Raw genomic sequence first — 69838 nt, 5'->3', positions numbered from 1 at the left:
CCAGGTGTCTGATCAGCCCGCTGAGCCCCCGCTGGAGGCCCGGGAGCCCCCCTGGAGGGCAGGCGAGGCAGGGAAACGGGCAGCCGTTCCAGAGCCGTCACAAGCCGGGCTGAAACCGAACATGACAGATTTACCATTGGGCTGGCTGTTCCATTCATTATTTAACACTCGCAATAAATATTTGCATGACCCAGCGCTGCAGAGAGCGCTCTGTGATAACTCACCGCGTTCCCTGCCAAACGCCTCGGCGGCCCGACTGCCAAGTGCGCCAGGGAATATTTTATGTGATTCTAAGGGCCCAGGTGACGGCCCCTCTCTCCAAAATGCTCCTCGGAGGGGAAAATGAGACTGTCACTCCCAGAAGCAACGGCAGGGGAAGAGGAGGAGGAAGGGGGTGAAGGGGGTGTTGACTTAGTACCTACTGTGTACCAAGGGCCTCCCACGCGGAGTTCTTGACCATAAGGGCTGCCAGGCTTGGGCAAAAGAACACAGGACACTCAGATTTTAAATTCAGATTCACAGTCAAGTATGCCCCACTCGGCACCAGAAAATGACGCAATGTTTATCCACCAATCGAGCTTCTCTGGGCACCCCCTATTCATCAGGTACCCCTGAGGCTTGGCTACACCACACACCGGGTAACACAGGGCGTAGAGTGGGCAGCCTCGGAAGGTGATACCTGAATCGTGGTGGCACATGCCTGCGATCCCAGCAGCTCGGGAGGCTGAGGTAGGAGGATGGCAAGTTCAAGGCCAGCCTCAGCAACTCAGTGAGGCTGTAAGCAACCTGGTGAGATCCTGTCTCAAAATAAAAAATATAAAGGGCTGGGGATGTGGCTCAGGGGGTTCAATCCCTGGTACCCCGAAAAAAAATAAAGAAATAAAAGAATCCAGTTAGAACCAGTCGGCATGGGCCAAGGTGACCTAGAGTTGCCATGACAGTGGGGACAAGATGAGAAGGAGCCACCCAGGACAATCATGGGGAAACAGAGTCCCAGGCCTGACCCCCACTGCACAGGGACTTCTGGATCCAGGCAGGACGCAGCCCGCCTGACGGTGGCCGGAGGGAACCGAGGAGGAAAGAAAGCACAAAACTGCCCCCAGGGAGCCGGCCGGCCTCGTGGGAAGGCCTCACGCACCCACAGACCGTCACCCTCAACGGAGACCCACGCTTCCCGGAGCTGTCCCCAGCCCCAGCCAGGCAGCCGGGAGGGCGATGCTGCTGGTGGCAAAGCCATCCATCTCCACTTTGCTTTCTCCAGCCTGGCTCATCCCCCCGCCCACCAAGGGGCAGGCCCCCCCCCCCCGCCCCCAGCCTCCCCTCCAGAGAGGCCAAGGGAGGCTCTGCCCCTGAGGCCTGACCCTCTGCCCTTCTCTGCAGGACTCCTGCTTCAGACAAGTCACAGGGGACCAAGGAGCCTCCTCTGGAGGGGCGCACGGAGGCCGGCGGGAAGGAGCCAGCTTTGGCGTCAGAAAACCCAAGCCTGGCTCCCAGCCCCGGCACCGCTTGGGCCGCCCTGGCTCCTCCTCGTCCGAGGAACGGCAACCGCACAGCGGTCCCCTGGGCAGCTCCCGCAGGGTGGCCAGGCTGGACTCGGGGGTCCCTGGAACCCCGTGGGGCATGTCCTGGGCTGTGTCGTGTGGACGGCATCATGAATCAGAGGGGAAGACAAACAGGAAGGACAGTGTGTCCCCTGTCCCCTGGAGCCAGCACACATCTCTTCCCTGCCCGTGGCCTCTAGACCCTGCCACCTTGGGACCCCAGGACTTCCACCAGCCGCTGCCCTGGTTCTCTGGCCTCTGAGCCTGGACTCAGCACCCCGCCGGCCTCCCAGGGCCTCTGAATGCCCCCAGCCTCCTGGGATTTCTGGGCCTCAAGAACCGTGTGAGTCGGTTCCCTATCAGACGCCCCCTGCATAGCGGGTCTGGTGCCATCTCTCTCTGAAGGACCCTGGCTAATAAAGGCATCGACACCAGGCCTGGCACACAGTCCCCATCTAATAAATAGTATCTAATAAATGAGTGTCACACCAGCGACGACACCCCCCCCAGGGTGGACCGTCCACTCGTTCAGTGAGTTTTTATTGAGCACCTGCTATGCGCTGGGCACCTGGCGACTCACAGGAGCCCCAGGTGGGATTTACAAGGGGACAGAAGAAATGGGCTCATGGTCTAATGAAAACACATTCATTTTAAAAATCAAGGGTAAAAGACAGGACAAGCGTCCACGTTGGAAAGAAGCAAGGTCTGTCTGAAAGGATCGGCTCCCGAGGCCGGGGCACCCGGAAGGACTCCAGGACTCTGCAGCTGGGACCTGGGGGTGTGCAGGAGCCAAGACCAGGAGGGGCCAGGCCTCCTGGGGGACAAAGGATGCAGGAAGGGGAGCCACGGTCAGGGGCGCCAGCTGGGGTCGGGTCAGGTGACCACTTGTAAGTCGTCCTGAAATCAAGGGAAGCAGCTCCGGCTCTGGGGCTGGAGAACAGCAGCTACAGCCTGCGAGCCCGGTCCCCAGCCTGAGCAGCCGCACCTCACGGAGGTGGCCGGGCTCCCTGCTTTGTGCATCCAGGGGACTCCGGGGCGGGGGGCGCACATTCAAAGTCGCTTCAGTCCGACAAGCTCAGCAGGAGCAGCCCCGTCCACAAAACGTACAGAGCAGAGTCCCGGGGCTGGACTCCGTCTGCCCACCCCACCCCGCACCAGGCCGGACCCTCACGGGCACCTCTGGCTGCCAGCCAGCAGCCCGGAAGCCTTCGATGCCAGAAAAGCAAATCCTACGGCTGCGCAAAGCTGAGAAGCCTCCCAGTAACTGGCAAGGACAGAGCCACCGTCTAGACGGTGACAAGACACCCAGCAGAGAGCGCAGCGTGACCGGGGCCTGTCTGGAATTCCTGAACCCCACTGTGGTTTATTTGTCCATTCGCCACTCACTTGGAACTTGCCGGAGACGCCAAGAAAGACGAGTGACAGATTTCGAAAGTGAAAATTGGGACTAGAGAAAAATGATTTTAAAATAGGAGGGAAAGTCAGAGGGAAAGAGCAGAATCGAGATACAGGAGCCGGAAAGTCAGTTACCTGAATCGGAGGATGTGGCTCTCTGAGCTCCCTGGTGGCCAACTCAAAAAGGGCAGTGGAACATGAGCTCTTGGTCCCAGTGAGAAAAAGGCTTGACCTCAGAACCAGACTACCCCACCACGTGCCCCCAGGACTGGTGATCTGATCTAATCGGACTCAGTTTTCTTGTGTCCACAAAGGGATGAGAGGCCACTGGATCACCGTGACTTCCACATTCAGTGAAAAGCCATAATAAAATCCGAAGAATGGCTGATCTTTCTGCATAAGCTCCGGAATAAGAATCCCAGAGGGGCGTGAGAACCAGGCAATAACGGAAGTGAGAGGAGTGGTCTGTGGCTCACAATAGGGTGTGGTGGGGACGGGGGCAGGCGGGTGCATCCTCGCTGGTCTAGGGTGGACACTCGCTTCGCCTGGCGCTGCCCACCTTCTGCTTCTTAAGAGATCAAAATCAGGAATCTTTGTGTAAACTCTTCCAACTTTGAGACTTTGCTTTTGATTCCAATTTGCTCAAAGCCACGTAGAGGTCAAACATGGTCCCCTCTGAAGGCTGATTCCAGGAAAAAACACCAAATCCCTCCGGAGTCTCCCTCGGCTGCTCCTCTGTATCGGCCGGTTCCACCCACCACCGGCTGAGATCCTTTTTAGCTGTGTCCACACTGAACACCTCCCCACGTCATGGTTCCCGAGAGAACATGGTCCAACTGTCTGCGCGGTACCTGGATCATCGAAGGCGGCGTGAGGAGGAGGTGCGAAGGTTCTGTGCAAACGTCACACCTGTACGCAGGGGCCTTGGGCACCTGTGCACCCACGTGTCCTGGGAGGGTCCCCGGAACAATCCCCTGGGGACACGCGGATTCTTCTGTCCCCGGGGGAAGTGGCCATTCCTGGACCCCCAGCTAAGGACCTCAGGAAAGCCTCTCTCTCGGCAAAGGTCTGCCAGGCTCCCGCTGGACAGGCCAGCCCTGACTGTGTCAGGTGGCCGGGCAGCTGGGGACCTTCCCAGGCGGGGCGAGGTGTGCAGAAATCCTCCCTTTCCACCCACTTCTAGGCATGTGCCCAGATTTATCCCAACCAGGAACTAGAAGGTCCGCATTCCTGTCCAAGTCCTTCTCCTGTGTCCAGCCGCCTGGACGAGGTCCTCATGGCTCCTGACCTCACTGGTTTCCAGTTCAGCCAAATGCTCATCGGATACTGGCTCTGTGCTAAGAACTGGGAGCATTAAGATCAATGTCACAGGGCCACAACCCTCACAGGCAGCTGAGTAGTAAAATGGAGAATGAATTAATCTGATTCATCTGGGTGTAAGTTGGAGTTCTTCCATCCACACTGTGTGATCTTGGGAGAGTCATCTACCCTCTCTGTGTCTATTCCCTCATCTATTGAAAAAAAAAATGGAAATATAACGCCACTTAACTTGCAGTTTGTTGGGCACAGGACTGACCCATAGTGCTGCAAAGGTCATATGCAGTGCGCAGTTCTCAGGAGCGCTGTGCAACTACATTATGCTGCAGATGGGTTGCCCTGGGATTGCTCAGTACTAAACACAGACAGCTGTATGTGGCGTCCCTGGTTGGAAGGAGCGAATACCACGTATGAAGAAACAAGCAGGTTAGCTGCTGCTGGCACAGGAGCCAACTGGAAAACAGAACCCGTTGTTTTCCTTAGCGTCTCTTTTTCTCCATCTTTTCAGCAACTAAAGCAAAGCACTCCTGACAATCAGGGTCCCTCGGATTCAAGCCGTTCTCATCTATCAAACCTGAGCCGCCTGCGTTTCTCCCTCCAAGGAAACGCAGGCCACTCAGTCCTGAGCCTTGATTAATGTCTCTGCTGCTGCAGCTGCCACTCGCTCTGCGGCTCCTCCCCGCCCGGGCCCAGCCTCGCCCCTGGATTGAGGATTCCTGCCCCTCCAGGTCCAGGGTCCTTCTCCAGGGCCACGTGCGCTCACTCCACCATCAGCCCCGCGATTTCCTTTTCCTTTTAAGCGTCTAACTAATTGTCTTAGACGTTGAAACACAGCCGGCGCCCACTCTGGCTTGATTATTTGGCAGATGGCATTGGCTGGGTCTCTTTCTGTTGCATAGTGACAGAAAACTGACGGGAATCAGTTACGCAAAAAACAGTGCATCCATTGGTTCACACATCTCAAGAGTTCAGGAGTAGAGCTGGCTTCAAGCACGGCTGGACTCAGGCGCTCAGACAATCCTCGGGGGTCTAGTTCCCCATGTCTGCATGCAGCTGATCTCCCTGGTAGAGCCAGATGGTGGCTTTGGGGAAGCCATGCTCACTAGAGAGCTGAGGAGAAGCCTCCAGGCAGAATAAAAAGCTAAAGAGAGCACAGCTGTACGCCCCGTGCCCACTACCAGGACGTCTGTATTTGTCTGACTCGGCCTGCGGGGAAGCTCTGGGTGGTGCTGTTTGGGGTGCTCAGGATCAGACCAGGACCCTCACCTGCTCAGGGAACACCCTACCACTAGCCCCGCTCCCAGCGCTGAGGGGTTCCCTATCTCTGATCCCTGGTCTGAAGAGAGCCCCAGCCCCAGGTCTGCTCCCTCCTGCAGAAGTGGAAGCTCTTCCCCTTCCTGCCGAGCCTCCCCTTCCTACTGAGCCTCCCCTTCCTGCCGAGCCTCCCCTTCCTGTCCAGAGGGAAGCTGTCATGGGGCCGGGGTGCACACTGGAAATCCAGCCATAGGGGAGGCTGGGGCAGGAGCACCAGGCCAGCCTGGGCAGCCTAGCGGGATCCAGTCTCAAAATAAAAAAAACATACAAAGAGCTGGGGAGGTCTGTCAGGGGCAGAGCACAGAAAGAAAACAAAAGAAGAAAGGAGGCTGGGCTTGTAGCTCAGGGAGAGCGCTTGCCTACCATGTGTTCAGACCTCAGTGGGCCCAAACCTCCGCACCACATAAGAATAAAGAAATAAAATAAAGGTATGTGTCCAGCTACAACTAAAAAATTAAAATAAAAAAAGGAAGTTGTAGCTCTCGGTCATTGGTGGAGTGGATTTGACAGACAGTCCCTCCACCCAATGAATGATGGAGTGGGGTCCCTTTCAGCCCCTCCCACTGTTGGAGGGCTCTCAGAGTCTCGCTTGCTTTCCATTGCGAGGGGTGCATGCCCCTGTTATTCAAGGAATACTAAAGAATCTGTGTTTGCCAGCACGGTGGTGCACGCCTGCCATCTCAGAGCCTGGGAGGCTGAGGCAGCAGGATCTCAAGTCCAAGGCCAGCCTAGCAGCTTAGCAAGACCCTAAGCAACTTAGTGAGATCCTATCTCAAAATAAAGAATAGAAAGGTCTGCAGATGTGGGTCTGGGGTCAAGCACCCCCTGGGCTCAATCCCTGGTGCACCCCAAGAGAGAGTCTGTATTTTTTTATTATTATTATGAGACAGGATAACCTATTGTTGGAAAGTTTTATAAAGGACTTTACAGTTCTCAAGTGCTATTCCAAGGACCTTGCATGTACTGCACTTAAACTGCCCCATGAGGTGGACTTTTTGTGTGTGTGATGCTTGGGATTGAGCCCAGGGGTGTTTGTTTGTTTGTTTTGTCTTGTTTTGTTTTGTTTTTGAGCAGGGTCTCTGCTAGGTCCTCCTCGGGTCTGTGGAGGCAGAGGCTGGGTCCTCCTCGGGTCTGTGGAGATAGAGGCTGGGTCCTCCTTTGGCAGAAAGGCTCTGCAGAGGCGCACAGAGGGTTCATCCTCCAGTTATTGAGCACCTACTGTGTGCCAGGCATTGGCCCTGGAACTGGGAAGAACAGAATGTACCAGTCAAGAGCCCATGGGCTGCCCGTGGGGAGGGGCTCAGGTTCATTCTGTCAACTCACAGCTGCCCCCCAGGGCTGAGGGCTGGGCCTGCAGAGGTCAGCAAAAGACCAGGCCACTGGGACCTCCGAGGCAGATTCTCCCGCCACCCCAAACCTGGGAAACAAAGCTGAATTGAGAGTTGGCAATAAAAACAACACCTGATTGGTCAGATCTAAGATATTCAAGTCAGAGAAGGTTTAATAAAAATCTAAGACAGCAGGTGTGCGGTCAGCCAGGGGCTGGACCCCCGGGGGACCGCATCAGTAAGAAGGTGTGGTTTGGAGCCACCCTGCCCCAGGGGCCGGTGCTGGTGCACAAAACGTCCCCACCCAGGGGACAGGACCTTCTGTGAGGCTCAGAGACAACGTGCTGTGCCCAGGGCTACACTCCCAGCAGGTGGTGGGCTCAGAGGTCTGACCCCAGAGACTTGTCACTGCTAATGCACAAGTTTTAACATGCGGGACCGCCTAGAGAGAGAGGGGAGACGTGGCAGTTGAGGAGTCTCCCTCCTAAGAGGTTCCGGCAAGGCTCCGCCCTAGCAAGGATTCTCAAGGGACGTGGGAGCGTCCAGTGGCACTGGGCAGCTGGGAGCCCTCCCTGGGTGAGCCAGGGGGAGGCAGCAGCGTGGTGGCAGCAGGACACCTGAGCCGGATTTACGGAGGTCCCGTCCTGACCTCGCCACTCCTCCGCAGCTGGACCTGGACTCAGTACTTGGTCCCCACAGAGACCGAGCAGAGCCCACGCACCTGACGCACAGGATCCCCACAGAGCAGCCCCCAGAAGGAAGCCTTCAGAGCCCCCCGGGGACTCCCTGTGGAGAGGGGTGTTCCCGGCCCAGCTGCCCTCTTGATCCACCCCCAGGGGCCAGCCGCACCTCCTCTCCGCCACTCCAGCCTAGCCGCCACCAGATCCCCTCTGGGTTGCTCAGGACCCCGCAGCCGTCTCCCTGTCTGGGCTCCCACTGTCCCACAGTAGAGGCCCACGTGGCCCTCAGGCCGGTCAGCCAGCACCTGGAGTTATAATAAACTCTTATTGGCACGCAGCACGTCCACTGTGTCCACAAGGGCAGAGCTGAGGCCCTGCAGTGGCCCGAGGTGTCCACCCTCCAGCCTGTGCAGGAAATGCTCCCCCCATGGCCCCATCTGGGGGCCTCCCGGGGCTATGGGAGGTGGCTGGCAAAGTCCCAAGGGCCTAGCTCCTGATTTTGTGACTGGTCTGGTCTCTGCTCCCACCAGTCTGCTGTTTGCAGCTGCTGGGCTCCCCGCTCCCCGCAATGAGCCCCATCCCACCATCCCCCCACCGTCCCCCATCCCCCACCATGATCCCCCCATCCCCCCTCATCATCCCCCCTACCATCCCCCCCACTGTCCCCCATCCCCCCCATGATCCCCCCCATGATCCCCCCTCACCATCCCCCCTCATCATCCCCCTCCCACCATCCCCCCACCATCCCCCTCCCACCATCCCCCTCCCACCATCCCCCCACCATCCCCCCTCATCATCCCCCTCCCACCATCCCCCCTACCATCCCCCCACCATCCCCTCCCATGATCCCCCCCATGATCCCCCCTCACCATCCCCCCTCATCATCCCCCTCCCACCATCCCCCCTACCATCCCCCCACCATCCCCTCCCATGATCCTTCCTCAGGCCTCTGCAGTGCTGCTCCTGGGTCTGGGAGCTCCGTGGAGGCTGGCTCCCTGTCACAGAGGGTCCCAGGCTAGAAGGGCGTTCCCAGCTCCTTCCTGACCTAGAATAGCCTGGTCACTAGGCCGTCCCCAGCTCTATTTGCCTGTCTGTCTTCCCACTAGAAAATAAGGTCCCATGAGAGCGAGGACTTGGTCTTCATCCAATGCCCAGAATCCAAACCACTGCCCGGCACGGAACAGACAGCCACTCCCCAAACTTTTGTTGGGTGAGTCCATTTTTTTTCCCTTCCTCCCCACAGAGCAAAAAAGCAGAAGCTGGACTTCAGCAGCTGTGACCCGGGCTAGATACACAATTCAGGGACCTGAGAAAGTTTTCTTTTTTGTTGGGGGGGGGGGGGGACTGAGGATTAAACCAGGGCTCTTTACCACTGAGTCACATTCCTAGTCCTTTTTTAAAATTTTTAATCTGAGACAGGATCTCACTAAGTTGCCGAGGCTGGCCTCAACCTTGTAAATCTCCTGCCTCAGCCTCCTGAGTCTCTGGGATCACAAGCACGCACCACTCCTCCCAACTAGGAACCATTTTTTTTCCAACTCAATTATTTTTAAAAATTACCTCGCCCAGTGCTGGTAACATCAAGAGTGTGGATGTCAATGGCTGAAAACCCTTTGGAAAACAATAAAGTAAAAAGCATCTAAAAACCGTCAAAATGTGCTGTCATTAGACTTGGCGTCCCAGCTCCTGAGAATTTAAAGAAACAAGTCGGTGGTAGCAAAGGTTGTTTGGCATAAAGGTGTTTACTGTCTTATTACCTGAAACAGGAAAAAAAAAAAAAAAAGAACCTGGAGCAAGTTAAAAGTCCACCGGCATCCACAGCCTGTAACCACGGTCATTACGAAAACTCAGTCGAGACACAGAAAAAGGATTATGATAAATGAAAGGTGTCAAATAAAACTAGAATATATACTAGGGCTCCAAGTAGGAAGCGTCTTACTAATGAGGGCGGGAGTCAGAAACAATGAACATCCCGTGCGCAGGGGAGTCGGCCTGCAGCCCATCCAATTCAGTGCCCAAAACAGCAGGACCAGATTTCCCAGCAGCCTTTGCACCGGGGCAGCACCAAGGATGGGTTCAAGTCTCCAGGACGAGAGTGGAAGCATCAGGAGGTGCCACTGGGCTGTTCTGGCCCATGAAATCCCACCCCACGTGCTGCACCAAGGTCTGAGGGGACTTTAGAAGCCACATGGAAGACCAGAGACCCTGTGAGCTTGAGCACCAAAATGACTGCAGAGCACAGGCCTGCCCCTCCCCTGGGGCTCCCCTGGGACCACCCTGAACTGTAGCATGAGAAATAAATAAGCCCCTAATCTATGCATGTGTGTGGGTGTGCCACTAAATCTGGGACTACTTGTTACAGCAGCATAGCCATCCCTGACTAATACACATATATGATGAGGGTAGTTGGGAGAACAGTGACACAGGGGTTGAGACCATAGCTTTGAGAGTCGGGAAGACTTGAGTTCAAGTTCCAGCAATGGCATTTACTATTCCCAGGAAGGTGTTTAACTACTCTGACCCTCTGTATCCTCATCCATTTGTTTTGAGAATCGAATGAGAAGATTCTACAAAGTCCTTAGCACGGTAGCTCGGATGACAAGGGGCTCAGCCCATGATTCAAGTCCTCCTGAAGCCCAGCTGCTTCTGCGTTCGGCCCTGCGTCCTGAGACATTTCCCTAAGCTCGTCTGAGCTCTGTTTCTAGTCCTTGCAAGCAAGAGTGCCACTGGATACACTGCCCCCAGGGGAGATGTCCTTCCCCGATCCTCACCCAGGCAGAAGCTGTCCAGCCTGGGCAGGCCTAGATGGGGCTGGGGGCAGTGACTCAGCGTCCTCCTCGTCGTAATGACAGAACAGGGTCCAGGAGCCAGGTTGTCCCCAGCCAGTCTTTTCCAAGGCGCAACCCCGTCCTTGGCACCCAAGTGGGTCAAGCCACGCTGGATACAGAAGACACAGGCCAGGCAGGCAGTGGCCAGTGGGCTGTCCTATGTCCCAGACTGAGAGCACTTCCCAGATGGCACCCCTGGCAAGCCCTCAAGGCCAGCAGAGGCCAGTGGTGCCCAAGAGGCAAGAGGCCCAATATGGTGGGGAAGGGCTGCAGTTCTGATGAAGAGGGCATCTGGGTGGTCTCATCAGCACCTGTCCACTGTCCGAGGGGCCCAGAGCAGCAGGACAACAGGCCCAGTTCATACAGGACGCTGGGCCAGAAATGCGGCCACAGCCTTACCCTGCACACGCATGTGACACACAGACAGCTGCCTTCACATCTGTCCCACATGCATGTTCCTCCCAAACTCAACTCCTGCTGGTCACACAGCCGACGAGGGGCCCAGGTGGCACACAGCACACCGGAGGGCACCTTGTCCATCACTGCTCGCACGCATCAGGGAGATACAGACACCTTTGATCAACTCCTTGAGTCACGTCCCCAGCAGGGTCCCTGCCCGTCTGCAGACCCCACAGACCAGCTCCATGCAGACGGCCCCCCAGCTCCCTCCACAGCGCTCCTAAGGCAGGTGGAGGTGACCACTTGGGTGGGTGTGGACGTTCGAGGAAGGGAAGTCGGGGCCGGAGGACGCAGACGGGATCAGCACTGAGAGGGGAGCCCCTGAAGTCGGCCTGGGCCTGACCCCAGGAGGGTGTGAGCTGCACCACCAAACTATCCCCTCCACATTGCAGGCCAGCTGTGCAGGGCCACCTCGGCGGTCACTGGACCACTGCTGAGGCAAGCTGGCCCTCTGAGGCAGGTGCTCCCTTCCAGGTGACGTTCCAGAGAAGGGGACAGCTGTGAGCCTAGCAGCCAGCACGCCAGCAGCCGGGAACAGAGAGTCGGCCAAGCAGACAGGACCAGGCAGGGCGCCATGAGCTCTGCCAGGGAGACCTGCTGCCTCTCCCCAGGGGAATTTTTCAAAATATGGAACACTTGGCACTGACCAGTCAAACCAGGCGCTGTGAGCAACTCGAAAGACTGGCTCTAACCAGCGGGCACAGCTCACCAGTGGGCAGCATGTGTCAGCCTTGTCTCTGCAAGGGCTGGGCCACCAACACCGTCCTCACGATCACCCCATAACGCTGGCATTATCCCATCTTACTGCTGGACAGCTAAAGGCTCAGGGACACCAGACAGCCCTCCCCAGGTGGCACGGCCCCGTCCGTCACAGGGCCAGCACTTGCATGCAGACTAGTCTGGTGCCAAAGCTGGTACACATTTTCAGTCGGCCCCATTGGGTCATAGAGATCCAAGAGACTCAAGGTCCCTCAGTGTTGCTAGGTCATGATCTCGTGGTCGGGGGGAATGGAAAGACAGAGACCAGTTGTGGTCCCCTGTGGTGTCAGAAGCCCCTCTTGACATTGCACAGCACCAATGTGTGCCAAGGCCTCGGGAACCAGATGAAGGCAGAGGCCTGACCCCCCCCCCCCCCCCCCCCGCAGGAGCCTGTGACGAGAGACACATAGGAATGAAGTGGAGCCTTCTGGAGCAAGGACGGTGCAGGCATTTGATGTTAATGATCCATTTCTGCTGTTAACGGACCAGCTCGGCCCAAGGGCTGTTCCTCTCCCCTGCTGCTAAGGGAAGCACGACTCTGCCCCTCCCAAGGGTCAACCAACTTCTTCAGGAAAGAGCCAGACAGCAAATATCCCGTGGGCCTCACAATCTCTGTTGCAAGACTCAACTCTGCCAATGTTGGCCATCCAAAGTGGCCATGGATGCACAGAAATGAATGGGTGCAGCTGTGTTTCAATAAAACTTTATTGACAAAAGCAGGCCACCAGCTGGATCTGACCCGAGGCTAGGGTTTGCTGACCCCTGCTTATCCCACCCCTGGGCATTTTCAGGTGGGCCCATGAGCAGAGCCAGTGCTGAGCTGTTCCACGGCCACAGGGCATGACTCTGACTTGGACTCTTCGCCTGCTAACTTTGGCCACTGGCCAGGAGAAGGTCGAGTGGCCAAGGTCAGATGCAGTACAGGTGCAGGCCCAAGACTGGACCAGGTGAGACTCGCCAAGTTGAGCAGGTAGTGCAGCTGGTATTTGACCATCTACTTAAAATAAACATCTAAGCCTCTTATTTAGAACAGTTTTTTAAAAATGGCAGATAACAGAGTTCCCGCCGGTCCCACATATTCATGTTATCATTAGCATAAGTCCACACTTGATGCAAGTTTTCTTTGTTTTTACTGAATACCCTCTTTCTGCTCCAGACCAGCCAGAATGCCACACTGAGAATTTGAGTGCTGGTCAGGGTGTGGACTGTCCTCACCGGGATGTCTCGAGTGCTCTTTCTATAATTAGAGTGGGGCGTGTGTCCACAGGAGGGTGCTGCAGAGGCGAGGCTCTGTTGTTACCCCTTCCTGCCTGCCCACTTCTCTGGAGATGCCAGTCACTGCCAACACTCCCCTCGGCCATCTGCGTGAGCGGGCGGTGGTCAGCTTCCCCCTGCAGTCGCTCCTCCCGCTTCCTTCACCCGCGCTCTCTGGACACAGCCCACACCTCAGATGGGGGATGAGCTCCCCGGCTCGGGGATGGCGTGGCACAGGTCGCTGGAACTCCTCTACACAGAGGAGGCTCCTCCCCACTACCCGATCCTTAGGTCCACATGGAACCATCGTTCCAGGCCCGACCACTGACCGCTCTGGGAGAGTCCCCACCAGGGCCGTGTTTTGCTCTGGGTGACCCTCCACAGTTCCGAGGTTCAGAAAAGGAATGTCGTGTGTGGAGACGTGGGCACAGCGTCGTGAAGGCACTCGGGGCACGGGCAGTGTGTGCCGCAGGCCGCGTCCTGCAGTGTCGCCTCTGGACCACGAAGCACAAGGCTGGTCTGTCCCTTCAGCGCAGTCCCTGATGACAGGACTCCTCGCCTGAGGCCTGCAGTGACCCTCAGGAAGGGCTGGGGGGACTCGGGGACAGTTGGCTTGGTGGTGCTCTGGGCTGAGTAGGGTGAGGGTCGCGCTTCCTGTCCCTGGTGTGGGGTGGGTGCTCGTGACAGCTAGCCAGCCTCAGGATGCCCCCTGTGACCCACACTGCCCTGGTGCACCGTCCCCTCCCTCGCCAAGCCAGGCTGTCTCCATGTGACCCGTGGAATGTGGCCGGGGTGAGTGGTGACGTGTGACTTCTCAGGCCAGGCCATGGAGGAATTGTGCTCCAGGGAAAGCCACGGCCCTCCTAGGACCCCGGGACCCCGGCCAGAAACCAGCACACCTCGGCCTTGGGAGTCAGCCACCACGGGAGCAGGTCCTGCAGCTCAGTTGGGTCTCCAGATGTCAACGGCTGTGGCCCCCATCTGACGGCCACCACGTGGAAGACCCCGAGTGTCACTGCACAGCCAGGCTCCTCCCAAGTTCTTGACCACAGAATCCACAAACGTGGCATATGACTGTATCGTGCCTTCTGGGTTCAGGGGTAGCAATGCCACAGTAAGTGACCAGTGCTCAGCAAACATCTGTGCCTGAGTGGACATCGGGAAAAGGTTCCTAAGAAACAGACATGTCTCTAGTGCATAGAAGTCGTGGCTCTTTCGGTTTCAGTAACAGACCCCCAACTCCAACTGCCTTGAGCAAATTGGGGCCCTCCCTAACTGTGAGGCTGCGAACCCCAGAAGCGTTTGGCTTCATGTGCACTTGGATCCTGGGCCGTGAAGCTTGGTCCTGGTGGTTCAGCTGGGGGCGTCCTGCAGCCTGATGGGAGATGCTTCGCGGCCTGGCCATCCGTCATGGAAGAGTCTCCGCTTCCCTGAGTGGCTTTGACCAAAGGTGCCATTGCTTCAGTTCATCTGGGCCCGGGCAGTTCATCTGGCCCCAGGTGGGATCCGGGAGCTGGCCACCCTTCAGTTGGCTCTCAGGAGCAGGGACCAGCAGTCTGCACTGCTTCTGACCTTGTTACTGTCTTTCCACCAAGGAAGGTTCTAGACTGGTTCTCTAAGAGACGGCCTCGCTAGAGACTGCCCGGCTCATCCTTCAGCCCAGGCCCACAGCACCCCACGGGGAATCATGAAGGCAGCCGCGCCTGCAGGCATCCCTGGTCCCCAAGGGCCAGCTGATGGCTCCTCCCTCCTTTCACCTGCCTCCCTCCCCAGATGGGCCCCGAAGGGTCAGGCCCCAGGGCCGCAGCCCAGACGCCCTCCCTGCTGCTGGAGACTCCAACACCAGGACCTGGCCCGAACCAAGACATCAGGCATCACCTTGGGGTGGCACTGCCTGGGGTGCCCGCGTTCAGGGGTCATGACCTTCTCAATAGGCCAAAACGTGCAGCAAGTGCGTTCGTGGAGACCCTGCCGTGCTGGACCGTTAACTCCTCAGGGAAAGGTCTGTCTCCCGCCACTGCCACCCTGCCTGGGCCCTCCAGCAGACAGTGCTGACTGTCCACCAGGTCAGAGCTGTCCCAGGAGAGCAGCGGGTGACAGGCAGAAGCCAGGCTTTCCAATGGCCTGAGAAATGCCACAGGTAGACTTGGGCGCTGAGGTGACCCAGCCAGCAGCAGGAAAGGCTGCCACCGTGTGGTGGCCTGGAAGCTACGGGCACTGCAGGGGGTTCCTTGTCTTCCACAGCCCCCCTCACGCCCAGATAGAGAGCCCATCAACACTGGAGTGAGAGTTAAAAACACTCCAAGAACCGGTTCTGGTCACCTTGGTCCCAGACGCCCCAGCTCACCTCCCTGGTGGCAGAACCACCACAAAAACCCAGGTGCCCAGCCCGAGGCAGAAGCAGAGCCCATGGGTGCCCCCCATGAGCCAGGGACCCTCTGAGCTGAGCCTCTGCACCTGTGGTGGCACCCAGGACGCTATCCTGCTTTTCATCTGTGCCTCGGCCCTGGTAGACCTGGCTCCAGTGCCCACCGGCAGTGTCACCGGGCCCACAGGTGCTTCACCTCTGCTCTGAGCCCTGGGCTCTCCACAGCCCTGCCCCTGGCGCACCTCTGCCCTGGCTGAATCCAGGGCTCCAGCACACCGGGAGCAGCCCTGACCCCTGCACTCCCCAGGCAGCACCCATTCGGCACCCGATGGACAGGGTGACCTCCGCACTGTCACCTCCTCCCTATAAAGTAAGTGACCATGCACTCCGGCAGTGCTGAGCGCCAGACAGCGTGTCTGTCACACACGCATACTTGGCGCCCTTGAGTCCCCCACCCACGTGCGCGTCTGTCGGGGTCCCAAGGCGTACTTCTTTAAACCAAATCTGTCACTAACACAAAACTTGGAAGACTTTGCACAAAGCTTTCTCTCTGGCTTCTCTAGAAAAGGAACGTGCGTCCCAGGACAGTGGGCTCCCAGAGTGCCACCTGAGCAGGTGGGGCAGGCCTTCTCGGGCCACACCCCGCTGTTCCCCTGACAGCTGCCATGCGGCGTCACCGTGGCGCACCCACACCTCTTCTCTCCCACTTCACCAGGACTCCGACCTGCTTCCATGCGCTCTAGTCTGTGACCCCAGCATTTGGCCAGCGTCACCAAGAAACGCGGCTGGGACGAGTGACAACACAAATGAACGGGCAGGTTTATTGATTTTCACCTCCCAACGGACGCTCCTGGTGGCGGCGCAGGTGGCCGCGGCTTCAGCATGGTCTCAGTGCAAAGGGGCGTCCAGGCAGAGGACAGTCCAGAAGGCACCTTCGCCCTGCGCCCAGATGCCACGCTTGCTGGGACGTTTCCTGCGAGTGACGCGCAGACTAAGAGGCCGCCACCAGCCCCCAGCCCTGCTTAAATACTCCTCTGACAAAACAAAAACAATAAATTATCTTCAGCTCAGAAAACGCATCGGGCTCAGCAGAATGACAGAAGGGTCTCTTCACTGCGCTGCACCAAGAGGCCACACGAGGGGAGGAGGGGACCACGGTGACGGGCCCGGGCCACGGTGCGGTGGAGGTGGCAGGCGCATGCTGGGCTCTGTGGGCAGTGGCGGCCGGCGGCCTCTTCCTCCTCCTCCTCACGTCCGCCTCGTCTTCTGCTTCTTGGCCTGTCGCTTCACGTCCTCGGGGCCGCTGTTGTCCGAGGCTGCCTGGCCCAGCGCCCGGACTCCCTGCAGCCGGCTGGTCAGCTGCCACAGCAAGGGGATGAGCTGGGGAGAGAGGGACAGGGAGATGCGGGGGCTCCTGCCGGTCACAGGGCCTCGTCCTCACCCTTCTCCACTCGGTGCGGTCAGCACCCCCGCGTGCTAACAGCCAGACGTCAGTGCATGGCAGGCCCTGGCCCTGGGGGCCGCCAGGTGGGCTGCCTCTCCAGGGGCAAGGACTAGGAGGGTCATTCAGGTTCATGTCCTTGAACGGGGACCCTGGGGCTGGCTTCAGGCCTTCACAGTCCAACCCTGAACTCCTGTCACAGCGGCCACTCCTCCACAGCCGCTCCTTGGTGGCGAGGCCCGCTCCCTGCCGCCTTCCTGACCCAGGCCCACCCGTCCTACCTTGTCGTGGTTGTACCCGGCCAACAGGACCAGCAGTGCCAGCGGCAGGGCGATGTAGGACCCCTGTGCGATGTCCTGCTCAGGCAGCTTCCTCTGCAAACACAGGGCACCGTCACGGTCACCCACCAGCCACAGCCACGACGCCCCCGCCCTCCAGACTGGCCACCAAGGACCCAGAGTCTCCACACTTGCCATCCAGGAGGAAACCGAGCGACAGTCAGTTCTCAAACTCACCCCCTGCTCCCCAGACCCTCGTTACGGGGCCCCGGAGGCCGGGCAGCGCAGCACCTTCCCCCGGTGCTCACTGGCCACACCGAGCGGGGGAGGCGCAGGGAGCAGGAGTCTCGGTGGCTGAGAGCAAATGGGCCTTGCTGATGGAGTCCCAGCTACGTGTGGGGACCCTGTCTCACAGGACATACAGGGACCTCTGTTCCAGAGCCGGGGCACATGTGATGGGCAAGCTGGTCCCAGAGATTACTCCCAAGGGGGAGGCAAAGTGGAGACTGCGACCTCTACCAGGGCCGCTCTCCCCTCCCTCACCTTCGCCCCAGACTTCAGAACAGGCCCCATTTCCCAGCCTCCTCTGCAGCGAGGTGCAGCCCTGGAATGAAACTCTGGCCAGCAGCACACAGAGGGACAGGATCCATGCCTGCTAGGCCTGCTTGGCCCTGAAGACAGCGGCGTGCCTCCCGGCTGGCTGGAGGCACTGCCCAGTGGACCATCTGGAGAAGTCACGAGCTAGAACGTCCCGAGGCCAGGGGCGACCTGACCCCCACGCTGCTGGGCAGGACAGTCAGGAGGCAGAAACCTCTGACCCCCAGGCCTGCGTTCCCCGTCCAGGGACACCCAGGTAACTCCCTCCCCACAGGAGACAAGTGAGTCGCACGAGAACCTGCACACACCGACCAGGACAGGCCGCAAGCCAGAGCACAGGGAGGAGGGCTCGAGACCTCCTCACGACACACCACGGCCTGTGCCTTCCCGTCCCGGCCCCCCACGGCACGGCTGCTCAGTCTGCAGGGCCTGGGGTCTGAGGAGGCCCGAGCTACAAAGGCCACTCAGCTGAGCAGGCGCCTTCTCAGCTGCAGGCACTGCGCCCCCTGCTGGGCTGGTTTCCCCTTGCACTTCATCTGTTAAGTACGCCACGTTCCACCCTGTTGTCCTGCATCCCTGGTGGCACTTCTGTGCCCCTGTATCCTCTATTTCCTGCAAATGGCAGCTAGTTCTAGAGGTTGGAGTAAGCCAGGTGTCAGAGGCCTCCTGATGGAGGAGGAGCACAAGGCCGCCTCTCCTCCCAGCCCTCCTAAGCCCATGAGGTGACCCCGACACACACACACACACACACACACACGCACACTCTGCCACCACGGGTCCCCAGCGGCAGCCTTCAGGGCTCGGAACAGCAGAAGGGCATCTGGGGAAACCCGAATGCAGAACCCAGGGCGGGACAGTGACTCAGAGCCAGAAACGCAGGCTGGATGTCTGTCCCACTCCTGCCACCCACGGCTGCTTTTCAAGTCCCCTGCTACTCACGGTGGGGCTGAAGATCAGGGTGATGTGCTTGTGGTAGCCCACCGCGGAGAAGGAGACCTGAGGCAGGACGTAGTCGTGCTGGGACCTGGGCAGCGTGGAGTCCAGCAGCACCACGTAATTCTGTGACCACACAAGAATCGCTCGGGTAAGCAACACGTCTGGCAAAGCCAATGGAGACTAACGCCCGTCATGTGGCCGTGGTGACACGAGCTCAGGCCTTCAAAGAAACCCAAGTCTGCGCTTCCAAACCCAGGCTGCTGGCACAGAGCCAGGGCCTCAGCGGGCTGCCCCACTGGGGACAGTCCTGCTATGCATGGCAGTCTGATAAGGCTGCCAGGCTCTGCAGCACTTTTTAGGAGCCTTCAGCCTCAACAATTAAGGTCCTTTGAGGATGTGACCTCAGGAGCCAGTTCTGAGGAAGGAAGGAAAGTGACCAAAGGGAGGGAGAGGGCCAGCCCACACTGAGGCCGACTCCCAGGGAGGCACGAGATGGCTTATTAGCTCACGTTCTAGAAATACGGCTCTGGAACAGTGCAGTGACACCACAGCCCTGTGTGCCAAGCCCGACCAGAAGCCAGGCCCTGTGCCCGACAGGCCCGCTCTGCTCTGAGCCACGGGAAGGCCAGGATCCGCACCCCATCCCCTGCATGGGGGGAGCTGAGCCTGTGGCGTCCAAGGGCAGCCCACATGGGGTCAGCGGCCCCGCAGGCTCGGACCCCAGGGCCCAGGTGCTTCCACCCTGCTGTGTAAGGTGACCGTGTTAAAGGCAACACCACCTGGGGACACGGCAGCCTGCTCTGCTATTTCAAACAGAGAAAGGGGCGGAGCCAGGAGAGACGCCCTCCCACCACAGGTGCACAAAGGACATCCTTGGCCTACCACCACTACCCAGCTACGACGTCAACCTGACAATCAGAGTTGATGAGAAACAGGTTTAGAATCAGTAAGGGACGTCCAAAATGACAGCCGGAAGCTGCTCAGTGCTGGGGTGGGAGATGGTTGTCCAGGTCCACTAAACCAAGGAACACCACAGAGGTGGGACCGCAGGAGGTCTACGTGAGACTACAGGAGATGCTTGGTAATCAAACCGTCCAATACAAAGAACTATGAGGACTGGGGCCGTGGTGGTGGCAGAGCGCCTGCCCAGCCTGCACGAGCCCCAGTTCCACTCCCCGCACTGCTAACAAAACAGACTTTTGAAAATCGCCGGAGAAGCCCCTCCATCCGTGGCTCTCAGTAAACCTGGCAGCCAAAGAAAAACGGGAGCACAAGGAGTACAGGGTGCCCCACTTCAGAGCCTGGTTAAGCTAACAGAGGGTAGTCCCCATGTGATGGACCACCGGGCGGTCGGGGAAAACCAGGCAGTGGAGGACTCAATGACGGGGACAGATGTGCATTCTATTCTTCATTACGGAACAACATGCGAACGCTCCAGGTCTGAGCTGTCACAGTCAATGCGTTTTTACTGCTACACACATGCACACGTGCACTGAAAAGGGACCCAGAGGATGCCAATCAACACGTCAACAGTGGTTATTTCTGGATGATGGGACTTTGTCTGATTCTTTTTTCTATTTTTTAAAATCTCTTTGCTATGAATATGCATCATTTTTGTAAAGAGAAAAGCAGCTCATTAAGGAGCAGCAGTCCCCGCAGAGCCCGGCCTCCTGACAGGGTGCGTGCGCAGCCGCGTGGGGAGCAGGAGGTCTCCCAACCCGGAGGCAGAGCCGAGAGCGCGGGCGGAGTGTGGACCTTACCTCGCCATCTCTGAGCAGGGGCGGGAAGTGGAAGAAGAGGGACTGGCCCAGGGACACCGTCTGGATCGGGTTGTCGAGGTTTTCACTCTTGTAAAGCTTCACCTGGGGACAGAGCGGGCGGCTGAGTTTCAGAGATTGAACACAATAAAAGTGTCACACAGACGTCCTCGGACGGGCCTCTGTGGGGGGAAACAGGCCTTCCTCCCCCAACAGGCACAGCGCCCGTCCCAGTCGGAGGCTCCAGGCACGTGCCAGCGCCACCACAGAAAGCTGACTCTGGAACAGGCCCTGACCACCCAGGTATCGCTCAAAACAGCAACCGCAGTCGTCATGACGGTGTTCAGAGGAACTGCTGCTCACATCTGGGACCACCTGAGTGCACGGCACCACAGGCACCCTGCAGACTCACGGTGGTCCTGAGACAAGGCACTGCCTCAGGAAGGCTCGAAGCCCATCACCTGAGGTCACTCAACGTGGACGAGCCCAGATCCCGCCTGCCACATCATGTCACATGACCTGAGTCCACAAGACGGTCTCCATTGGATGGTTCTCCAGGCCGTCTCCCCAGATCTGTCGCCCTCCCCACCACCTCACACAGTGGACACGAGGAGGAGCAAGGTCCAGTCCAGGCTGCCTTCAAAGGCTGAGTGCCCGGCCCCCACACCTGCCCCAGGGACACCAGAAACCACCCCTGAGGGCCACAATGGCACTTCTCTGCACCCACAAGTCACGGGGGCTTCCAGGATAGAAGTCACAGCTAGGCCTGTGGGTCACATTCAAGACCACTCACAACCACCAGTGACAGAAGAGCCCCGGATGCCTGGCCTGCAGCCACTGCCCAGCGCACAGAGCTTAGAACCACAGCACTGTGCCCTGATGTGGGCCCCACCGTGGACCGACTGTTCCAAGCACTCATCAGCCTCGCCGTCACCCACCTCCCAGAGAGCAGGGGCTGCAGCTGCCTGAAACTGGGTCACTCCCAAGCACACCTGTGAGGGAGGGTCCTGGGTGCTCACCTGGACCCTCAGCAGGGCGCCTCCCTCTGCCCTCCACAGCCTGCTCCCGCCCGTCTGGGTGCCCTGGAGACGCTGGCCTTACCCATAATGTAGGAAGGTACTCCGAGGAAGTGATCACATTTCCACTCAAATCAAACTGGTTAATCTGCCGGAAAACTATGATGTTCACGTCATCGATGTCGTTATTCCCAACCTGGGGGAGAAGGCCGAGCTGAGTGGCTGCTGTGCCCCACACAGTGGCCAGGAGCTCCCCCGGCCAGCAGCACTTCCCAGAGGAGGCGCGTGGTCCAACGCAGTAGACCACATGCGAGGCCACACGCTGGCCAAGGGCGACCCCTGGCCCACAAAAGCAGCGTGTTTGATAGGCAGTGTTCACCCTCTGGCTTCTAATCCCCTGCAGTCATCTTTAGAAGAAAGAAACCTCTTACAAGAGCCGAGTTCCAGGCTCTCTGAAGAAAGACCAGGCGAGGGGGCAAGAGGAGCAGGGAGAGGCTCCCACCTGCTCAGCCACAGTCCACACCACGCTGTGGCCCTGCTCAAGCCCCCAGAGCAGGAAGTGGTGCCAGGCACCTTGGGGTGAGAGGCAGCCACCTGACCGTCAAGAACGCCAGGTACAAAACAGCCCCTTCCCCAAAAAGCCCTAAATGACAGGCGCCATGGCACACTGCTGGAGTCCAGCTGCTCTGAGGCTAGGGCAGGAGGGTCACAGGCCCAAGGCCAGCCAGGGCCCACAGTGAGACTCCGTCTCAAAAGGAACCTTCTGAGAGGGCTGGGGATGACGCTCAAGGTGGAGCGCTGGCCCGTCCCGTGTGAAGCCAGGCTCCCAGTGCTGAGGGGCAGGGGGCTCCTAGGTGGCCCACTGCCCTCCCTTGCAATCCTCATGCCTAACCGCCACCTAAACGAAGCCAGCAGGGAGCAGTTCCTCGCCCCAGCCCAGCCCTCCAGCCAGCCATGAGGGCTGCTCCACGAAAGCACTGCCTCAAAGGAGGCCAGGGCCACGCCTGGTGACCGGCATGGCTGCCTCTGGGGACAGAGTCGTGGTCTTGAGTACCAATGACTCGGCCCACAGAGTGGCAGGGGGAGGCCACCGAAATCTGAGGCCTGGGGACAGGCTGCCAGCTAAGCCCCCATCCCCCCCCCCCCGTGCCACTGGGGCAGCGGGGAGGGAGGGCGAGGGCTGCGTGGCCCCTGGACGTGGGACAGCAGTACTGCCCAGGCGAGACTCCACGTCCCTGCTGCTCGGGAGCAGGACACACTGAGAGGACCCGGGTCGGGTCTTAACATCCCACCACAGACGAAAGGCACGAGGGACTCTGGGTCAGGAGGGTGACCAGCTGGGTCGCTTCACCTGGATGAAGGCAGTGCGCGTCCTCACCTGGATGACCCGATGGTGGGGCAGCGCCCGCTCGATGTGGTCGTTGCCTTCGGCCTTGAGCTGCACGTGGAACACACACCCCGGCTGCAAGGACACCACAGGCGCTGCTCCAGGAGGGCCTGGCAGCCACCCACCCAAGCTCCATGTCCCTCCAGGGCACTAGAGTCCCTCACGTCCCAACCTCTGGCCTGGCCACCTTCCCAGACTTCCTCTAACACCGCCCCCACCCCCACCACACAGCCACCCCTGGTTCCCTGGGTCCCACCCGCTCGCCCTCTTCTAGCCCAGGAGGTGGGGCCCGGCTGCTCTCTCACACCGAGCGTCCACGCCTGACGCTCCTGGAGCCACGCTGGCCTCGCGCTGCCCAGCGTCCCCGCACCTCCAGGCCCCCGAGGCTCAGGGCAGATGGGGTGATAGAAAGAGGGCTGAGGCTTGTTCCCTCTCAGATCTCCTTGTTTATGCTGCCTGTCACGTGGCTCAGATTTATAGGCCACAATTTGCCAAAAAAGCGTTTTCCTAAAAAACTAAAAACGCTCATTTCTGACCACCACAGTGGTCAGACCCAGCGCCTCATCTAAAGCCAGGGTCATGGTCACAGGCACCTGGAAGCACCTCGGGGAGAAACCCTGAGAAGGAGCCGTCAGTGCTCAACTAGCACGGAGAGGGGACAACAGGGTGCCAGCCACCTACACTCAGGCCCCCAGCCTCTGCACGCAGCAGAGAGGTGCAGGATGGCGCTCTCAGCGTGCCAGCCAGGGCCACCCCCTCTGGGGTGGCTCTGGGCAGTCCCCCTCCTGGGGTCTTGCTCTGTTCCACATGTCGCCTGAATCCTAGAAGGAGGACGTGCACCCTGCAAGGACAATCCCACCAGCACTAACAAACCACCAAGGGGACAATGCAGCACGGTCACCAACAGACCGTGCTCAGTGGGGACTGGTGGCACTGTGGGAAAAAAGGAGACACTGCTGCGGAGGCTGACGGGAGGCCACTCCTCACTTGGCGCCCGGCCTGCCCAGTCCCAACAGGCGGCCACACGGCCCGGACTGGCCCACTCCTGGCCACATGGCCAGTTGTCCTGGGGACTCACACGGCCTTTGGCAACAACATCTAGCATCAGCTTCTCCCCCAGGTCCTGACGAGTCCCTGAGCACCGAAGTCACATCAACCAAGGGCCAGGTGCTCCTCTTACCCGGGTCAAGCCCTCAGCGCCCCCAGCTCGCCACCCTCTGGGAGAAGGGCAAGCTCAGCTCGAAAACCCACAAGGACACAGGTCAAAGGACATCCCTTCGGGACGTGTGGCCTGGCACTTAGAAGGTTGCCACCAGGGAGCACCCCAGAAATACAGGAAGAGCCTAACGACTGACCCCCTCAGGGAGGAGGCGGGGACGTTACAGTGGAACCCACCGCAGTGGAGAGGAGCCGCGGCCCAGTGCCAAGTCAGCTGAAAGGAGGAGGCTGCGCTGGAGGACAAGGAGGCCGCGCTGGAGGACAAGGAGGCCGCGCAGCTCTCCTGCCACCAGGGGTGAGATGAGCAGGAGGCGCGTCTTGGCCAGGGCGCCACTCCCAAGTGAGGAAGGGCTCTGACCAGCTCCGCCAGCCCGCGGGAGGCTAGGTTCCCACCCCCTAGGGCTCTGCTCTGATCACGCCCTCCCCCCACACGCGCGCCATCAGGAAGCCTCTGGGGGACTTCCTATACGCTGTCTGCCAGGTGAGGAGGAACAGGTGAGCAAGTGCACAGGGAGGACGAGCCGCACGCCCAGACCAAGGCTGCTGCTCAGAGGGGAAGGACCGAGGAGCGGCTCACTGGCGCCCAAGGGAAGTGGTGGGTTTTCCTTCATTCACTGCTAACATCAAAAACCAGTCTCTCAGGGAAACCTGAGTCCTGGCTTCTCTTTCAAACACTGCAGCCGTGGCTGCGGGAGCTGAGCTGTGTCAGGGCTGTCCCCTTCACACGGGCTGGGCCCTGCCCAGTCCTCATGGCGCCCTGCTGGGCACCCGGCCACCCTGGGCCACTCACACTTTTCTCCCGGCCCCATAAGCCCCTGGTCTGAGAGCCCGACGCAGCCATGGCCACTTGATGCCAGGCCAAGTTCCCACCAAACCCGGGTTCTCAACCTCACTCTGCCATGGAGCCCAACCCAGTGCTGGCCAGATGAAAAGCAAGCGGCCAGCCGAGACAAGGACCAGGAGGTCCCAGAGCCTCCCCGCGGTCCTCCTGCGGTCTGGAGCCCCAGGACCCAGCAGGGCGCGCCCAGAGCTCACCAGCAGGCCACGCAGCCGGAACTTCCCCTCCTCGTCGGTCACGGTGTCCTCCCCGTATATGCTGCAGTCCTTCTGCCCCACGGCTTCCACGGCCACCCCCTGCTCTGGTTCTCCATTCAGAGATGTCACTGTGCCGTAGCAACTGTGTGACAAGGAAAAACACAACATGTCTGAACACCCGCAGGGTCACGGGCAGCGTTTTGCGCTCACCCACAAACACGGCACAAGGCTGCGAGGGGAACTGCCCGCGATCCCCGGCTCAGCTATACCTGGGCCGCCCCCGCCCCAGGACATGCTGCCATCAACTTCTCTCCTCGTCCACCCCAAGGGACGCTCCGGAATATTGGAACACAAAAGGCTGAGCTTCACTGGACCCTTGCTGATCTTAAACACTGAAGCACTCGACGGTGGGAAAATAACTCGAGAACGCCACTCCACGTGTTCAGGGAACACGGTTCATCTTTCTGAGCCCGATCATCCTGACCATCTTCACCCAGGGCCCGGGCATGTGTGTGAACACGCACATGTACAGCGTGAGCACACAGCACGTGGCTCTGCACACGCCTGTCTGTCCTGCTGTACGTAGTGCGTGTCCGTCTACCTGGAGCTGGTCTTCAGAAAAATAGGAAACAGGTGGGTGCCCCAGAAGGGGGACATGGTGGCTGGACACAGGCTAGTAAGGGGACCTCCACACTGCGTGCTCTCCGGCATCTGAAGTGCACTCAAGTAACTTAAGCCTTTCTCTTTCTGAACGTTTAATCAAGTCCAAACTTAAAAGATTAAATTTTCCAGCAACCGACATGCTTCTCGGGCCTCTCAGAGCAGGCGAGGGGTCACAGACCACCGCTGAGCCCTGAGCAGGTGTGCACTTGCTCATCTGTTCCTCCTCACTCTGGTGACACCAAACCTCCTGGATCAAACCAGCTGTGGGGTGCGAGGCTCCAGGGGCGCAGCCCTGAGTGAGCAACCGGCCTGGGGGCTGGCGGGAGGCACTACCTGTAGGCCGTGCGGTACCCGGTGATGGTGATCTTCAGGTTCTGCCCCTCCTGGACCTCGATCATCTGTGAGGACGGCTCAAAGCGGAACTCCTTCATCATGGGCTTGAAGTAGTACTGGCCGGGGCTCTGCAGGGATAACACACACCGCCAGCTGCCACACGGAAGGGCGCACAGTCACAGCCACAGGGACCTGCATGATACCGAGCAGCCCTGGCCTCCCAGGCAGGAGGCAGAGATGGAGACCTCTCCTCGTGAACGGCGCCGAGGCCCAGGGGCAAGCACAACCCTGATGGCAGTGGCTCTGGTCAGGAGCCTCAGCGCTCTGTGAGGAAGGCAGGTCCCAAGAGGCCCAGCAACTGGCTCCAAGCGCCGCAGCGAGGGGGCAGCAGAGGCAGGACCCGAGGCTGGGGGCACGGCCGCAGGCCCGGGACCTTCCAGATGCCACCTACTTGCCTGCACTCCCCACGAGTCATTTCGGTCCCGTGACTGGCAGAAGACGCCACTTAACAGATACCTCTTGAGTCCCCACCACCGGGACCTGGATCCATCTCAGAGGAAACCTGGGCTACCCTCCCCCAGGAAGGGGCTTCCGGCAGAATGACAAGCTACCACCAAACAAGACTCGGTATGGCAGCAGCAGGACCCTGGGGTACAGCAAAGGGCGCCTGAGAGAGGCTGCCAGGGCCAGGGCAGTTATCCACACAGCCTGGTGACAAGTGGGTGACCAGAAAACAAGGAGGAGGAAGGACCGGAGACCAGCAGCACCAAGCTCCAGGAAGAGCACCTCCCTAGCGAGATGTGGTCCCCTAAGACAGGCCACTCCACATGGCCCCGTCCCCACACCGTTGAGCAACACCTGAGCCAGGCATGGGCCGGCTCTCCTGGGGAGACAGCAGGACGAGCTGCAGAAGGACACCTACCAGGTTGGAGAAGGTGAGGACGCCGTTGTCCTGAGTCAGGAGGTTGGAACGAAACACGCCCCCACTGAGCGACAGGAGGACCCCCGGAAGGGGCTGGTCATCCTCGGCCCTGATCTGGGGGATGAGGAAGCACACAAGGTCAAGGCCCCTCAGCCGAAAAGACGACTTTCCTCCCAGGAGGGCTGGTGGCCACAGCGTGTTCCCCCACCACTCACAGGGACAGGGTCTGCTCTCCCCAGGGTGACTAGCAGGAAGGGTGGCACGTCCCTTCAGAGCCCTGAGAGCCCCTCCGGCCCCACGGGTCTCACCAGCTCACGTGTGCTGACACCCAGCCTGGCTGCCTCCTGCCCACAGCCCAGCACACTACCGCCCCATGTGACACTGCCCGAGGCGGCACTTCCTGTGCACACTGTTGATTGTGTGGCACACCCGGGCAGCATACCTCGAAGCTCACTCCGGCCAGGGCGTAGGCCTTGAAGTCTCCTATGGTTCCTTCCACCGCGGTCAACACGTAGCCCTCCTTCTGAGAGGTCACGGTGTACTCCAGGTCACTGTGCAGGGGGCCAACGCTGGACAGAAGAAAGCGAGATGCTGAGGCAGCTCTGGGCCCTCCCCCGGGCGCTCAGGCTCCCAGGGGCGTCTCGCCGTCGCCCACCTGTAGGCTCCTTTGTCATCGGTGAAGACGGTGATGAGGGGCGAACTCGCCCCCTTCTCGCTGATGACGATCTCGACTCCCTCCAGCTCGGGGTGGATCTGGCCCTCCAGGAAGAGGCCCGCCTTCCCGTGGATCTCGATCAGCTTCCCCGGGCAGCTCTCTAGATGGAGGAGGCAGCCCAGGAGGGAATGAGTGGCAGAGGGAGGGGGCTGCTCAGTCAGGGCCCCCAGGAAAGAGGGGCCTCAGACAGGCGCTCGCTACGAAGGAGGTTCACACCCAGCGGCGGCCCAGAGAGACCACGCCCAGCTGCCAGGGCCTGTGGAGCAGCCCTTGCGGGGCGGTGTGTCACTACTCCCTGCCGGCTTCCCGCAGGGCCACGGGACAGGGAGAAGTCTCCTGCAGAAGGGGCAGGGCGGCTCCCCTAGGGACCTGTGCTCCCAGCCCCCACAGATGGCCACCACAGCCCAGAGGCCAGAAAAACTCGGCAGTCACAATCACTGCTGTCACCTGTTCCCAAAAGCAGGAAGATGATCCCTGCACCTCCACAACAGGTGGTTTTGCTCTTCACCCCCACACCCCCGTCAACCAGTAACGTCAAGGGAGGCCACGACCGCAGAACAAACCCACCCCCAGGCGTCCGTCAGCCACCCACCCGACAGGAACACCCAGTGCCCAGGGGCCCCGGGGCTCAGGGACACAGCGGTACCACACCACCACAAGCCACTTCTCAGCGAAGGCCAGGGCGCAGCACTGGCTGGCGAGTAGCAAAAGTACCTCCGCTGACGAGGGCTTCCATGGCAGGGGGATAGAAGAGCAGCTCCTTGGACGAGGGTGTGACAGTGATCTTCTCTCCAGACCTAAGGGGCGACACTGGAGTCGGGCTCTGTCCCTCCAGGACCCAGGACGCTGCGGAGAAGCGCGCGAGTGCTCACCTGGCCCAGTAGGAGAAGTCGTAGTGGAAGGGGCCCTGCAACTCGTCCACCAGCTCCTGCCCCGGAGGCCGGGCCCTGCCCTCGCCGCCCTCGGCCTTGCCGTTCTTCTCCCGCTCCTGCCGGCGGGTCTCGATCTCCGCCAGCTGCTGCTCCCTCCGCAGCTCCTGTGCAGACTTGAGAGGGCCCAAGACCAGGGCCGGCTCGCTGTCGATGGAGGACCTGCAAGACCGGCAGCTGGTGGGACCCAGTGAAAACTGAGCACCTCGGCCCAATCACAGCGACACCTCGGATTTAAAACACAGAAAATTCAAAGAAACCGAACTGAACTTCCAGATGGGGAGCAGGTGCTGGGCTAGACTAATACCCCTGACCTGGCACTGCCAGGTGAAGGGCCGACGGTCTCCACATGGGACAGGGAGCTCTCTTCACACTCTGTCCCCTACATCAGAACACTGTGACTGAGAACGCGTGCGCTGGCGAGCAGGCAGGTCCCCCAGCACTGCAGAATTCACGTCCCAACAGGAGGGCAGACGATGACAGGGACCACCAGGTGTGCGTAGGAGGGACAGAGCCAGCAGCAAGGGAGGGCAAGGTGCCAGGAGGGCCAGGCCCAGTCTTTCTGATCAGGTGGCGTTGAGCACAGGACCAAGGGACAGAAGAGTGCAAGTCCCACGGCTCTCAGGTGAGAGCACAGCAGGTGCCAAGGCCCAGGAGGACAAGTCCCCTCGGAAGTTCCACGGACAGCAAGGAGGCCAGTGAAGCTGGGGCAGGGGACCCACAGAAGCCCCAGGCCAGTGGGAGAGGCCAGAGGGCCTCAGGGGTTACACTGCCCCGCAGGAGCCACCATGGGTTTCCTCTGGGTGGGACAGGAAGCCACTGGGGCTCTGAGACGAGGAGGTGTGACCTGCACTGAGAAGTCACTCTGGCTACCGCAGGGACAACATGCTGCCCTACGCAGCAGCTGGAACGGGGAGGCCAGGCAGAGACCTGCCGTGGTGACCAGGCACGCGACACAAGGACTGGACCACAGTGTGACAGCAAGCAGGACCAGACCGCGGGAATGTCCTGATTTCACGAAAAACCAGGGTCTGTGGAAGGTGTGCGGGTGAGATGCGAGGGAAAGAGGAACGGCCAGGAAGCCGGCCCTGCCCACGGGGAGGCTGATCGGCGGCCTCGGGGGGAACCCCTGCGATCCAGCTCTGAACCCCGTAATCAGAAGGGCCAGAGGCAGGTCCAGCTGAGGACACATCCACAACACCAAGCCCCTCCTGAGGGAACCAAAGTGGCCTGGGAAGGGCAGGCGGGGAAGGGAGTCCCCACTGGGCAGGGCAGGGGGCTGCTCACCTGTTTCCACCTTCCAGGCAGGAAAACCACGCGAGTCCAGCACCAGGGCAGTGCTGGCCGCTGGGCCCGTGAGGGACACACCAACCCTCCCTATGCCTGGCTCATCCTTCAGTCCCCTCACTAGAAACCACGGGCTCCCTAGCTCTCGTCCCTCCCTGACCCTGCAGTCCGCGGTCTTGTCACATCAGCTCAACCTCACCCTGGCCGTCCCCTGTCCTCAGGCCCGCATGTGGACCCTGTTCCGCTGGCTCCACCCTCGGGCCACTTTGTTTCCTCACTCAGAAGCCAGGGCTCCTCTTTCAAACAAGGCCACCCTCCACTGTAACAGGGCAGCGATGTCCATGGGACGAGGACCAAGACCCAACACGGCCTGGACCCCACCTGCCATCCTCCTGTGCCCCCAGCCCCAGGGCCACCCCAAAGTGCTCATGCCACTGGAATCTGCAGGTCCCAGTCGGCCTCCCCGGGGGCAGGGGCTGCATCCCAGGAAGTCTGGGGCTGAGGCCATGAAGACGCCCACTGCTGGCAGTGATGGCTGGCACAGGTGGGGCCAGGAGGACGCGTCACAGCCCATCCTATGTGACAAAGACAGTCAGCTGCCCAGGCTCTCGTTTCTTGAGAAGATTAGCATCCCAAACCTCTTCACACTACAGAAACTCAACTTAGGTGACAGTCACACGGACATGACCCTCGGTGAGGGACGGCCTTTCCAGCACCTCCTCCCTCATGACCTGGGGCCATCTCTATTTCCTAAGCCTCCAAGAAAAGATCTGAAGAAAACCTGGCAATTTTTTTTGAATTTGCGAAAACACTTGAAACACAATGAGCATGACCTGGAGATTTTTTCTCTTAGAAAGAAGTTCAACGAGAAACGTAAGACAGGGAATCTCCTGTCAGAGGCTCCTCCTCACCCACAGCTAATTCCTGAATCATAAAAGAAAGGGATCAGCTGCTGGGTATTTATGACTGTCCTAAGGAGAGGGACGGCCATTTGTATGTCCACCCAAAGATAAGAAGTCAAGAGCAGCTTCGCGTCTATTAGAGAACCCAGGCACCAGCACCTCCCGCTCCGCCCAGCAAGGAACACAAGTCTTACTTGATAGTCACGGTGACATCCATCATTTTGTCAGTGGTGATAGTTCCAAGGACATGGTGGCGAATGGCTGTCAACGTCAAGATGCTGGGTGAAGACCTATAAATCAGAGAAGTGGAAGCGTCCACTAGCAGCGCTACCTGGTGCTCAAAGGAATGCCACCAGCACTCGCGCAGGCAGCCTCCGCCACCCCAAAACATGCGACCCAAGGGGCTCTTCCCTGGGACCCAACAGCTCTGGGAAGCCACCCAGGCCGTCAAGAGTGGACGAACCCTGCGCTCCAAAACCTCGCCCTTCCAGCTCCCAGGGGGCTCCACGCCCAGTGGCACAAACATGGCAGACGGGGCTGGAGGACACCCACAGGCAAGGGCCGGAGCCTGGACGCAGTTCGCCTTCACAAACATGGCCTCCCAAGGGAGTCCAGGAGTTCCCGGGAAGGAGACTCCCCGTCTACACACAGCAGCGTCCAGTGTCTCACCTAGACGATACTTAATGCCTAACTTTGCCTCTTTCAGGAAAAAATAGAAAATTTCCTTTTGTTCTCAGAACTACAGGAGGCCACGCTCAGGGTCGCCCTCCCCGCAGAAGGCCCACCAGGCCCTTGAGCTGTGCTTACGTGTCGTAGGTATAAAAGGCTTGCTCGAACCGGTGGCAGGAGCGAGGCGTCACCTTGTACACACCTGCAGACAGGAAATCAGAAGTCGTTTTCAGAGAACAGTGTCTATTACAGCAAGCAGCTCCAACGCCTGAGACCCGCAGGCCGGACTCGAATTCAGAACCCAACAGGCACCTTCCTGCTGCCAACCACGGCTGGCTGCCAAGCACCCAGCCCACCACACAGCCACTCAGAGGCTCTGGTTTCCCAGTGTCCATGACTTAACAACTGCCGGTAGTGACCTGCATGGGTCACGCTGAGGCACACGCGCCCAGGAAGGACAGAAGCACACTTCCGCTGCAAACGAGGCCAAGAACACTCTCCCACTTCAGATCCTATTAAAGACCCCAAAGATAAGCACGCTCCTACAAATATCCCTAAAAAGGAGCAGGACGTAGGGAAGGCCCAGAAACCCAGCAGCTCAAGGTCAAGTTAAGGGTTCTGTGTTCTACCTTGAGAGCCAAGAAGAGCCGCTGAATTATTCACTAGGAGAATGAACTGAAACCCACAATAAGAAATGCTTCCTGTCCACCAGGACAGCTGTGAGCCGAAAGACAGTAACACATGTCGGCAGGAACATGGAGACACAGGAACACGTGGGCACCGTGGGGCGACCAGCACACGGGCCGCCGCCACAGTCTCCAACACGTGGCTGCTTCCAAAATTAAACAGAATGCACAGTGCGATCCAGCAACTCTGCTCCTAGGTGTCTCAACAAGAAGATCGAGATGTGGACATGGGCACAAAAACCAGTACAAGAATGTTCATGCCAGCGTGGCTCAGAATTGCCAAGAAGTGGAAATCCGCGTACCACACAGAAGGCGGTGAATGTGCACACGATGGAACGCTGTCAGGCAGTGAGAAGGAACCAGCCACGGAGACCAGGCTGTGTTACATCAAAAGAACCAGAACACCGGCAGCCTGCGACACCCTTCGTGTGAAAGGTCCAGAAAAGGCAGATCCTGGGAGAGGAAATGAGGGGCTGCCTAGGCTGGGGATGGGGACAACCAACCACCTTACTGGGGACAAGGAAAACGCCCCAAACTGGGCTGCGGTTCTGATTGTACGACTTGGTAAATTCACTAACAATCCCTGCATGGTATGTCTTTCTTTCTTATGCTGGAGGTTGAACCCAGGGGTGCTCTGCCCCTGAGCTATAGCACCACCCTTTTCATTTTTAAATTTTTAGACAGTCTCACTAAGTTGTCCAGGCTGGCCTCAAACTTGAGGTCCTCCTGCCTCAGCCTCCCCAGTAGCTGGGATTGCAGGTGTGCACCCCCACACCTGGCACATTACACAGCTGGGATGGGAGAACTACTTTTTCTTTCCTTGGCTTTCCCCCAGGGCCAGGGATTAAACTCGGGGCCTCGCGCATGTTAGGCCCACATTCTGCCACTGAGCCACACCCTCAGCCCCAAAATGAATTGACTGTGTGGCATGCAAACTATATCAAGAGAGTTAAGAGAGCAGGAAGCCACCAAAGATTTTAAGCAAGGTGGGAGATGGTTCAACTTTAAAAAGGTCACCATGAGGAAAGGTCATTGGCGGGCGAAGGGTATGTTGTTTATTTCTAAAGGTGGTCTGTACCCAACCCTAACCTGAGACCAGGCACATTTTCCAACACGGCGCCCTCTACAGGGAAGAGACAGAGAAACAAGACAGCCCTGAACAGGGCTGAACCCGACAGCCTGCTGCACAGGGATCCGGGCTAAGGGGAGAAGGCCTTCAAAGCTACTCTCAGCGCCTCCCGTTTTTCTAACCCACAGCACATTAATCCTGCCAAACTTACCAGGCTTGGACAGGCAGAAGCGGTTGACTCCTTTGGAGAGGTTGTAAATCCCCACGTTCTCGGGTCCATTTCCATCCTGATAGAACTCCTGTGGGACCAGAGCCAGTGCGGTGACTTACCCGGGAGATGGAGACACCACCATGATTAATACTATTTCTGTTTCCGAACCAGTCATCTGTTTTGCCCATTAATCATTTGAGCAGTTGGGTGCCACAGGAAAATTAAAAACCTTCAAGATCTTCCAACAAAAATGTGCTCTTTTCATTCAATCAACCAATATTTATTGAGCACCTGCTATGTGATAGGCACCAGGCTGGGCCCTGGGAGGCACTGGTGTGGCTCCCGTTCTCAGGGGGCTTACCTTCTAATTTAGGGAACCAGAAAACCAGCAGGTCAACAATAAATTAGCGATTTCTGTGAGAAGCAATAAAGCTAAGAAAATCAACAGGGAGCAGGATACACATTGACCACGGGGAGGGCTCCTGGACCACCCTCTCCTGGTAGGTTACACTGGGCTGCACACAGCCTCAGTGATGGGAAGGAAACAGATGCCTGCACTCTGGGAAGAAGCTCCCTCCAGACAGGGACCCGCAGGGACAGCAGCCCAAGGAGGGAGGGAGCAGGGCAGGGCTGCAAAGTCAAGGCAGCCGGGCCAAGAACACACAAGTGGGGAGTGGGGGCCAAGCAAGGGCCCACGGGCTGCCACTAGGCACCATGGAGCCTGACCTACAGGACCCAGGTCCCCTGCAGGGGAAAGGCAAAGCCTGCCCGTCACCCATCCTTGGTGGGTGTGAATCAGCCCTTCTCCTGCAACACAGCATCTGCTGAGGTCAGCAGCAGCTGGAGCAAGACGCGCACTGGAAACACCATGGTCTATCACAAAAAGTCACTGACGGCCATTTGGCCCAGTCTCTCTACTGAGACCTGACAATGACATCTGTCGCTATTTGATATCAACATGTAGAACTCTGAGTGAACCACACAGACGCTCCTTGTCCTCTGAGCCGCTTGGCAGGCTGCCCTCAGGCCGGCGCAGACCTTGGGGAAGAGCAGCCCTGGCCCCTGGCGCCTGCCCTGAAGTCAACACTGGAGAAAGCCCACTGCCCGCCTAAGCACACCAAGGAAACCTTAAATACCAAGAGGTTCCCCTAGACCTGAGCAGGGGCATTTCAGCACACCGTGCACCCCAGCAACAGGCTCCCTAAGTGTCTGTCAGATTGTGTGGGGGTGGCAAAGCCATCCCCAATAAGAGCTCTTTCCACTAAGGGACATCAGTGCTGCCCAACCTGACAGGTGGGCGCACCAAGGGGCACGGGGCAGGCTCACTGGACTGTGGTTCTCACGTCATGCAGCCTAGCATCTCCCACACGGAGCCCCTCCCCCACCCCGCATACCAGGGTGATGGCGTGGGACAGGGCGCAGCGCAGCATGTAGCCCGTCTGCCTGAACTCCACGGCTGACACGTCCTCCTCCAGGACCTCCACCTCCAGGCTCTTGTTCCTCCAGCACCAGTCCTCGTGCACGATGCTGACTGCAAGGCAAGCACGGGGGACAGTGTGGGCCAGAGCCCCACCAGGCATGCCCCGGGGGACAGGGGCCTGCACAGGCTTCACACGTGTGCACAGGAACACTCCCATGGCCAGCAGCACACGGGTAAAACTGAAACCCAGCGGGGCACCGTGGTGCACACCTGTAACCCCAGCAGCTCGGTGTGAGGCTGAGGTGGGAGGATCGCGAGTTCAAAGCCAGCCTCAGCAATTTAGTGAGGCCCTAAGCAACTCAGTGAGACCTGTCTCTAAATAAACACAACAAAAGAGCTGGGGATGCGGCTCAGCGGTTCAGCACCCTAGGGTCAATCCCCGTACCAGAGAAAACATTGAAACCAGTGGCCAGTAACATGACAATAAAGAACTCCAAATGGGCCACAGAGACCCGCTTTAAGGAGGACATTCAGGGACCAGCAGACTTTTTCTGTAAATCTTTTCAACTTTTTTGAGAAGGGGTCTCACTCTGTTGCCCAAGCTGGCCTCAAATTCCTAGGCTCCAGGGATCCTCCTGTCTCAGCCTCCCACGTGGCTGGGCTTCTAGGTGCACAACGTGGGACCCATCTCAGTGTCAGCTCTGCAGGTCTGGACTACCCAGCCACCACCACAACTCATGAGCAGCACTGCCAGCCTGGGAACAAATGGGTGTGGCTGTGTCCTAGGAAATTTTTTTTATGAATGCCAGCAGGCAGACTCAAACCACAGTTTGCCAGCCTCAATGGGACAGAAAAGATAATTCCCAGAAAAAGAAATCTACTCTATAAGCTATTCACAGCCGTAGCTCCAAGCTGATCTTTGAAAAAACAGAAGTATAGGCAAGAGGTGGCTTCCTGAGAGGGCAGGAGGAGGGGCTACCACTGGCAGCACCTGGTGAAGACCAGGCACCCTGCAAGGGGCTTTGCCAGCTTTATTTCAACTGCTCTTATGTTCCCCAAGAAGGCTGCAATGTTCCCATCCTACAGGGAGGAAACTGAGTCTCAGTGGGGCTTAGAATACCTGAGACGTGGGTGGGGGATAATTTGCCAAGGTATAAGGGTAGACAACGAGCTGAACTATGTCCACTCACTACAGGCATCTAGAACTCAAGTGGCACGAGTTGGTCACCCTCCCAAAACACACAGTGGGTGGGCTGTGTTGGTGAGGCACAAGTTAGTCACACAGCGTGACTCCAGCATCAATGCCTAATGCCACACCCTGCAGCCGAGGTCCCAGGCAAGGAAGAGCTCACAAGAGAACACAGCCGAGACACAGGTTGAGAACCGCGACTCAGAAAGTTACAAAGGCAGGAAGCATTACTTTTATATTTTCCAGGGAGCACGTTGTCGAACGTGAAAGTCATGGAGTTGACCTTGCCGGAGAGCTGCAGGCTCCGCTTCTCGCCCTGGCGGCTCAGGGACTGCAGGGTCACCAGCAGGTCACCACAGGTATCTGCAGAGGAAAGACAGGAGGCCTCACGTGACTGCCGCCAGGGACAGGAAGCACGCTCTCCTGCTCGGCAGGCTCCTCCGAGCACACCAGCAGGGCTCAGGGCTCTGCGCATCGACTGATTGCAAGAAGTCCCCCGGGCCGTGGGTCAGCAGCACACGACAAGGGCATGAGGGCCGAGAGGACCCGTGGATTTCTGCATGTTCCAGTCTGAGCCAGGGGAGAAAGAAAGAAGGAATGTGACATTATACAGAGCACCTATGGAGACAAGATGGCATGCAGGTGACATCACGCAGCACCAACAGGAGCCAGAATCAGAGGTGAGGGATGAACAGCTACAGGATGTGCCTTCCATACCAGCAGGAACTAGCCTCACACAACGTCACCAGCAGGAAAGACGGACTGGCCTCCCGCGTCCGGGCACTGTGCCCAAGGCCAGCACAGGCTGACACACGGACCCTCAGCGCCTGGGAGGTGTGCAGCTAGCTCCACACCCCGGGGGAGGGACGCGGAGGCACAGGGAGGCTAAGCAATGTGCCCTAGGTACACAACAGGGCCCAACCCTGGAGTCTGGTGCCAGAGGCTCAGCTCGTCACCATTATGTCACACTGCCATGTGACAGGATCACATCCAAGCCCCTTGAAGACCTCCAGGGAGCAGTATGACCATTCTACAGATAAAACACTGAAGCCGACAATCTCGGAGCTGGGAGGACACGAGCCAGCGTTGAAACCTGGCCCCTCCCTTAGTCAAGAGAGAAAAAGAAACCTAGGGTTTCCTTCCAGAGCCAAAGCAGAGTATTCTGGAATGCTCCTGGTGACCCCCCATGGCAATGATTCAGAAAGAACTACGTGCAGGACACAGACCCACACCTGCTCAGCAGGCAGGGCCCCCTCCCACACCACCCGAGGAAGGGCGGCCCCAGCCCCGCCCACCTGCAGACTTCTTCAAAACCCCCTGCTCCTGCTGCCACCTGACCTCTTACCCAGACAAGAGACCTTCCCAGACACGGAGGCCAGAAACTGCACAAAGGCCACATCCATCACAGGGCTGTCGGTCACCGTGAGAGGAAACGTGTGGGGCTTCAACATCAGCCCTGCCCTGGTCTCCGCCTCGGGAACCACCACCTGCGGAAAGACAGGACTGGTACCTGGCTGCCCTGGTCTCGGCCCCTGGGCCTCCGGGGCCCTGGAACACCCACCTGGGCCCCAGGCTAAGCAGATTTTGAAGGACAGCGGTCACTTCTGGGCCCAGTTTTATAAGCCGACACACCCATCTGTGTGAAGAGCACACATTTCCACTCAGAGCAAAAGCCAGCCTGCAGCAGCCCCAGGGCAGGCACAAAGGTGACTCCCCAGAGGGCACCCAAGGCTGACCTCCGATGACGAACTGCTGGACGCCAGCCTGTTCCAGCCCCTTCCCAGAGGGACCCTGCTCTGCCCTGGCGAACAGTCTTGGGGGGATTCCTGCCCCATGGCCTGCAAGGTCACTCAGCCTGCCCAATACCTGCCTGCAAAAGTCTGTGGCCAAGTGACAAGGTCTCCCTCTGGCTGTCCTACCACTCACTGGCTGGGCCCAGCCATGCTCAGACCTTCCCCATGGAGGTGAGACCACAGGCCACAGGCCAGGGCTCCCCCACTTCTCTGCCTGCCTGGGGACCAATCACATGGCTCCCGTCCAGCTGTCCTCAATTCAGGGCACGGCAGGAAATGAGAAGCTGCGTTTTAGCCTGAGGTCCCAGAAGCCAGGCGTGTGGGAGCTCTGAGGTCCTCCCGGACTCGCAGTGTTCCACTGGGGTGGCGCCTGACGCCAGCCCCCAACAAATGTGATAACTGGGGAAGACAGAGGCCTGCTGTGCCTCTGCCCCCCAACCATGACATGCAGGCAGGCAAAGACTTAGAAATAAGAAGTTGGGACCTGAAATGCTCCTTTACACCCCATTTTAGCTCATAACTCTTGAAAATCATGTTTTTCTTGTTTTCAAATAAAACAAAAACTCTTCATACCTGGACTTTGTAGGTCCCTGGTTTTGCTTTGAAGCAAAATGATCCATGAGCATCTGTCTCCACGGTGACCAAAGACTTGTCCTTGTCTTGAGACGACAGGACCACTTTGTATTTACCCATCTGCTTGCTGGCGTCAGGGAAGCGGATGATTGATATCTGCCCACAGACACTGAACCTGCAAGAAGACCATTCATCCAGCTTGAGAACTCAATCACAGCAGAAGAGACTCTCAACAACCCCAAAACGAGCCCTCTTCCAGCCCTTGTGCCAGACCAGTTTACTCTGAGCAAACAGAACGCAGCCCAGGTGGTTTCCACCTTAACAAGCAACCCGCAAAAGAGCAGACCACGCAGGGCCGTCTGTGTGTTCTGGTGACATTTGGCAGACCCCCCACTGCAGAGGCAAATTTCAGAAAATCTGCAGATAATAAAAATGCTTCAGGTAAATGGATCACGGACAGTGGAATGGGCTGGGACTGAGGCCGTGGGCCAGCGCTTATAAAAGCAAGAGCTACGAGCTGCTGGAACCCTGAGCCAGACCGCGCAACAGGCAGGGTGAGGCGCAGGCCTTGCTTGTGACTAGACACGAGGTATGGAGGAAAGCAAGCAGAGAGACTGCACAGACAGACACAGAACCCCTCAGGAGCTGCAGGCCCGACGGCAACTGAAATGCCCTGTTGACAGAGGGTGATGCCTGGGATTTGGGACTATAGCCGCAGGGCTCCAGAGCACCCTTCAACAGACACGCGGAAGACACATTCGCTCCTGATAAGGACCAGCCAAGACCTTCATCCCCGGAGGATGCCCTCGGTTCCAAGCTGATGGGCGAGGAAGGGCCCGGCGCAGTGGACCTGCCCCTTAGAGCCCACCAGGCCTCTTCCACTCGCGGGGCTGTGTGTTCAAATCCTGAACTACCATTTAAGAGAAAAATCAGTTGTTCCTTTTGACAGAAAGATAATAAAGAAGACTGGCTCCAACAACCACAGGGCACACTAACTGTGGGAATGGCCATGCTGCTTCAGAAGCAAGACCATGGGAGGCAGGGCAGAGGGCAGGGCAGCGAGACCCCAGGTGAGCAGAGGCACGGCTGCCACTCAGCTGGCCGCCCACCGCGGGGGTGGAGCCGTGGCCTCGAGAAGGCAGGTCAGCGCCGTTTCTGTACAGACCACAAGCCAGCGTCCACACTCTTCAGAGGTTGTAAGACAAAAGAAAACAAATTAAAATCAAAAGGAGGATAATATTTCATGACAGAAAAAAGTCACTTGAAATGCCAGCGTCAGTGCCCACGGGTGAGGCGTTGGTGGAACACAGCCACTCCCACTCACTTCCAGACTGTCGCATGGTCTTCATCAGAGACCACATGGTCCAGGAAACCTAAAATGCTTACTCTCTGGATGTTTGCAGAAAAAATCTGCCAATCCCTGATGGAGTCCAAGGAAAGAACGCTGGTCCTCACCTTGCCCTCAAGAGCACCTCAGAATGAAGGGACGGGAAGGGAACGTGGAGGGGACTATTCCTACAGGTCTTGGACAATGTCTTATCTTCCTGCCAAAGGAAACGTCACCTTGTCTGGTCCCAGGTGACGCCCTCTGCCTCCCTGCATTGTAAATATTGCAACTATAGGATCTGTATTTAGCTCATACCCTCCATTAAAGAGAAACGCCCCGGTTCCCTACACCTCAAAGGCATTTGGAAAAACACACTGAAAAGCTGGTGCAAGGCTTTAAAGGTTGATCTATCCCATAAACTAACAGGGTTTAATAACTTTACAGGCAAAAGCTGTAATCTTGGTACATAACGAGATAGCTCTATGCTCATGATCACTTGGACAGAAGTCAACAGAGTTTGTTTTTTCAATAAACTGAGAAAGAATCAAAAAAAAAAAAAAAAAAGAAAGAAAGAAAGAAAAGAAAAGAAAAGAAACAAACACCAGCAAAGATGTGCCAACCTCTTACAAAGGCCAACGTGCCTCCCTCCCACCCCCACAAGACGATGCATTTCCCAGATGTCAAAAAGGGGATTTTTCTTTGTCCAAATACTCTACTCTAAAGAAGAAGATACGCACATGTGTTTCCCATCTCCTGGTTCAGCCCGTTGCTCCAGTGAGAAGTCTGGGCTCCCCGCCCCTCCCCTGCTGGCATCAGGTCCCACCATCACCACAGCTTCCTGGGACGACTGCCACAGCCCCGCCCGGGCCCACCACTCACACCCTGGCTTCTCTGCAGCCCCTTCTCCACGCAGCCAAGAAGAAAAACTAACCACCAGGGCCACCGTCCACATCTCCGCCTTGCCGACAACCCTCCAAGGGCCCCTGCACGGGGAGGCCAGCCGTCCCCACAGCCCACTGCCTCGCTCCCGGCCTCCAGCCACCCCACAGCTGGCCGTTCCCTGCTCTCCCGGCCTGGGAAGCCCCTGGACTGACCTTAGTCTCCTCTAAGTTCTCAGGAACCCAGAACCTTCCAGGGCCCCCATCCTCCTGGGCTCCTCAGAGCACCTGGTCTCCTGCCGTATGACACCTGCCACAAGTGACCATCACCACAGGTCTGCCTTCAGCCTGCCACAGGGAGGCGAACGTCCTGTCTTCACACCACTTTGTTCCTCGTCACGTACCACCTAGTATAGGGGCTGCTAGAGATGTCCATGGGGGGCTGGGGGGCCTAAACCCAGGGAGTATTATCAGACGGAGATCTGCTTCTTCACCCCCCATCACCCCTAAATCGACTCCTTGACCTTGACTTCTACCTGTGTAGAAAACGGTCACGGCGGCCTCCTCAGTGACCAAGCCAGTGACCATGATTTCTAGGGCTCCGCTCCCTGGCCTTGCTGACAGGCACTTCCTCCACCTGACTCCCGCTCCCTGCCCACCCGGCGCCTGCCACCCTGGTCCACTGTGACCTGGCTCTGCCTGCTCCCATCAAGCTCAGGCTCTGGTTGCTGCCTGCGGCCCGACCCTCAGGGTTTTCCATCAACCCAGCATCAGCTAGGGAGCGCCACCTAGCAGTCCTCCAGACCCAGGTGGCCAACCCGGACCCTTGAGGCTCCCTGGCTTCTCCCTGTGCACAGCACGGCACCCACAGCCTCCGCCTTTCAAGCTGGGACCCTGACTATGTTCCCCACCCTGACTTCCCTGGTCAGCTGTTCTGGCCTCCTGCACCCTGTCTCCTGCACTGGCTCAGGACTCGGCCAGCAGGGCCATCAGAGGCCAGGGCCCCCCACCTCACACTGTTCTGTGGTGCAGGTCACCCAGTCTGTGACATTATGTCATTGGCAGTGGAAACAGAATGATATGCCTACTGAAAGCAAAAATCAAACAATGCTACCTCGACTCAACACCGTTCCTGCCCTCAGCCAGGAGTCAGCCCCTGTCGTCCGCTGGGGTAGACGGACCTGAGATCTGCCCTCCAGCCTGCTCCCCTCCCTTCACCTGCTCGGTACTTTGTGCTCCGGCCCGGACCTGCCCCTTTGAGACTGCAGACCTCTGCTCAGGCCATGCCCACCCCATCAGCCCCTGCACCTCTCCTTCTAAGCCACAGACCCAGAGCCCCTCGATGTCAAAAGAAGGCTGGCGCTTCCCCATCCTGCAGGCTCCATGCAGGGTCACAGGCACCCCAGGTCTGACTGCAAGACCGGGGTCTGGTGCCACACCATCTTGCTTCAGATGATCAAAGACACGAATCCAAGCACAGCAGATCCCCCTGGACCCAGGATCACTCCCTACGCAGAGGGAAGAACCATGCAACGACCCAGGACACCTCCCAACAAACCCCTCAGCCACCAACTATGCCGCCCTCCAAAGTCCTCAAGGCTTTGGCGAGAAGGCCCCCACAGGACAGGTGTGCAGGCAGACGTGGAGGACACGTCCTACTCTGACAGACCCCTGGAACTCTGAGGACCCCTGGCACGAACACACAGTGGGCCCAAGGGGTCCCCGCCAGCCACTGAGAGCAGCTCACCGGGTGGCGACGATGTCGGCCAGCTGCGGCGTGTTGGGGGCGATCTTGATGGTGAGAGTCTGGAAGTAGAGGTGCTCCTTGTGGGCGCGGATGGTGTAGGCGCCCGTCGTGATGTTCTCCAGGCGGAAGGAGCCGTCGGCCTTCGTCCTGACTGTGAAGCAGGAACTCCGTCAGCATATCCCGGGTGCTGAGACGGAGCCTCAGGGCTGGCTCCTTCCCTCTCTCCCGTCACGCGGGCCCAGGGCCATGCAGCTGCCTACCTTTGATCTGGTTGTTCAGAGTGACCACTGCGTCTGGAACACCTTCCCCTTCGGGTCCATTTAGGACCCTCCCGGTGACAGAGAATCCCATGACGTGGAACATGGGCTGAAAAGAAGAACGCAGGACGGTGCTCAGGACCTGGGCCACAAAGCCGCCTTGCCCGGCCCCCGCCCACCCTCCCACGGCCTCTCCCAGCGCGGTCCGGCCAGGCTCCCTGGCACACTGATGTCCACGCTGATGGGTGTCCAACAGTTGAATGAAAAGACCCACAGACCCACTTTCCAATTTAGAGGCCACTCACTGCCTCCCCCTGCCCAATCCCCCTTCCCTTCCTCCAGGCTCCCAGGAGCAGATCCAGCATAACCCTGGAGCCCCGCCGGCCCTCCAGCACCAACCTGTGTTGTGGCTCCCCTCTGCAAGGTCCCAGAGCCCCTCCTGACTCCCCACAGCTGGTGCGCAGGCCTGAGCCCTAGCCAGCCACCTGCCAGCCCCGGGCACACTCACCACTCAGGACCCCGTGCCCTGTGCGACCGCGTCTGTACTCCGCCCGCTGTGAACACCCCTGGGCACACTCTGGAGCCACGAAGCCCAGCCACCCTGATCTTGGCTCCTCAGCTCCACCACTACTCACTGACTCACTGTCGTCAGGCTTAGCAATACCTGAGACACCCTGGCTCCACTTCTCAGAGCTTGCCTCCTGCCCACGAGAATATGAGCTCCCTGAGGACAGGGACTTTATCTGTCTTGGTCACCTGGTTCACAGTAGGCACCAATACATGACCTGAGTGAACGAGCTCACCCACACACGCACACGGGCACAGCGTTTGACAGGCATCTTCCTTTCCATGCGCACAGCCCTTCTCGACCCTCCCAAAACTACACATCCCCCCCATCCGCCTGCCCACCCACTGACTTCTACCCACACCCAACAGACGTTCTACTTATTGGCACCTACTGTGTGCCAGGCACTAAAGCAACGTCAGGAAGACAACAAGGAGCAAGACACGAGTGGGCTGAGCACGCAGAACCTGCAGGCCTCCTTGAAATGGCACCCACTGCCTAGACTGCATTTGAGCACCATCTGGGAATGTCCCCCCACCTGCCCATCCCTCCCCGCAAGCCCTCTGAAGTGAGCGGAGGCTCCCCCCCCACCCCAGCAGCCAGCAGAACAGAAGCGTCACTGAATCTTAAACAGCAGAGGCAGCTCCCAGGTGCGTGTGACCCCAGAGGGAGCTCCGCAGGCCGAGCCGTTGCCACGCAGCACTTCCAGACGTAACATGAGGAGAAAACAGCTAAAACATCATCTTTTCAATAACTCTAGCCCTGGGTGGTCCATTAGGAAAGACTACTACCGGCTTTGGGGATTTGCTCTATCTAGCAAATTTTCCACAGTAACTATTTTCCATTTCTGTAATTAAAGTCAACATAAATACGATGAAAACCACAATCACCATCTACTTTAGGGCCGCAGGGAGCTGACTGGGCCACCTAGCGCACAGTCTATGGCCACCTCCAGGGCCTAAGCTCTGCCCATCGCACCCAGCCACTGCACTGCCCCGCCCCCGGAAGAGCCCAGTTTCCACCTGCGCCCAGCGGACCTTTCCCAACATAGCAGCTAGGAAATCGCACCTCCTCTACTCGGACCCCTCGGGTGCTACTGAAGCTCCAGAGTAACAGGCCACATGGGCCCCCAGGACCTGCATAATCTGACCCCTCTTCTCTTCCTCGGCCTTCACTACCCCTGCAGCCACACTGGCCTCCTCAGGTGCCCCAAGTCCTCAGGCACGCTCCTGCCTCAGGACCTTTGCACTTGTTCCCTCAGCCTTCAACAGTCTCCCCTCAGATAAAAGTGCAGTTTTCACATTTGTCCCCTTCAAGTTGATGCCCAAGTTGATGTCACCTTCACCGTAAGAACTTCTGAGCACCCTACATAAGGTGCACCCTCATGTCCACCCTGCACTGTCCCACCATATTCTTGCTTTATATTCACGTGTCACCCTCTGGTCCATTTTCTAACTTCCTCGTCTACGCCTGAACTGACTCTTTCCCTCATCCAAATGGGAGTTCCATGGGAAAGGAATTTTGGCCTGTTTTGGTCACTGCCATTGAACCAGCCCAGGAAGAGGACCTAAGACATGCCACTGGCATTCAAGAAATTTCCCTGAGTGAAGCAGCTCTAGCAGAGTTCAATCCTCCAGGACCAAGATCTCATGCAAGACGGGGAGGGAAAAGTGATCCTTCTCGGTAAACTACTGAGCTTTTAAACATATTTGCAACACCTGTGCCCAGGGATGGGCACTCCAGCCCCTGTCTCCCGGAGCACGGGGAGGTCTCACCTCAATCTTCAGGCTGTCGTGTTCCACCGTGAAGTCCAGCCTGGAAGGTGCGACGTCAAAGGTGATCCTCTCCCCTCTATAGAAGGGGACCTGCAGGAAAAGTCTGCTGATCACCACGAGCCAGTCACACAATCCACCGTCAATACCAGCCACCGATCCAGCAGCCCACAAATGACCAGGGGCAAGACAAGCCAAGATCATTAAGAGGCAGCCCTGTTTCTCTACTGCAGCTGCCACTGAGGGGCCCGTGTCCCACCATGAGCACAGCTTGAGTCTCCCTCATCCAAAATGCCTGTTTCATACTGCAGAATTTTTCGGTTGCAGTAATATTTGCACATACATAACGAGATAAATTGGGGATGGGACCCAAGTCTAAACAGGAAATGCCTTTACCTTTATGTTTCACCTACACCACATAAAGAACATATGAGGCAACTTACATAAAATATTTTTAAATAATTTTGTGCATGCAACAAAGCTTTGGGGTGTAGAATTTTCCACTTGTAGCATCAAGTCAGTGCTCAAAAAGTTGTGGATTTTGGGGGCTGAGGTTGTGGCTCAGCGGTAGAGTGCTCGCCTAGCACGTGTGAAGCCCTGGGTTCATTCCTTAGCACCGCATATAAATAAAATAAAGGTATTGTGTCTATTACAACTAAAAAATATTTTTTAAAAAATTAAAAAAAAAAAAAGTTGTGGATTTTGGGGCCAGGCGTGGTGGTGCACGCCTGTAATCCCAGCAGCTTGGGAGGCTGAGACAGGAGGATGGAGAGTTCAAAGCCAGACTCAGCAACTGAGTGAGGTCCTAAGCAACTCAGTGAGACCCCGTCTCTAAATAAAATACAAAATAGGACTGGGGGTTGTGGCTCAGTGGCCGAGTATTCCTGAGTTCAATCCCTGGTACTCACCCCCTCACCCAAAAAAAAGTTTTGGATTTTGGAGCACTTCAGACTTTGGAGTTTCAGGCTAGGAATGCACGATCTGCAGCTGCTGAACACGCCCATGGGGCACCAGGCCACCACTTGCTCCCTGGACACCGACAGCACCAGTTCTCACGGGACTGTTGGCCTCCCCAACAAAAACAGAGCAGTAAGCCGCCCCACTCACCACAGTGTAGCCCCCACTCGGCAAGGAGTAGAAGGAGAAGGAGCCGTCTTCCTTGGAGACCGTGTGGCACAAGTACACCAGGCTCTCGTCCTGGGGCTGGAACCCGGGCACTGGGGAGACGTTGCAGCCCAGGACGTCCTGTGCCAGGGGAGAGAGACTTCTTTTAACGTTTACATGCTCCAGTCACACCCAGGACCCACACCAAGGAGAGGACAACTGCATAAGTTTCATCTCTACATAGATGTATTTTTTTCCCTGAAATCTAGGGCACATTTATATAGATAAAAGAAAGTCTCAGCAAGGCCAGGTGACAGCCCAAGGTCCCAGGGCTGCTAAGAGGCGTTAGCAAACCCAGGTCCATCTGATGTCAAAGCCTGTGCATTTTCTACTGAACTCCACACCTCCCGGTGCACACAGCCAATTTCTTGTGAAATTGTTCTCAAAAAACTGAAGCAGCATCTCCATCAACAGACCCCAGCTGCCATGTCCCCTCCCGCCACATGCACACCAGCTCTTGTTCTTTGCTTTCCTGTGCTTACCTCTTTGGTGACAAAGGAAGAAAAGAGAAGAAACTTCACCCCTTTCATGGGCTCCCCGTCACTCCGAACAGAGCCAGATACATTATAGCCGGCAACAATGAGGGGGCCTGCGGCATTGGCGTTGGAGTTGGTCACGCGCACCGTGGTGCTCGCCTACCAAGGGAAGAGGTGTGAACTCCCCAAACGTGAGCACTTGCAAAGTGCCTAACACTGTGAGGACACGAAAATATCCACTGGGAAAAGCAACGCATAAAGCTGCATCGACAGTTGTCCCCAGCATCCCTGGGCTGGCTCCAGGACCCCCCCAGACACCCTAACTCGCAGGTGCTAAGTCCTTCATGCAAGAGGGCAGAGTACCTGCCCAAAACCTACACGCCCTCCCAGAACCTTGAATCATCCCTCGAGCATTCATAACCCCTAACACAACGCCTTGTGAATAGGTGTTCCACTGCCTAAGGAACATGACAGGAAAGAAGGCCTATGCGGGCAATTTTTTTCCTATGTATCTTCAGCCCACAACCAGTGGACCTGGATGAACTGACTGAACCCAGGTGCAGAAGCCACAGACTTGGAGGCTGACTGCACTGCGTGACTGCAAGCCCTGGTCGGCACCCAAAGTGAGGCCAAAGGAAATGAAAGGAAACAGGGCAAGGCCACGCGGTCTGTCTGTGGAGGACCCTCCCTTCTCCACACTCTCCACCCTGCTGCTCCCAGTCCTAACAGTCACCAAGGTTCCAACTTTTAAATGAGCATGTTGTACTTTTCCATGTTTAGTGAAATGCATACTTCTTCAACTTTTCTTATTAACGTACGATTTACAACAGAGAAAGGGGACATATGCTGAGCATGTGGGTGGTGACTGGCATAAACTGAACGCACCACCAATGACCAGCACCCAGAGGGCAGAAGTAACGCCCCAGAAGCCCCTCGCCCACTTCCCAGCCCTGACTCCCACCCACGATAGGCCAACAGGATCCTGACTTCTAATCACAGGCTTTGCTTTACCATCAAATTTTATACTCACAGACTCAAGTTCCTTTACACCTACACCTAATAAGCCACGTAAACCTGAAAATGTATTCTACATCCTATGTGTAGTGTGTAGGGCTTGAGTTTTAATAAGCCTTTGTTGTGTGTGTGTGTGTATGGTGGTACTGGGGACAGAACTCAGGGGGCTTAAGCACTTAGCTATATCCAAGCTCATAATTTTTATGTTTAGTTTTAATTTTGAGACACAGCTCTTGATAAACTACCAAGATCAGCCTTGAACTGCCCCCTAAGTCACTGGTTACAGGCATTTTAATTACTGCCCCCAGCTTAAATAAAACATTTTTAAATGTTGCTTCAAGAAGGAAAAAAAAAAAAAAACCCTGAAACCCAAAAGTCATAACAGGACATAGGTCTTTGGTGAAAACTTCTTCAGCCAAAGAGAAGACAAAAAAAAAAAAAAATTTGGAGGACACCTGCATGTCCTCGTGCCAGGTAAAGAAATAAGAACACAGCTCAAGACCCCATCCCCTCCCCCTTCCTCCCTCCTCTACATCACCAGGGTCACCGGATGCTGCGCTGCTGGTGCCCAGCACAACTGCATCCTTGCTCTACATACACCTGGCTCTGCACTGGCATCATCACGAGGGCCTGTGACCTCACATCCTTCGCTCTCTGCACACAGCTCTGGGGCCCTCATTACTGATGCCCAGCATGTCCCCCTGTGGGGGACCCACAATCCACTCCTAATGGCACTGGCATCGCTTACCCCATTTTGCTATTATAAACAAACTGCAATAAGCATTCTTTGTTGTTGTTGTTGTTGTTGGTTGGCACTGGGAATTGAACCCAGGGGTGCTCTACCAGTGAGCCACATCCCCAGCCCATTTTATTTTTTGAGATGGGGTCTCACTAAGTTGCTGAGGCTGGCCTTGAACTTGTGATCCTCCTGCCCCAGCCTCCCAAACTGCTAGGATTATTTGAGTGTGCTACCACACCAGGAGAAAACAAATATTTTATACATTCTCCCTGGGCATGTGCACAACAGTTTCTAGACTGTTCAGTATATTCATAAATATCTGTCTCAGGTTGAAAAAGAACAAAAAATCTATATCATCAGCATTTCTGGTGTTGCTTTAGCTTAAAATACCATCATTAATAAGAGAGCAACCCTGTCACCTACAACCGAAACCAGTGGCACCCATTGTGGCAGCGGAGTTTCACCTCGTCATCACCTCCTCCCTCGTCAGCACCTCCTCCCTCAGCACGGCTACTTCTACATCAACATCTGGAAACCATGAATTCATTTCTCACCCTAAACTGAAGGCATCTGCAGACTAGCTCGTTATTGGCACACTACCACAGGCCCAAACACTCACCTCTTTCAATGGCCAGGTGGGATGAGTTGCAAGGATTTCATAATCTCCAGGAAGAACTTTAAAAAATGCAAACCTAGGGAACACAAGACATACTTAGCTTTCTCCAAACAAGCCGAGGACTTCTCATTATCTGACTAGTGCTTGCCTTATCCCAAAATCCCTCTGGCTAGTCAAGCGAGTAAAGTCAATTGGTCACTCTGCAAATCCACAAAGGGCGCTGGCGAGGCCTGCGGAGCAAAGCAAGGCTGTCCCATGTGCCGACAGGAAGGACGAGGGCTTCTGTTTCTCTAAATTCCAGGATTCCTGCCACCAAACTGTCACTGTCGGACAGCAGGGACCAGCCGCAGGACACTCAGCTGGGCAAAGAGAAGGGGAGGGAAGCGAAGGCAAGGAAGCGGGAAGAGGAGTGGGAGTGAGGCTGGGGAGGGACGCCGACGGGACCCCACTAACACTGTAGCCAACCGTGACAGGCTTGGCATCCTGCACAGCTGAGCTCAGATCTGCTGCGTGAAACGAACACAAGCATCGTGGGCTCTTGTGCAAAGCAACCACGATGGAACTCTAGCCAGGGAGGGTGACTCCACTGGCTCCTGCAACTGAGGTCACAGCCAGCTGAGCTGGGACTCTGACGCACTGCATCCTTCAGGTCCCAAGGCGATCAGAGGGCTGATTCCAGGGAACAGTGTCCCAGGGCCGCCCGTCACCATCACTCTTCAGCTGGCGTAGATGAAAGGGACTCTCGAGACTCTCTTGTTGTGTGAGGTCAGGACAGACCCCAGGCTGAGCATCCCTAACCGGGAAACCAACCCAAACGCTCCAACATCCGAAAAGCTTTGAGTGCCAACCTGATGCCAAGTCAAAAGTCCCACATTCGACACTTTGTTTCACATTCCGTGTTGTTTAGAAATGTGTGTAAGATCACCTTCATAAGGGGTGTAGGAAACATAAATGAATTTCAGGCTGAGACCTGGGCCCCCTCCCCAAGATATTGCATAATGTGTATGCAATATTCCCAAATCTGAAAAGTTCTGCAACCTGCAACAGTTCTGGTCCCAGCACTTTGGAGAAGTGACGCTCAACCTGTAGCAGCCTAGGACACAAGGCATAGCTCCACATTCCACCTCAGACCAGGACTAAAGAGGCACCAATCAAGAAGAGGAAAGCTTATTTCAAAATGAAAAATAATTCCAACAAAATTTTTAAATTGGATAACTTACTGGCAAACCCATTATAATCTTTGATTTTGCCATTCAGTCCATCTTGTGTATTGAAGTAGCTAGTAATGATTTGAATGCTTCTAAAATTATCAGTCTGAACTATTAATCTTGGCACATCTATTAACATTTGCAACTATATAGATCCATTAAGTAAATGCTTCAAATTTCACTCGGCAAGGTTAATTAAGTAATCAACAGTTCCCACTACAAAATGGTTTTGATGTGATAAAATAATGTTTTTAAATCATAATCACACTAACCTATATTGAGCAAACATTTACTAAGCACATAATCCAGGCTGGCCAGTCTGAAACAATATTAATTCACTCTTCCCAGGAACCATGGGAGGCAGGTTCCACAATTACTTTCATTTACAATTAAGGAAACCAAGGCACAGAGGGGTTAAGGGACTTGTCCCAGATCAAACAGCTAGCAACGGAGGAGCCAGGATGCAAACCTGGGCCACCAGACTCCAGGACCGGCCCCAGCTGTTACCTGAAGGCCTACTAAGTGCCCGGCTTACAGCAGGTGCTCTGTGGGTGCTAAGTGATATTTAATCAGGTGCAACAGGACAAATGACTTCCATCTCACAGACAAGGAACTTGGGCTCCAAAGGGCATGAACTTGCCAGAAGTTAGGAGGTTGAATCAAGATCTGTACCCAAGTCTCCTGAATGCAAAGGTCCCCCGAGCCCCCATCACAGCCCGACTCCAGCTACATGGACAGGTAAGACGGCCACTCACTTTCCTCCAGGCTGCGTGACCGTGGACTGGATCTTTGCTTCTGTTCCAGTGTTTCTCAGAGACACCTGAACTCCTGCAGGACCCAGGGGCTGCCCTTTGCTGAGGACCTGTGTGCAGAAGGAGGTTAGAACCACTGGGCAACAAAGATCTCTCCACAAGTCACTGCCACCCACTCCTGCCCCCCAAGTGGAACCAGAACCTTCTATGGGTCAAGGACCCCTTTGAAAAGATGACATTAACTATGAATACCCTCTCTCTGAGGATGAGGTGGGGGAGCCAATAGTGACACCACTATTTATAAACCACTGGATGGCAAAAAATACCCACGGTCCCACTTCACTAAGAAGCCCATACATAAATTGGGGCTGAGGGGGAAACGAGCCTGTCATGAAGTCAGCCGGGAGCCTGCACATCTCCACCGTGCGCCAGCTGGGCAGCAGGGGCGACCTCGCCAAGGAGGGGAACGCAGTCAGATTCACACCACTGTGCAAACACCTCCAGAGCTCAGCTTCCACCAGAGACTGCTCCAAAGGGGCGGAAGCAGGTGCACCCCTGCCCCAGGAGGCCCGAGCACCCAGGCAGGCAGGCAGAGGAAGGTGCCCTTCAATCGCACGCCCTATGAAGGACCGTGGGCACGTGTCCTAGGTGGGGGCGGCATGGCCAGCAGCCTAACCTGCCTCCTCGACCTACCCTGCTCCACACACGACAGAGGCAGAGCTCCCAGACCCCCCAGCCCTGGGTGGAAACAGCCCACTCAACCTTTCCATTCACAGAGAAGCCCGTGAACACGAAGTTGATGTCTCCGCCCTTGGTACAGATGTCGCTGACGCCATCCACGTACAGCTCCACGTTGGTCGGCTCTGAGGAGGGGATCAGGGAGGGGAGAAGAGGGAGGGCAAAGACACACGGGCAAGGTGAGTGCTGGGACACCGTGGGGCTAAGAAAGGCACCCGCACGGCCAGGCTGCTCCACACATTACAGACACTTACTACACTCCATGATTCAAGACCCAAGGGGGCAAGAAATTTAGCAAGGAAAAGCCAACTTCCCAGCACCTGCCTTCCTGCCCCGGAGGAACCAGGGTTCAGAGAATAAAGAGCCCAGAAAGAGTCTTCCAGTCCAGGGGCATCCTGGGGCCCCACTGAAGGCTGTGACCCCCAGTTTTATTCATATTGTTAGCCGTGGTCAGGCACCAAGCCAAGGGCACTATCCCCGCAACTACCTCAGGAGTGGGGTCATTCCTGAGGGGTAAACTGAGGCACAGAAGCACTAAAGGATCTCCACAGTCACAGAGTTTGTGAGAGGCAGAGCTCCCATCTCCCAAAGCAGGCTGCAGATCTGTCCCAACGAGTCCATGAGTCCAGCCAAGCTAGCCCAGGCCATGAGCTCAGGGCCCAGAAGCCACGTGGAAAGGAAATGAGCCATCTGCCCTGTGAGGGCCACAGCAGTGACAGCAGGCAGCCAGCTGCCGCCGTGTGGCCCAGGTCACCGGGCCCCCAGTCCCCCAGACACCCCAGGAACACGGAGAACACGGATGTTACGGTGACCTCCCAAGTTTTCAATACTGGTGATTCATTCAATTTTGGGGAAGAAACTGAAGAGTTCGTTATAACAGGGTCTAAAGAAGAGTTTTGGAAAGATTCCAAAGAGTGTAGAGTAATAAGTAAAGAAAAAAATAGAAAACCATGAGGTTTTCAGGTAAAATAAAGACTCCTCCACACAGACAGACACGGCAGGAGGGTCTGGAGCCCGCGTACGTGTGGGGATGGCTGCTCGTTGGCGCCGAGCGCTTGCTGGCTGCCTGCTGGACTCTCTAAACCCTTAGCCCAGGCCCCCCCTAAGGCCGAACTGCGACCACTGTGACTCCACAGGAGAGGTGGAGGCTGGAAGGGAAGTGACTCGCCAAGGCTGTCACCTAGCTGGTGAGGCCCAAGGTGGCCAATCTTGCCCCTGTTAAGAGAAGCAGATCTGTTTGGCGCTCAGTGGTGGAGCTCAGCACAAGCCAGGCTGGGTTCCATCCCCAGAGCAGCGAGAGACAGACAGATCTGGACTTTAGTGCCAAATTTAAATGGTTAAATAGTTCAATTAACTAAAAAAAAAAAAAACTAAGGTGCTGAAAAAGAAACCGCACTGGGACAAGACCCGAGCCCCACTCTTGGTTTCTATATTGTTCCAACACCACGTGGGGTGAAACCGTGAAGGCCCCGTTTCCAAAAAGAGGGACAGTCCACGAGAAGATGCCTGACTTGAGAAAGGTGACGGCAGCCATAGGGCAGATGGAAGGTAAACCCAAGCTAAAGTGACAGGAAAAGGGAAAGGGGACAACACGAAGCCCTCTTCCACGAGAGAAGCGGATGCTTAACTCTTCAACAGGCACTGACTGTGCCACTCCCAACCAATGTCTGCACATAATGGGGCCCTGAGAGGTACGTCTGGTTATTCGGCTAACTTACCAAAACTCCACCCTAGGGGAGGCTCGATCTTCAGAATGAAATCCCCCTACAGAAAAAAATGAAATTTAAGGTAACGAGAATCGATGGCACTGGTGTAGTGCGATCCAGTGCAGTCGTTCAATCCAAAACTCGTGCATCTCAGGTGAGATCCACAGCATAAGCAGTGTCCTTCTGAATGAGTCTTGGTCCCTTTCAGAGGCTGCAAACTGAAGCACTCAGAAGCTGTCCCACTGAGCCCATCTGTGAATTCTTTTTTTTTTTTTAAATATTTATTTTATTATTATTATTATTTTTTTTTTTTAAGTTCTTGGCGGACACAACATCTTTGTATGTGGTGCTGAGGATCGAACCTGGGCCGCACTCATGCCAGGCGAGCGTGCTACCGCTTGAGCCACATCCCCAGCCCCCCCATCTGTGAATTCTAAAAACAATACATTGCACCTCCCATGTCTTTTTATACCAAATACTAACCAAGTCTTCCACTAACTCCTCGCATGCCTAGGCTACAAGGTTTGCTCACATCCTTGGGAACTAAAATCACTATTTAACCCTAGATTTTACCTATCAACCCTGAAGATTGACATTAATAGTTAAGAAAAAAAAAACAGATTTCAAGACCCTGCTAATTCACCTCTAGAAATCAACTCATATGTTGTGCATAGATGTAAATTCAAGACTACTGATTACTGTGTTGCTAATAATAATTTTTAAATTGGGACAAGACTGCGTGCCCATCCACTGAGCGTGGTTAAGTAGATTACAGTGTGGGGCTGACTGGCATTTGATACGGGCCCACATGCATGCTGCTGCTCAAGCAGGCGGGGAAAACCACCTCCCCACGGCAAAGCTTCCCATTACACTGAGGGGAAAAATCAAATGGCCAAATAACTCCAACTGTGCAATTCCATCTGTATTAAAAGAGGCAAAATTAAAAGCATATATACAGCTGGGTGTAGTGGCACACACCTGTGATCCCACAACTCAGGAAGCTGAGGAAGGAGGATTACAAGTTTAAGGCCAGCCTCAGCAACTTAGTGAAACTGTCTCAAAATAAGAAATAAGACGACTTGGGGATGTAGTTCTGTGGTAGAGCACCCAGGACTTCAATTCTTGGTACTTGAGCAAATAAATAAACAAAAAAAACTATGAATGTTGACTATTTTTACAACATCCTGTGAATTTATATCTTCAAGTATGTGGAGGAGACCGGGGCTGTGTAAGAAGTGTGCAAAGGCACATCTGGATGCACACGTACGTGCATATGGCATGTGTATCTTCCAACTGTAAGCAGAGAGTGCACTCTGTTAGGAGGCACATAAGAACCTTTGTCAAAGGTCACTGCTATACAGGGGAGGTGACAGAATTAGGGGGCAAAGGGTACAAATTTATACAGCTCTAAAGATCTTGATTTTTTTTTTTCCACAAAGCCCATGAAAATGCATGGAACTTCTGGAATCTTTTTTAGACAGTACTTTAAGGGTTTTATTAAGTCAGTTTCCCACACTGGCACTCTGGGCGTCCCAGCTGTCCCGGGCAGCACTGCGCTAGGGTTAGTTTCATCCCCAGCCTCTGCTCTCTGAGTAACCAGAGCCCCCTCCAGGGCTGTAACCAGGTCTCCAGTCACATGAACATGGAGCCTGGAGACCTCAGGTGCCATCAGACCAGCTGAGAAGTCATCTCCCTCATGGGAATGAGCTGAGCAGCTATGCTGAGCGCAGGTACAGATGCATCACAGGGCGTCCCAACTTCATAGAGAACAATGATGCACCAACTTAAATAAATAAATAAGTAAATAGAAGGAAGACCAGCAGAGAAAGAGGACCCCAGGAAGGGAAGAGGGGAGGGAAAGGGGGAGTACTGGACCAACTATGTTATATGCACTTATGAATACGTCAGGATGAACCCCACTACTACGTACAACTACACTGCACTAATAAATATAAACATAAAAGAATAAATAAGTTACCTCCCTTGGAAGTGGACTAGCACTGCCATGTTCCTCTAATCATTTACAAAGTCAGGGAGCATCTACTCGTGTGGGAAAGGCCACTTTCCTGTTTGGCGCAGCCCAAAGGCCACACTAATTACTTCCCATCATAAAAGACAAGCAGGCAGGCTGGCACCCTCCTCACCTTATCATACAAGGGAATCATGAAGTAGCCGTTGTTAGGCGCACAGTCTGTCTGGTATTTCAAAGTCCCATGCTTGGTGTACAACTTTATCTGGAAAGAGGGGAAAAGAAATGCAAGTCATGATATCGCCTCTGAGAATCGCCCACATCATGCCCGAACGTATCAGGCAATAAGCATGTGCTCGCTGCAGACCCACTACACGCCAGCGATGAACATCAGGCCTCGGGGACAAGAAAATAAGATGAAGCCACCCCAGTTGTGGGATCTGATGGTTCTCAGGTTAGAGACTATCTAAAACCACCCCAAAGTCTTGCTTTTCAATGCCTTTCCGTGGACTTAAATGGCTGTCTCTATTTTATTCATGTAAGTTTCTGGGTCTAAATCAAATTCTCTGTTAGTGAAACCAATCTGCTTGTTAAAACACAGATCCGTGAGCCCCACCTCATTTCTTCCACTAGGTCTGGGATGAGGTCTGGGGACCAGCATCATTAGGTCCAAATGACTCTATAAACTAAAGGGACATTCACCTATAAGCTTAATTCTCTTTCATTCTCAGAACAAAAACAGATCAGAGACATTTACTGTTATGTCCTCTCCTCAAGGACTCTAAAACTTTGTGTCTTCAATATTAGCAGGCACAAACTATTCACCCAATAAGAGGCACAAGCAGTATCTCATCTTCCACATACTGGGTGACCTTGGGCTAGTCCTTTAACCTCTAGAGGCTGTTTCTTCATGGGTAGAAACAATGAATTCACATCACTGTATACTAAGCATCTGACACGAAGCACAGGCTCAAATGAATTACTATTTAATACCTGAAAAACAACACAATGTGTGTAATCAGCAGGGCACAGACTGAGTTCTAGAAAAGTTGCCTAAACTTACCTGAATGGCTGAACCATTACATCTCTACATATGTAAAAGGAAGTAGCTGGGACTGATGGCATCTAGGAGCCTCACCTCTAAAATGTGAATGATCCATGACCAAGACACAGAGATGACAGAGTCAACCAACTAAGAAGATGTATACAGCAACAAACTTGCAACTTGCACAGTGTTGCAAGTGGGAAAGGTCCAGTGTGAAATAACAAGTAGACTGAGTTCTCCACAGGCAGTAACCATGGCTTACACACCACAGAGCCCGGGACAGTGTCCTAGGTACTAGGTACTCAACAAATAAAAAATGAATTTATTCCAAGCCATAAAGAAATTCAGATGCATACAATTAAAAGCAAGGGTTGGAAATCCAGCAGCCTAGAGGGGCACAGAGGCAAGGTCAAACAGCATTACTCTAATGGGGCACGGAGCACTACACAACCTGAGCCAACCTCTGCGGCCCAAAGACAAGGCGATTTCCAGAGAAATCAGGAATTCAGTTTCTAAGGTGACATTTCTTAATTGTTAAAGTGTCAGCCACCAGTATGATTCTTCTTTTTAACAGCTCAGGCCACAGGTAAAGAACAGAAACGTCAATGCCCTGAGTAGGGACTTTCCTCTGGTGGGTTCACTGCACCGCTCTATCCCCACCTGGGCCACGCTGCAGGACATGCAGCAGTGCAATAAGTTGTTGTTGACTGAACAGGATGCAAGAGCACCCAGAGGGAAGAAGGCTAGAGAGGGGGAAGGTAGCCAGGTTGGGACACAGAGAGCACCATCAAGAAACAACCATGAAATACCGACTTTTCTTTCATAAAGCACAGATGAGGACGTTGAATGGCAACCTAATCTACAGTTACTCATATGAAATGTCTGATTTCATCACCAGTGATTATGAAAGAAGGAGCGTCCAATACAAAAGAACAAGCGGGGGACGGGCAGCCCTAGGGCTCAAGAGATACACTTCTCTGTCCAGAGGCCACTATTAGTACTGGGGGTGGGGGTGCCCTAACAGCCTTTCCCTTCCTCCTAGAGCCCCAGGAAACTACAAGCTGCCTGCGACAGTGTCCTGTTTTACTCTGGGTGCTTTGAAGACAGCTTCTGAAATGCCATGTGCCTGCAAACCCAGAAGGTGGCATGGGGACCCAACATGTTCCCAGCAGCTCCTGTGAGCCCTTAGGACTAAAAGGGTAGAGGAACCGCGGACAGAGGGGCCCTGAGGCTGACAACACAGCCTCCTCTGTAGAAGCGTCTGCTTCTCTCCCAACACCATCCTATAGGTAAGAAACCGGACTTGGAGCAAAGCCAGGTCAAAAGTGTTGCGAATCCACTTCCCGCCCCTCCCACAATCCTTGGCGACCTGTTCTGCACAACCCTGCTGTTCCACTCTGCCTTCTCTGGGGCAGCTCAAAGGTGCCTTCGGGTAGCCTCTGTCCCTTCCCAGTCCCGTCTCTTTGGCATCTCCTTGCCCCTTCCTTTGTTTTCTCTCAAACCTCATCCCAGGCAACTGGTCTGTGCCTCTTCCATTCCCCTCCATCCCCCTGTCCCATTAACAGTAGTCTGCTGGAAATGAGGCCCAGCCCTCCCGGTGGCTCTTCCTCACCCACCTTGACAGGTGTCCTGGAAGCCTACCTCCACGTGTCCCTCCCCCGTCCTCTTTTCAGAAGCTATCTGGGCCACAACCCCACTGGGATGACAATCCCTTCACAGACCCCTACAATTTAATTTTTTTTTTCTAAAGAAAACTTCTACACGGATCTCTCGTGATTCCGGTGACCACCCGGGACACCCATCAGGACAGCTGGCAACGCTCCCCTTTCAGAGGAAAAGGAGCTGGGGGCGGGGGTAAAGACGCAGCCGCCCCCCGCGGAGTTTCCAGCACGGCTCTGCCGGGGGTGGGTCTTCGGGGTGCCCTTTTAAAAGCACCTGGGGCGCACTGGACTAGACCTTGCGGGGCGGGGGGGTTCCGGGTTGTGGCGTGGGTGGGTAAGAATCGTGGTCTGCAGGGTCTGGGGAGATCTGCGGTCCAGCTTTTGGAGAAACGGGGTCAGGGCTCCAGGGGCTGCGGTCTCGATTCGGGGCGCCGCGGCCCCGCGCCCGAACCCGCAGCCATAGGTCGGCTCGCGGACGCCGCGCGGGGCCGGGCGCCAGGCCGTGGCGGCCCAGAGAGGCTGAGCGACCGGCCCGGGGTCACAGCGCGAGGCCGGCGGCGCGCGGGGCGGGCGCTCACCTCGATGAGCGAGTAGTTGATCTCCACGTCCGACTTGACGAAGCCCCCGCAGCCCACCACGATGTCCTCGGAGCCGCGCGCCGGCCCCACGCCGCACAGCAGCAGCAGCAGCAGCACGGCGGCGGCGACCCCCACGGGCCCCGGCGGCCCCGCGCCCCGGCCCGCCCACATGGCCCGGCCGCCCTCGCCGACCCCTCCGCAGGCCGCCCGGTCCCGCCCCTCACTCCGCACGCTGCCGGCTCCTTCCTCTTCGCCGGCTGACAGCCCAGACCCCGCCCCACCGCCGCGCAGGCGCACTGCGAGACCACGCCCACAGAAGAGACCCACGGCGCATGCTCAGCAAGGAAACGCGTCCTCCTCTGCCCCCTGGAGGCCTGGAGGACCCCGCGCACCCTCTGGCAGGTGCTCCTCTGGGTTCAGGAGCTGAATTCTACCTTCGGTTCAATATCACAGCTGGAAAAAGAAAAGAAACTGTGGATCGAGGTATCCAACAGCTTCCCCAAATCTAATTAACTCACATATTTCACAAGTTGTGTGCACTCTCAATAAGCCCGTTAGAAATCTGCAAATTGGTGCATTTTCTAGGATACATGATTCGTAAGTTTTAAACCAAAATATGTTAAGTTCAGCATAATATTAAAGAAGGTATTTGAAATTTATTTTACTCCCTGTTCTATTATCTGCATAGAAACAGATATCAAGAGGTTTCTCTCTCTCTCTCTCTCTCTTAAAAGTTTGAGGTCCACATGTGGTTTACTTTGGATTCATTCTCCAAGATGAAATGTTTTGTTTAAAAGTAGTTCAAATATCAGCATGTTGTATTTTTTCAAAATACTTAATACATAACATGTGTAGGCAGAATTTAACTACAGTTATCCACCCAAATGGACAAACACTGCTTTCTAACCTAATATTTGAAGTTTTTCCATTTTGCTCCTTTAAGAAAAAAAGTGCTTTATTTTGGTAGTTTTTAACATTTTGTTTCTAAATGATGAAATAAGAGATTTCCCACTGCCATTATCACCATTGTGGCTAAAACTTAAACAATATATAACTAAGAATCACCACGAGATGAGACTGTATGGTCGTCAAAACCTTCCCAGTGGCTACAGAGGATGAGGCCTTACAGCAGGCTGCCATGGTGGGTCCATCTGATTCCGTCTCTCCCTCTGCATTCCCACTGAACACCCAGTGAGATTCTCAACTACTCAGTCATAGGAACTGTTTAAATAATTAATTTCTTCAGTGGGGTTTGTTATTCAGAACCACTATAAGGCTGATGTATTTACCTTCCCTACCATGAAGCCCTGGTTTGTCTTAGCAAATCACCAGGGGTTTGAAAACCACCATTTAGGAAGTGTGGGCCTCTGGGAACTTCTCTTCTGACAGAACGGGGAGCCGGGGGAAAGGACTTATCTAGACTGCTCTGCATGCAGTCACAGGCGGTTCTGAGAGCTGAAGAGTAGGTATTAGGATCCCCCACGTCATTTTCTTGGTTCATCCACCGATTTCCCCCGTGTTCTTCTGACTCCCTGACCATGTCTTAAATTCATCTTCAAACATACAAAGAAACAGGACCGGCTAAGCCAGCTGGGTGGGGGTTAGCAGCCTGCAGGGAAAGCGGGCTTTAGCTTCCCCCTAATTTCCTTCAAACTCTACAAACAAAGCAGCTCAAATAAACAGACAAGATTTGAAAGCAAACAGCAGACCTGGCACCTTCAGCTTCAAAACAATACCTGGGTTCATTCCGACCTTCTCTTCCAGAGGACATGAGCAAGAGGACCCCTGAAGGGGGGACTTCCTGGACCCCAGGCTGGATTGGGGAGACTCAAAGAGACAGGCAGAAATGAGGCTGTGGGAACCCATACTGTGGCACCTGCCTGTAATGCCAGCCACCAGGGAGTCTGAGGCAGGAGGATCGCAAGCTCCAAGCCAGCCTGAGCAACAGAAGCAGACCCTGTCTCAAAATACAAAATAAAAAGGGCTGGAGATGTAGTTCAGTGGTGGCGCCCCCAGGTTCAATACCCAGAACTGGAAAAAAAAAAAAATCAGATAGAATGAACAACTCATTGGTCATGAACCCGTGCACTAAGTGATCATACCAAGCTAAGGTAATCCCTAGCTTATTTAGCATGTACTGTGTGCCCGGGTCTGTGCCAAGGCGGACCTGGAACTCTCAAGCCTCCTGCCTCAGCCTCCATAATGGCTGGGGTTCCAGTCCTGCGGCCACCTGCCCAGCTTGTGCTAAACTCTTTATTGAGAATCTTCTTAAACTCTTCGCAGCGCCCTGCATGTAGACGATGTCCATCCGGGTTGTTGGTCCCTGGCCGCTGCCAAGACTCCTGCTAAAAACACGTGCGCACAGTTGGTTCTTTCATCGGGATAAACACCCGGAATTCCTGGTTCCAAAGCGTTTGGGACAATACTTGTTGCAGAGGGCGGGCAACGAGCATGGGGGTGCCCCTGCACTTTTCAGGGATCCCAGGATGCCCTCCCCTAGTGGAATCCCCGGGCCTCCCTGCGAGTCCCCACCGCAGCGCCTCCTTTCACCCTGGTCGTCCCAGCCTGGCGGCGGGGCTGGACCTTGCCCTTGGCCTCCGATCCCGCCAGGCCCCGCCCCTGGCCTGCCCGAGCGCAGCGGAGGAGGCTGCCCAGAGACAGACAGACAGGCAGACCCACGCTCGGACCCACGGAGGGACGGACGGAGGGCGCCCGATGGCCGCGCCTGGCGAGCCGTGCGCTGGGCTGGGGGTGAGTGCGCACCCAGCCCCGCTCTCCTTTCCCGGGCTGGGTTTGGCCCCAGATCTCTCTCGGGCTGCGATACTAGGAAGGGAAATACTCCCCCTGCCCCCCACTCCCGCCAAATTCTTGGCCCCAGGAAGCAAGAGACCTGCTGTCCAGTTACAATCCAGGTGACAGCAGACTAAGGGGCCTCCAGATCTCCCAGCGACTGGGGGCTGTGAGCTTGACTTGCATGAAGCTAGGGGACCCTCCCCAAGCCCTTCCCACGTCGGAGAGCCCCTTCCATCTGCAGGACCCCCTGCCTCCCTGGGCCCCTCAGCCATGGGTCCCTCAGCTCTCTCCAGAGTGGAGTTCTTGGAGGGCAGGGGTCGCCAGCCCTAGGCTCTCAGGGCTGGGTAGACGGGCAATAAAGAGACCCCGTGTTAACTGAGCGCTTGCCCTGCGCCAGCATTGCGCTGCTGTTGACCGGATTGATAGGATTGACCCATCGTTAGGAGATTCCATTTCCCGGCTCCTACAGGGAAGCAAACTGAGGCCCAGAGAGGCTGAGTTCAGGGCACTCAGAGTAGAGGTAAGTGAGAGGGGGGTGAGTGGCCCTGAGGGACCATGTCTCCAGTTAGAAAGGGCCAGCAGAAAGATGGCGATGAACCCCAGAGATAAAGACGTCCCATGGAAGAAGCTCCCAGGGCAGGCACCTGAGAGGAGACCAGCCCTGCACTTCCTACCTGTGTGGGCCTCATCTGTAAGATGGGGACAGTAGCATCTACCATCTGGAGATCTTAGAAGAGGTGGCACCTGTGCCTAGCACTCCTCATGGAGCGCACTTATCCTTGACTCCAGGACACAAGTCCCCCGCTTCAGATCCCAGCACCACCAACTTCCCAGTGGGTATGGTCAGCCACGTGACTCAACCTCTCTGGGCCTCAGCGTCCTCCTCTGCCAAATCACTATGGTGGTTGCAGCTACCCGTAGGGCTGGTGTGAGGACGGGAAGAGTTGAGAAGTGAGAAGCATATCCCAAAGAGGGCGTGGAGCATCTTAATGTAAATGTCAGGGGCCCCAAATGCTGGACCTGCAGGCAGGTGAGACTGGGTCCCCGCGTTGCACCATCCTGAGGGTCCGCCTGGTCTTCTTCAGGTCTGGAACCAGACAGAGCCGGAGCCTGCGGCCCACGGCCCCCTGAGCCTGTGCTTCCTGAGAACAGCGGGGGTCTGGCTGCCTCCCATGTACCTCTGGGTCCTCGGCCCCATCTACCTCCTCCACATCCACCGCCATGGCAGGGGCTACCTCCGGATGTCCCCGCTCTTCAGAGTGAAAATGGTAGCCTCCGCCACTGGGAGCCCTAAACCAGAAGATGGAGGGGAGGGCCCGGGAACCTGGCACGGACCCCAAAATGAACACACCTACCAGGGAGCACACGGGGTGGTGACGAAAGGGAGCCCACTGACCAAACAGATCAATACTAGAAAGGCCACAGAGGTACACTTGGTGGATCAAAGTCCCCCCAGACAGATTTTGTGATTGTAAAACCCCGTGCGCGCACAGACACACATGCGTGTCCCCTCAGTGCAGAGGTATCTGAGCCTGGCATCTCCTGGTGCCATGTGTACTTGGGGTGCGCACGGTGATTTTTACCTTTTTAAAACTTTTAAAAGTTGACTTGATTTGATTCTTGGGTGCTGGGGACGGAACCCAGGGACCCAGGCATGCTAAGCACACGGCTCTATGCCTGAGCCACACCCAGCCCAATTAACTTTCCTCTTTGCTTCCCCACAGACAGTCCTCCTGAACAGTTTTTAAAAATTGCTAGGTGTTTACCATAGTGTGTTAGATAAATGCTGCTATTCCACGTGTGGGCCTCTGCATTCATTCACCTTCCATTCATTGCTACAGGAATGTCCTTTCAAGTTCATTCATGGCCAGATCATTAAACTCTGGCTGTATCGCCCACCCTCTATCCGGGCATCGCAAACTGAAAGGTCCACTGTTGCCTCGGGGAGGTTCTGAGGGCCGTGCTGCGTCATCCACTGGGCAGCACAAAACAGCCATCCGCAGCAGGGAGGAAAGAGACATGAGCGTGTTTCGATAAAACTTTATTTAAATTCACTGAAATGTGACTCTCATCTCATTTTCGAGTCATGACATATTACACTGCTTTTGCATTTTTTTTTTTGTAACCAATGATTGAAAATGTAAAAAAATAAATAAATTCTTAGCTCACAGGCTACATAAATGGACAGCCGGCCCCACTCAGCTGCAGATGGTAGGTAGCCCGTGACCCCGGCAGGAGCCTGGCAGGGTGGTTTGGGTAGCTCCTCTGCGAGCCTTGCCCTGGCTTCTCTGTGGTGTGTGCACGTGCGAACTCTCTCGCTTTCTTGGGCAGATATTCTGGAAACGTCCCGGCCCATTGGACTTGGTAGCAGAGATTACAAAGGGCGAGAGGGCATAACTTTTTCACCCTGAGAATAATTTTCATGTCACTTGGTATCTCCACACCCAGAATGTCCCATGTCCCCTTCTGCGTTTGGGGGACATGGGTTTGGCCCAAGTCCTGTTGTGTGTTACTCACTCGAGGGCTGGTCTGCCGTGCCCCCCACCCACGCATCCTACCCATCAGCAGACTGGTAACGTGTGACCTTGGTTTAGTTCAGGGTCCTAGCCGGGATGTTGCAGAACCACTGCCCAGTAGGACGTGGGGTCACCCCACGTCTCCTCCCACCTCTGTTTCAGCCCCAGCCTGACTTACACCTGTCTCCCCAGGTGCTTGGCTTCGTCCTCATGCTCCTGTGTGCCTTCAACGTGGCCCTCCCTCTTTGGAAAATCCAACAGGGAACGCCCCAGGCCCCAGAATTCCTTATTCACCCTACAGTGTGGCTCACCACCATGGTAATGACCTCTTCTGTTGGCACCTGGCTGGCTCCTGGTGGGGAGCGTCGGGGAGGGAGGCGCCTCCCTCCCACCCCACCCCACTCCCACCCCCACAAGGGGCCCAGCTGGACTTTGTCACCCAGGGCTTCGCCGTGTTCCTGATTCACATGGAGAGGAAGAAGGGAGTCCGGGCTTCCGGGGTGCTGTTTGGGTACTGGCTACTTTGCTGCCTCTTGCCAGCTACCAGCACCGCCCAGCAGGCCTCCAGAGGGGTAAGTGGGGACCTGGGCCAGCTGGGGAAACCCATATGGCGGCCTTGGGTCTCATCCTTCCCCTGCCCTTTCCACACCTGGCTTAATCTCCACACAGAGAGACCCAGGCACACACCCCAGTCACTTAAACACTAGAGACACACAAAGAGACCCTCACTTCTAAGTCGCCACCCTCCGCCCGTGTTCTGACTTTTAACTGGCACGTGCTAATCGTACACACTTGCGGGGTGCAGCGGGGTATTTGGGTGCATACGTACACCATGTAAGAATCCATAGTTAGGGTGCTTAACATATGCATCGCCTCCTCCAGGGGCCGTTTCTTTGGGGTGGGTACATTCAGATTCCTCTCCTGGCTCTTTTGAAATATTCAACATTGTTAATTACAATCCCGGCCGGGGCAACAGAATGCCAGGCCGCATTCTTCGGCCATGTTTGTACCTGCTGAGGAATCTCTCCCACCCACCCCCACCCCTCAGCCTCTGGCCACCCCGCTGGACCCTGGTCTGTAAGAGCCACTTCTTCCTCTTCTACCTGTGGGTGAGGCCACCCGGCCCTGACCTCTCGAGCCAGGCTCCTTTCACTTCACGCAATAATCTCTAGATCCCTGCACGTTGTCATTTGTGCTTTTTTTTAATGGCACAGATCCCCTTGTCTACACACATCACAGTCTCTTGCCGGCTGGCACACACACCTGCGTGTCCCAGGCCCACCTCCCGCCAGGACACAGGAGCTCACACGTGTACTGCCTGAGCTGGATGCACACGCATGTTCTCCCCTAGGTGATGCACGTGCCCCCTCCTCCTGACACACTCGGCCTCCCCGCGTCCCTGTGCATCTGTGCCAACACTCACTTTCCACACGCTCACTCAGCGGTCTAGTCTGGGAGGCGGGGCTTCTGTATCAGGAGCTGATGGGATTGGACTTCACAGCCTGGCTCTGCCCACCTTCGTGCTGGGCCCTTCTCCATTGGTGGGGGGACAGGGGATGGTCCTGGGGATGTGGATGGGCATCTCTGGCCTCTACCCACTAGCAGCAGCAACCGCCCTCCACTGTGGTGACCCAGAGAGCCCCCAGATCCTGCCAGCTCCCCTGAGAGGGAAACCTGCCCACCCATGGCAAGTCACTTGCCTCTGGAGAGCGTTCTGCCGAGGCTGTGGGCTGGGGGCCGATGGCCAGGTGGAAGCAGATGGCTGGCCATCGCTTCTTGAGCCTCGTGGACACTCTGTCCTGCTCCTAGGAGGAGAAAGTGGAGGGACATCTCTGACCCTAGGACAGATTTTTAAAGAGCAACGTTTTTACCTAATGAGGAAAACCGACCGGCACCCCCAAATCATGGAATGTGGGGCCCATAGTCAGCTTCTGGAACTCAGGACAGAAACAGAGACCCGGGAGCCCTCTGCACGCCGGAGCCATGGCCACAGACAGGCACCAGGGAGCACTATGTCCCCCCTCACTGGAGTCTTCCCAGAACGCTCTGTCTAGGGTCCCGAAGTCCCACTTCAAAGACAGGAAACTGAGGCTCGAGGAGGGAATGCCCTCCCCAGGCCACGTGGTCAGGAGTGCAGAGGCCAACTCTGAACCTCTCCCAAGGTCAGGTCTTCCCACTGTCCCAGCTTTGTAATAGCAACAGTGGTTAAAAGGAAAAAAAAACACATAGCAGCATGGGAAGGGGGGCCACCTGAAACCAGAGGACAACTGTCTACTGTCTGCAAAAACATAAAATAAAAGCCAGAAGAAAAATCTCAGGAGAGCCAGGCACAGGGCGCACGCTGTCATCCCAGCGGCTCTGGAGGCTGAGGCAGGAGGATCTTGAGTTCAAAGCCAGCCTCAGCCACTGCGAGGCGCTGAGCAACTCAGCGAGACCCTGTCTGCCTGTCAGTGAGACCCGAATACAAGTCTGGTGACTCTCCCAGTGGGTCTGGCTGTCACTGTCCCCGCCTGAGCCCTGTGTGCGTTCCTACCCCCATCACAGTAGCCAGGGGACTGTACTTATTGGTCTCTTGTCCACCCCTGCAGTGGCTCAGCAGAACAGCTCACAATTTGGCACCGTCTGTGTGCCCTTGAGCTCAGCTGCTGTTTCACCGGGAGTAAAACGGAGGCTGTAAACCCAGCTGGGGCCAGGTGGGCGGACCTGATGAGACTGTGCTTAGGAAGAATGTCGTGTGTGCCCAGGACAGAGTACATGCTCAGTTAAACCCGTTCCCTCTCCGTCAACCAGAGAACACAGGCCCAGGGGGAGCTGGAATAGAGAAAGGAAAAGGTCCCAGTGTCCCTTCTTCTCATTGTCCTAGCTCTGTGTCCGTCGTCACCAGCTAAGGGCAAAGCCCAGACACAGCCCTGGCCCCGCGTTTGTTCAGACAGAATATGTGCATATCAGGTTTTGCAAACTGGGACAACCGGGAATGCAGGGGCCTGGCTTGGGGACACCCTGGCCCTGTCCCCTGCCCGGACACTGCTCCTGGCCTGAAACCCTGTTCAGCCCCAGCCTCCCGGCTCCTGGGAGCCCCTCTCTGCCTCCACCCCGGGGGGGCTCAGACACTGTCCTCCGTCCCCCGGACTCAGGGGGACTTGTGCTCTCTCTCTTTCTCCTGCAGGACTTCCAGAGCGACCCCCTCGGCCACCTGTCCACCTACCTGTGCTTGTCCCTGGTGGTGGCACAGTTTGTGCTGTCCTGCCTGGTGGACTGGCCCCCCTTCTTCCCTAAAGATGCCCAGCAGCCGGTGAGTCCCCAGGTCCCCAACTCCGGGCCTCCTTCCTGCCTGCACCGCTTTGGGTCCCAGCCTCCGGGGGAACCTGAGGGAGGGCGTGAACTAGAGCTTAGGTCTGTGTCTTTCATTCGCTGGCGACACGGGGGTGGCTCAGCTCCTCGCGGTGGCCCTTTGGCCAGCTCCCTCCGGAGACATCTGAGGCTCTGGGAGCGGTCTGCCGCGGGGGAGCAGAAGCCAGCACAGGAGAAGTGTCGGCCGAGGGACGCGGCCCTGGCCCCGCGTTTGTTCAGACAGAATATGTGCATATCAGGTTTTGCAAACTGGGACAACCGGGAATGCAGCACAGGAGAAGTGTCGGCCGAGGGACGCGGCCGGGCGGCCAAGAGCATGGCTTGCAGAAGCAGGCGGTGGGCTGGGTTTGGTCTGGAGGCCACAGCGCTGTCCCCGGCCCTGGGCTCCAGCCGGGTGCTGAGGATCTGGTGAGCAGCAGACAGGGTCCCCGCCCCAGGCAGTTAGCGGTCACATAACTGCACAGACATGGGGGAGGTGACACCTGGGGAGGTGCTCGGCAGGAGACTTTCAGGCCCCTGAGCCCCCGACAGGTGCCACTGAAGCTGGCACCTGGGGAATCAGGGGAGAATTTCCTGAGGAAGAGCCGGGCCGCGGCCAGCTCTAGACCTGCTCACGCGGGTGAGCTGCTCAGAGCGGCCGTCGGACCTTTCTGTGCCTGTCAGGACGGAAACAAAGAAAAACCTAACAATTGATAACAAGTTGGGATGGCCACCATGGAGTGACATGGGCGCTTTTGTGCCTTGTTGGTGACGAGGGTAGACTGCGCAACTTTGTGGGTCAGCTGACAAAAATCACAGGAAAGAGCCCTCTTTGTTAAAAACTTCGTTCCAATGAGCTCTACGTGACAGTAGGAGGCACCTGCCCCGTCACACACGGGTGGAACATGACTTCTCCCTCTTCTGCTTGAACATGGTGTAGAATCACACCCGTCAGGTGCGCATAGGGTAATAAAGTCTGATTCTTCCTATTATCCTTTCTACCCCCATACCCCTCCCCTCCCTTCACTCCCCTCAGCCTAGTGCAAAGTCCCTCTATTCTCTCCTAGCTCTGCCCCCCCTTAGTGTGAATTAGCATCTGCATATCCCAGAAAACATTTGGCCTATGGTTTTGGGGGGGATCGGCTTATTTCACTTAGCATGATAGTCTCCAGTTCCATCTGTTTACCAGCAAAGCCATGATTTCACTCTTCTTCACTGCTAAGCAATATTCCATTGTGGGTATGTACCACATTTTCTTTATCCATTCATCTGTTGAAGGGCCTCTAGGTTGGTTCATAGTTTGACTATTGTGAATTGAGCTGCTATAAACATGGAGGTGGCTGCGTCCCTGTAGTATGCTGATTTTAAGTCCTTTGGATATAGCCCGAGGAGAGGGATAGCTGGGTCAAGTGGTGGTTCCATTCCAAGTTTTCCAAGGAATCTCCATTCTGCTTTCCAGATTGGCTGCACCAATTTGCAGTCCCACCAGCAACGTCTGAGTGCGCCTTTCCCCCACATCCTCGCCAACACTGATTGTTGTTTGTATTCTCAACAGCTGCCCTTCTATGACTGGAGTGAGATGAAATCTTAGCGTAGTTTTGATCTGCATTTCTCTAATTGCTAGAGACGTTGAACATTTTTTCCATGTATTTTTTGACCATTCGTGTTTCTTCTGTGAAGTGGACAGTGCCCTCTTCCCAGCCCTGGCTGAGGGACATCGTTGAGGACATGGTCCTTCTTTGAGAACTTCTTGGTCTTGGTGTGGACAGCTGTTCTCCTGAGCCGCTCTCATTTCTGACTGCGTGGACTCTACCAGTCTGTAGCTCAGTCCATTTTCACCTTGCCTGCTAGGAAGCACCACGCTCATCAGCCTCTGGCAAAGAGGCGGTGCCCTCAGTGTGCATTCTGGGTGCGGAGTGCGTGGCCGGTCCGTCCTGTCTTCCTGACCGTGGTCACCTACCCACCCTGGACGTGAGCTGAGGCCTCCTCCTCCCACACCCTCTTTCATCTTTTGCAGAATCCATGTCCAAAGGCTGGAGCTTCCTTCCCCTCCAGAGCCATGTTCTGGTGGATTTCTGGGTAAGCATGGTGGCGGGAAGGGGTCGGGGGTCCTACCCACCCAGGCTGCTACCTGACTCCCCCTGGGGCCCCTCCCAAGCTCACAAGGGCCGGCCCGGCTTTCCCGCCGGGGGCTTGCCTCCGGTCAGTGTCCCACACACCTGCGCCCACTTCACTTCCCGGGGTGCAATCTGGATGCGAACCCTGGCTCTGCCTCTTAGGGGCCATGTCACAGATCCCCGGGGTCTCCAATTAGCCCTCTGCGACCTGGGGACCGCTCTGCCTGTGTTAAATGGAAAGGGCCTTGTGCTTGAGCACAGCTTTAGTCGTTCTGCCAGCGTTTAATAAGCACCTACTCTGTGCTGACCACCAGGAGTAAGATGCAAAAGGCCAACTCTCTACTGCCCGAGGGGCCCAGGCTGCTCCTCTAGTGCCAGTCCACCCGGCACAGGGGATGTGCCCACCCACCAGACCCGCTCCTGAACGCACTGCAGTCAGACCTCAGTAGCACCCAACCACATGGACGTGGATCCTGGCTGTGTGGCCCTAGACAAGCTACTTCACCTCTCTGTGCCTCAGTCCCCATACCTACAAAACAGGAAGAATGACAAGATCCCCCTCGTGGGCTGTGAAGGTTGAATGAGACCAAGTTGACGAGGC

General features: G+C 56.3%; 2 protein-coding genes across 2 annotated transcripts in view; one reads left to right on the top strand and one right to left on the bottom strand.

Annotated features, from left to right (window-relative positions):
* Positions 1–16038: 16038 nt before the first annotated feature.
* Positions 16039–58654, bottom strand: LOC143384726 (BOS complex subunit NOMO3). The gene is made up of 31 exons (XM_076839815.2): positions 58482–58654; positions 55373–55462; positions 53241–53286; positions 51547–51647; positions 50788–50894; positions 48828–48900; positions 46462–46614; positions 45923–46060; positions 44819–44908; positions 42482–42587; positions 42222–42372; positions 38270–38444; positions 37249–37390; positions 36135–36266; positions 34689–34825; positions 33295–33382; positions 31467–31530; positions 30854–30949; positions 28414–28632; positions 28256–28338; positions 27482–27641; positions 27269–27395; positions 26827–26940; positions 25905–26032; positions 24909–25050; positions 22647–22730; positions 21354–21464; positions 20256–20357; positions 18499–18618; positions 16966–17058; positions 16039–16623 (listed from the first exon to the last, which is right to left on the bottom strand). Exons 1-31 carry the CDS (start codon positions 58650–58652, stop codon positions 16492–16494), a joined length of 3675 nt encoding a protein of 1224 aa, XP_076695930.2. The 5' UTR covers positions 58653–58654; the 3' UTR covers positions 16039–16491.
* Positions 58655–61196: 2542 nt separating this feature from the next.
* Abcc6 (ATP binding cassette subfamily C member 6) overlaps positions 61197–69838 on the top strand; it is a 35303-nt gene continuing 26661 nt past the window's right edge. The window contains exons 1-6 of the mRNA XM_077106122.1: positions 61197–61232; positions 62360–62542; positions 63983–64108; positions 64234–64362; positions 66957–67082; positions 69138–69199. Of these exons, the coding sequence (XP_076962237.1) occupies positions 61197–61232; positions 62360–62542; positions 63983–64108; positions 64234–64362; positions 66957–67082; positions 69138–69199 (662 nt within the window). The remainder of the gene's footprint in view (positions 61233–62359; positions 62543–63982; positions 64109–64233; positions 64363–66956; positions 67083–69137; positions 69200–69838) is intronic.

The sequence above is a fragment of the Callospermophilus lateralis genome, chromosome 19, assembly GCF_048772815.1.
Source record: "Callospermophilus lateralis isolate mCalLat2 chromosome 19, mCalLat2.hap1, whole genome shotgun sequence".
Lineage (NCBI taxonomy): Eukaryota > Metazoa > Chordata > Mammalia > Rodentia > Sciuridae > Callospermophilus > Callospermophilus lateralis.
Note: the sequence above shows the minus strand (reverse complement) of the source record. Positions and strands in the feature narration are given on the sequence as shown.

Bases quoted from the DNA above. Each gene is read 5' to 3' on its own strand.
- LOC143384726 (XM_076839815.2), bottom strand. From the start codon at position 58,652: ATGTGGGCGGGCCGGGGCGCGGGGCCGCCGGGGCCCGTGGGGGTCGCC. The intron at 50,895-51,546 runs GTTGAGTGGGCT...TTCTGCACACAG, and splicing joins GCTTCTCTGTGAATGGAAAG to GTCCTCAGCAAAGGGCAGCC. The intron at 26,941-27,268 runs GTATGCTGCCCG...CTCATCCCCCAG, and splicing joins TGGCCGGAGTGAGCTTCGAG to ATCAGGGCCGAGGATGACCA.